The sequence below is a fragment of the Petromyzon marinus genome, unplaced genomic scaffold (genome assembly GCF_048934315.1).
Source record: "Petromyzon marinus isolate PM22_M1 ecotype Great Lakes invasive population unplaced genomic scaffold, UKy_Petmar_22M1.pri1.0 PM_Scaffold_2, whole genome shotgun sequence".
NCBI classification, from domain to species: domain Eukaryota; kingdom Metazoa; phylum Chordata; class Hyperoartia; order Petromyzontiformes; family Petromyzontidae; genus Petromyzon; species Petromyzon marinus.
Window position 1 is genome coordinate 958871 of NW_027423168.1, and position 72089 is coordinate 1030959.

Genomic DNA, 72089 nt, shown 5'->3' on the forward strand with positions numbered 1-72089 from the left:
TAGCTTGCAAGAACTAAGAGACACAGTGTGGCCATGTGGCCTTAATGAGAGAGACTGACTCCAGCTTAGCTTGCAAGAACTAAGAGACACAGTGTGACCATGTGACCTTAATGAGAGAGACTGACTCCAGCTTAGCTTGCAAGAACTAAGAGACACTGTGTGGCCATGTGGCCTTAATGAGAGAGACTGACTCAAGCTTAGCTTGAAAGAACTAAGAGACACAGTGTGGCCATGTGGCCTTAATGAGAGAGACTCACTCCAGCTTAGCTTGCAAGAACTAAGAAACACTGTGTGGCCATGTGGCCTTAATGAGAAAGACTCACTCCAGCTTAGCTTGCAAGAACTAAGAGACTCAGTGTGGCCATGTGGCCTTAAAGAGAGAGATTGACTCCAACTTAACTTGCAAGAACTAAGATACACTGTGTGGCCATGTGGCCTTAATGAGAGAGACTCACTCCAGCTTAGCTTGCAAGAACTAAGAGACACAGTGTGGCCATGTGGCCTTAATGAGAGACTCACTCCAGCTTAGCTTGCAAGAACTAAGAGACAGTGTGGCCATGTGGCAATAATGAGAGAGACTGACTCCAGCTTAGCTTGCAAGAGCTAAGAGACACTGTGTGGCCATGTGACCTTAATGAGAGAGACTGACTCAAGCTTAGCTTGAAAGAACTAAGAGAAACAGTGTGGCCATGTGGCCTTAATGAGACTCACTCCAGCTTAGCTTGCAAGAACTAAGAGACACAGTGTGGCCATGTGGCCTTAATGAGAGACTCACTCCAGCTTAGCTTGCAAGAACTAAGAGACACTGTGTGGCCATGTGGCCTTAATGAGAAAGACTCACTCAAGCTTAGCTTGCAAGAACTAAGAGACACTGTGTGGCCATGTGGCCTTAATGAGAGAGACTGACTCAAGCTTAGCTTGCAAGAACTAAGAGACACAGTGTGGCCATGTGGCCTTAATGAGAGAGACTCACTCCAGCTTAGCTTGCAAGAACTAAGAGACACAGTGTGGCCATGTGGCAATAATGAGAGAGACTGACTCCAGCTTAGCTTGCAAGAACTAAGAGACACAGTGTGGCCATGTGGCCTTAATGAGAGAGACTGATTCCAGCTTAGCTTGCAAGAACTAAGATACACAGTGTGGCCATGTGGCCTTAATGAGAGAGACTCACTTCAGCTTAGCTTGCAAGAACTAAGAGACACTGTGTGGCCATGTGGCCTTAATGAGAAAAACTCACTCCAGCTTAGCTTGCAAGAACTAAGAGATTCAGTATGGCCATGTGGCCTTAATGAGAGAGACTGACTCCAACTTAACTTGCAAGAACTAAGATACACTGTGTGGCCATGTGGCCTTAATGAGAGAGACTGACTCCAGCTTAGCTTGCAAGAACTAAGAGACACAGTGTGGCCATGTGGCCTTAATGAGAGAGACTCACTCCAGCTTAGCTTGCAAGAACTAAGAGACACTGTGTGGCCATGTGGCCTTAATGAGAGAGACTCACTCCAGCTTAGCTTGCAAGAACTAAGAGACACAGTGTGGCCATGTGGCCTTAATGAGAGACTCACTCCAGCTTAGCTTGCAAGAACTAAGAGACAGAGTGGCCATGTGGCAATAATGAGAGAGACTGACACCAGCTTAGCTTGCAAGAGCTAAGAGACACTGTGTGGCCATGTGGCCTTATTGAGAGAGACTGACTCAAGCTTAGCTTGAAAGAACTAAGAGAAACAGTGTGGCCATGTGGCCTTAATGAGACTCACTCCAGCTTAGCTTGCAAGAACTAAGAGACACAGTGTGGCCATGTGGCCTTAATGAGAGACTCACTCCAGCTTAGCTTGCAAGAACTAAGAGACACTGTGTGGCCATGTGGCCTTAATGAGAAAGACTCACTCAAGCTTAGCTTGCAAGAACTAAGAGACACTGTGTGGCCATGTGGCCTTAATGAGAGAGACTGACTCAAGCTTAGCTTGCAAGAACTAAGAGACACAGTGTGGCCATGTGGCCTTAATGAGAGACTCACTCCAGCTTAGCTTGCAAGAACTAAGAGACACAGTGTGGCCATGTGGCCTTAATGAGAGACTCACTCCAGCTTAGCTTGCAAGAACTAAGAGACACTGTGTGGCCATGTGGCGTTAATGAGAAAGACTCACTCCAGCTTAGCTTGCAAGAACTAAGAGACTCAGTGTGGCCATGTGGCCTTAATGAGAGAGACTGACTCCAACTTAACTTGCAAGAACTAAGAGACACTGTGTGGCCATGTGGCCTTAATGAGAGAGACTCACTCCAGCTTAGCTTGCAAGAACTAAGAGACACAGTGTGGCCATGTGGCCTTAATGAGAGACTCACTCCAGCTTAGCTTGCAAGAACTAAGAGACACAGTGTGGCCCTGTGGCCTTAATGAGAGAGACTCACTCCAGCTTAGCTTGCAAGAACTAAGAGACACTGTGTGGCCATGTGGCCTTAATGAGAGAGACTCACTCCAGCTTAGCTTGCAAGAACTAAGAGACACAGTGTGGCCATGTGGCCTTAATGAGAGACTCACTCCAGCTTAGCTTGCAAGAACTAAGAGACAGTGTGGCCATGTGGCCTTAATGAGAGAGACTGACTCCAGCTTAGCTTGCAAGAACTAAGAGACACAGTGTGGCCATGTGGCCTTAATGAGAGAGACTGACTCCAGCTTAGCTTGCAAGAACTAAGAGACACAGTGTGGCCATGTGGCCTTAATGAGAGAGACTGATTCCAGCTTAGCTTGCAAGAACTAAGAGACACAGTGTGGCCATGTGGCCTTAATGAGAGAGACTGACTCCAGCTTAGCTTGCAAGAACTAAGAGACACAGTGTGACCATGTGACCTTAATGAGAGAGACTGACTCCAGCTTAGCTTGCAAGAACTAAGAGACACTGTGTGGCCATGTGGCCTTAATGAGAGAGACTGACTCAAGCTTAGCTTGAAAGAACTAAGAGACACAGTGTGGCCATGTGGCCTTAATGAGAGAGACTGACTCAAGCTTAGCTTGCAAGAACTAAGAGACACAGTGTGGCCATGTGGCCTTAATGAGAGACTCACTCCAGCTTAGCTTGCAAGAACTAAGAGACACAGTGTGGCCATGTGGCCTTAATGAGAGACTCACTCCAGCTTAGCTTGCAAGAACTAAGAGACACTGTGTGGCCATGTGGCGTTAATGAGAAAGACTCACTCCAGCTTAGCTTGCAAGAACTAAGAGACTCAGTGTGGTCATGTGGCCTTAATGAGAGAGACTGACTCCAACTTAACTTGCAAGAACTAAGAGACACTGTGTGGCCATGTGGCCTTAATGAGAGAGACTCACTCCAGCTTAGCTTGCAAGAACTAAGAGACACAGTGTGGCCATGTGGCCTTAATGAGAGACTCACTCCAGCTTAGCTTGCAAGAACTAAGAGACACAGTGTGGCCCTGTGGCCTTAATGAGAGAGACTCACTCCAGCTTAGCTTGCAAGAACTAAGAGACACTGTGTGGCCATGTGGCCTTAATGAGAGAGACTCACTCCAGCTTAGCTTGCAAGAACTAAGAGACACAGTGTGGCCATGTGGCCTTAATGAGAGACTCACTCCAGCTTAGCTTGCAAGAACTAAGAGACAGTGTGGCCATGTGGCCTTAATGAGAGAGACTGACTCCAGCTTAGCTTGCAAGAACTAAGAGACACAGTGTGGCCATGTGGCCTTAATGAGAGAGACTGACTCCAGCTTAGCTTGCAAGAACTAAGAGACACAGTGTGGCCATGTGGCCTTAATGAGAGAGACTGATTCCAGCTTAGCTTGCAAGAACTAAGAGACACAGTGTGGCCATGTGGCCTTAATGAGAGAGACTGACTCCAGCTTAGCTTGCAAGAACTAAGAGACACAGTGTGACCATGTGACCTTAATGAGAGAGACTGACTCCAGCTTAGCTTGCAAGAACTAAGAGACACTGTGTGGCCATGTGGCCTTAATGAGAGAGACTGACTCAAGCTTAGCTTGAAAGAACTAAGAGACACAGTGTGGCCATGTGGCCTTAATGAGAGAGACTGACTCAAGCTTAGCTTGCAAGAACTAAGAGACACAGTGTGGCCATGTGGCCTTAATGAGAGACTCACTCCAGCTTAGCTTGCAAGAACTAAGAGACACAGTGTGGCCATGTGGCCTTAATGAGAGACTCACTCCAGCTTAGCTTGCAAGAACTAAGAGACACTGTGTGGCCATGTGGCGTTAATGAGAAAGACTCACTCCAGCTTAGCTTGCAAGAACTAAGAGACTCAGTGTGGCCATGTGGCCTTAATGAGAGAGACTGACTCCAACTTAACTTGCAAGAACTAAGAGACACTGTGTGGCCATGTGGCCTTAATGAGAGAGACTCACTCCAGCTTAGCTTGCAAGAACTAAGAGACACAGTGTGGCCATGTGGCCTTAATGAGAGACTCACTCCAGCTTAGCTTGCAAGAACTAAGAGACACAGTGTGGCCCTGTGGCCTTAATGAGAGAGACTCACTCCAGCTTAGCTTGCAAGAACTAAGAGACACTGTGTGGCCATGTGGCCTTAATGAGAGAGACTCACTCCAGCTTAGCTTGCAAGAACTAAGAGACACAGTGTGGCCATGTGGCCTTAATGAGAGACTCACTCCAGCTTAGCTTGCAAGAACTAAGAGACAGTGTGGCCATGTGGCCTTAATGAGAGAGACTGACTCCAGCTTAGCTTGCAAGAACTAAGAGACACAGTGTGGCCATGTGGCCTTAATGAGAGAGACTGACTCCAGCTTAGCTTGCAAGAACTAAGAGACACAGTGTGGCCATGTGGCCTTAATGAGAGAGACTGATTCCAGCTTAGCTTGCAAGAACTAAGAGACACAGTGTGGCCATGTGGCCTTAATGAGAGAGACTGACTCAAGCTTAGCTTGCAAGAACTAAGAGACACAGTGTGACAATGTGACCTTAATGAGAGAGACTGACTCAAGCTTAGCTTGCAAGAACTAAGAGACACTGTGTGGCCATGTGGCCTTAATGAGAGAGACTGACTCAAGCTTAGCTTGCAAGAACTAAGAGACACAGTGTGGCCATGTGGCCTTAATGAGAGACTCACTCCAGCTTAGCTTGCAAGAACTAAGAGACACAGTGTGGCCATGTGGCCTTAATGAGAGAGACTCACTCCAGCTTAGCTTGCAAGAACTAAGAGACACTGTGTGGCCATGTGGCCTTAATGAGAGAGACTCACTCCAGCTTAGCTTGCAAGAACTAAGAGACACAGTGTGGCCATGTGGCCTTAATGAGAGAGACTCACTCCAGCTTAGCTTGCAAGAACTAAGAGACACAGTGTGGCCATGTGGCCTTAATGAGAGAGACTCACTCCAGCTTAGCTTGCAAGAACTAAGAGACACTGTGTGGCCATGTGGCCTTAATGAGAAAGACTCACTCCAGCTTAGCTTGCAAGAACTAAGAGATTCAGTATGGCCATGTGGCCTTAATGAGAGAGACTGACTCCAACTTAACTTGCAAGAACTAAGATACACTGTGTGGCCATGTGGCCTTAATGAGAGAGACTGACTCCAGCTTAGCTTGCAAGAACTAAGAGACACAGTGTGGCCATGTGGCCTTAATGAGAGAGATTGACTCCAGCTTAGCTTGCAAGAACTAAGAGACACAGTGTGGCCATGTGGCCTTAATGAGAGAGACTGACTCCAGCTTAGCTTGCAAGAACTAAGAGACACAGTGTGACCATGTGACCTTAATGAGAGAGACTGACTCCAGCTTAGCTTGCAAGAACTAAGAGACACTGTGTGGCCATGTGGCCTTAATGAGAGAGACTGACTCCAGCTTAGCTTGCAAGAACTAAGAGACACAGTGTGACCATGTGACCTTAATGAGAGAGACTGACTCAAGCTTAGCTTGCAAGAACTAAGAGACACTGTGTGGCCATGTGGCCTTAATGAGAGAGACTGACTCAAGCTTAGCTTGCAAGAACTAAGAGACACAGTGTGGCCATGTGGCCTTAATGAGAGACTCACTCCAGCTTAGCTTGCAAGAACTAAGAGACACAGTGTGGCCATGTGGCCTTAATGAGAGAGACTCACTCCAGCTTAGCTTGCAAGAACTAAGAGACACTGTGTGGCCATGTGGCCTTAATGAGAGAGACTCACTCCAGCTTAGCTTGCAAGAACTAAGAGACACAGTGTGGCCATGTGGCCTTAATGAGAGACTCACTCCAGCATAGCTTGCAAGAACTAAGAGACAGTGTGGCCATGTGGCCTTAATGAGAGAGACTGACTCCAGCTTAGCTTGCAAGAACTAAGAGACACAGTGTGGCCATGTGGCCTTAATGAGGGAGACTGACTCCAGCTTAGCTTGCAAGAACTAAGAGACACTGTGTGGCCATGTGGCCTTAATGAGAGAGACTGACTCAAGCTTAGCTTGAAAGAACTAAGAGACACAGTGTGGCCATGTGACCTTAATGAGAGAGACTGATTCCAGCTTAGCTTGCAAGAACTAAGAGACAGTGTGGCCATGTGGCCTTAATGAGAGAGACTGACTCCAGCTTAGCTTGCAAGAACTAATAGACACAGTGTGACCATGTGACCTTAATGAGAGAGACTGACTCCAGCTTAGCTTGCAAGAACTAAGATACACTGTGTGGCCATGTGGCCTTAATGAGAGAGACTGACTCAAGCTTAGCTTGAAAGAACTAAGAGAAACAGTGTGGCCATGTGGCCTTAATGAGACTCACTCCAGCTTAGCTTGCAAGAACTAAGAGACACAGTGTGGCCATGTGGCCTTAATGAGAGACTCACTCCAGCTTAGCTTGCAAGAACTAAGAGACACTGTGTGGCCATGTGGCGTTAATGAGAAAGACTCACTCCAGCTTAGCTTGCAAGAACTAAGAGACTCAGTGTGGCCATGTGGCCTTAATGAGAGAGACTGACTCCAACTTAACTTGCAAGAACTAAGAGACACTGTGTGGCCATGTGGCCTTAATGAGAGAGACTCACTCCAGCTTAGCTTGCAAGAACTAAGAGACACAGTGTGGCCATGTGGCCTTAATGAGAGACTCACTCCAGCTTAGCTTGCAAGAACTAAGAGACACAGTGTGGCCCTGTGGCCTTAATGAGAGAGACTCACTCCAGCTTAGCTTGCAAGAACAAAGAGACACTGTGTGGCCATGTGGCCTTAATGAGAGAGACTCACTCCAGCTTAGCTTGCAAGAACTAAGAGACACAGTGTGGCCATGTGGCCTTAATGAGAGACTCACTCCAGCTTAGCTTGCAAGAACTAAGAGACAGTGTGGCCATGTGGCCTTAATGAGAGAGACTGACTCCAGCTTAGCTTGCAAGAACTAAGAGACACAGTGTGGCCATGTGGCCTTAATGAGAGAGACTGACTCCAGCTTAGCTTGCAAGAACTAAGAGACACAGTGTGGCCATGTGGCCTTAATGAGAGAGACTGATTCCAGCTTAGCTTGCAAGAACTAAGAGACACAGTGTGGCCATGTGGCCTTAATGAGAGAGACTGACTCCAGCTTAGCTTGCAAGAACTAAGAGACACAGTGTGACCATGTGACCTTAATGAGAGAGACTGACTCCAGCTTAGCTTGCAAGAACTAAGAGACACTGTGTGGCCATGTGGCCTTAATGAGAGAGACTGACTCAAGCTTAGCTTGAAAGAACTAAGAGACACAGTGTGGCCATGTGGCCTTAATGAGAGAGACTCACTCCAGCTTAGCTTGCAAGAACTAAGAAACACTGTGTGGCCATGTGGCCTTAATGAGAAAGACTCACTCCAGCTTAGCTTGCAAGAACTAAGAGACTCAGTGTGGCCATGTGGCCTTAAAGAGAGAGATTGACTCCAACTTAACTTGCAAGAACTAAGATACACTGTGTGGCCATGTGGCCTTAATGAGAGAGACTCACTCCAGCTTAGCTTGCAAGAACTAAGAGACACAGTGTGGCCATGTGGCCTTAATGAGAGACTCACTCCAGCTTAGCTTGCAAGAACTAAGAGACAGTGTGGCCATGTGGCAATAATGAGAGAGACTGACTCCAGCTTAGCTTGCAAGAGCTAAGAGACACTGTGTGGCCATGTGACCTTAATGAGAGAGACTGACTCAAGCTTAGCTTGAAAGAACTAAGAGAAACAGTGTGGCCATGTGGCCTTAATGAGACTCACTCCAGCTTAGCTTGCAAGAACTAAGAGACACAGTGTGGCCATGTGGCCTTAATGAGAGACTCACTCCAGCTTAGCTTGCAAGAACTAAGAGACACTGTGTGGCCATGTGGCCTTAATGAGAAAGACTCACTCAAGCTTAGCTTGCAAGAACTAAGAGACACTGTGTGGCCATGTGGCCTTAATGAGAGAGACTGACTCAAGCTTAGCTTGCAAGAACTAAGAGACACAGTGTGGCCATGTGGCCTTAATGAGAGAGACTCACTCCAGCTTAGCTTGCAAGAACTAAGAGACACAGTGTGGCCATGTGGCAATAATGAGAGAGACTGACTCCAGCTTAGCTTGCAAGAACTAAGAGACACAGTGTGGCCATGTGGCCTTAATGAGAGAGACTGATTCCAGCTTAGCTTGCAAGAACTAAGATACACAGTGTGGCCATGTGGCCTTAATGAGAGAGACTCACTTCAGCTTAGCTTGCAAGAACTAAGAGACACTGTGTGGCCATGTGGCCTTAATGAGAAAAACTCACTCCAGCTTAGCTTGCAAGAACTAAGAGATTCAGTATGGCCATGTGGCCTTAATGAGAGAGACTGACTCCAACTTAACTTGCAAGAACTAAGATACACTGTGTGGCCATGTGGCCTTAATGAGAGAGACTGACTCCAGCTTAGCTTGCAAGAACTAAGAGACACAGTGTGGCCATGTGGCCTTAATGAGAGAGACTCACTCCAGCTTAGCTTGCAAGAACTAAGAGACACTGTGTGGCCATGTGGCCTTAATGAGAGAGACTCACTCCAGCTTAGCTTGCAAGAACTAAGAGACACAGTGTGGCCATGTGGCCTTAATGAGAGACTCACTCCAGCTTAGCTTGCAAGAACTAAGAGACAGAGTGGCCATGTGGCAATAATGAGAGAGACTGACACCAGCTTAGCTTGCAAGAGCTAAGAGACACTGTGTGGCCATGTGGCCTTATTGAGAGAGACTGACTCAAGCTTAGCTTGAAAGAACTAAGAGAAACAGTGTGGCCATGTGGCCTTAATGAGACTCACTCCAGCTTAGCTTGCAAGAACTAAGAGACACAGTGTGGCCATGTGGCCTTAATGAGAGACTCACTCCAGCTTAGCTTGCAAGAACTAAGAGACACTGTGTGGCCATGTGGCCTTAATGAGAAAGACTCACTCAAGCTTAGCTTGCAAGAACTAAGAGACACTGTGTGGCCATGTGGCCTTAATGAGAGAGACTGACTCAAGCTTAGCTTGCAAGAACTAAGAGACACAGTGTGGCCATGTGGCCTTAATGAGAGACTCACTCCAGCTTAGCTTGCAAGAACTAAGAGACACAGTGTGGCCATGTGGCCTTAATGAGAGACTCACTCCAGCTTAGCTTGCAAGAACTAAGAGACACTGTGTGGCCATGTGGCGTTAATGAGAAAGACTCACTCCAGCTTAGCTTGCAAGAACTAAGAGACTCAGTGTGGCCATGTGGCCTTAATGAGAGAGACTGACTCCAACTTAACTTGCAAGAACTAAGAGATACTGTGTGGCCATGTGGCCTTAATGAGAGAGACTCACTCCAGCTTAGCTTGCAAGAACTAAGAGACACAGTGTGGCCATGTGGCCTTAATGAGAGACTCACTCCAGCTTAGCTTGCAAGAACTAAGAGACACAGTGTGGCCCTGTGGCCTTAATGAGAGAGACTCACTCCAGCTTAGCTTGCAAGAACTAAGAGACACTGTGTGGCCATGTGGCCTTAATGAGAGAGACTCACTCCAGCTTAGCTTGCAAGAACTAAGAGACACAGTGTGGCCATGTGGCCTTAATGAGAGACTCACTCCAGCTTAGCTTGCAAGAACTAAGAGACAGTGTGGCCATGTGGCCTTAATGAGAGAGACTGACTCCAGCTTAGCTTGCAAGAACTAAGAGACACAGTGTGGCCATGTGGCCTTAATGAGAGAGACTGACTCCAGCTTAGCTTGCAAGAACTAAGAGACACAGTGTGGCCATGTGGCCTTAATGAGAGAGACTGATTCCAGCTTAGCTTGCAAGAACTAAGAGACACAGTGTGGCCATGTGGCCTTAATGAGAGAGACTGACTCCAGCTTAGCTTGCAAGAACTAAGAGACACAGTGTGACCATGTGACCTTAATGAGAGAGACTGACTCCAGCTTAGCTTGCAAGAACTAAGAGACACTGTGTGGCCATGTGGCCTTAATGAGAGAGACTGACTCAAGCTTAGCTTGAAAGAACTAAGAGACACAGTGTGGCCATGTGGCCTTAATGAGAGAGACTGACTCAAGCTTAGCTTGCAAGAACTAAGAGACACAGTGTGGCCATGTGGCCTTAATGAGAGACTCACTCCAGCTTAGCTTGCAAGAACTAAGAGACACAGTGTGGCCATGTGGCCTTAATGAGAGACTCACTCCAGCTTAGCTTGCAAGAACTAAGAGACACTGTGTGGCCATGTGGCGTTAATGAGAAAGACTCACTCCAGCTTAGCTTGCAAGAACTAAGAGACTCAGTGTGGCCATGTGGCCTTAATGAGAGAGACTGACTCCAACTTAACTTGCAAGAACTAAGAGACACTGTGTGGCCATGTGGCCTTAATGAGAGAGACTCACTCCAGCTTAGCTTGCAAGAACTAAGAGACACAGTGTGGCCATGTGGCCTTAATGAGAGACTCACTCCAGCTTAGCTTGCAAGAACTAAGAGACACAGTGTGGCCCTGTGGCCTTAATGAGAGAGACTCACTCCAGCTTAGCTTGCAAGAACTAAGAGACACTGTGTGGCCATGTGGCCTTAATGAGAGAGACTCACTCCAGCTTAGCTTGCAAGAACTAAGAGACACAGTGTGGCCATGTGGCCTTAATGAGAGACTCACTCCAGCTTAGCTTGCAAGAACTAAGAGACAGTGTGGCCATGTGGCCTTAATGAGAGAGACTGACTCCAGCTTAGCTTGCAAGAACTAAGAGACACAGTGTGGCCATGTGGCCTTAATGAGAGAGACTGACTCCAGCTTAGCTTGCAAGAACTAAGAGACACAGTGTGGCCATGTGGCCTTAATGAGAGAGACTGATTCCAGCTTAGCTTGCAAGAACTAAGAGACACAGTGTGGCCATGTGGCCTTAATGAGAGAGACTGACTCCAGCTTAGCTTGCAAGAACTAAGAGACACAGTGTGACCATGTGACCTTAATGAGAGAGACTGACTCCAGCTTAGCTTGCAAGAACTAAGAGACACTGTGTGGCCATGTGGCCTTAATGAGAGAGACTGACTCAAGCTTAGCTTGAAAGAACTAAGAGACACAGTGTGGCCATGTGGCCTTAATGAGAGAGACTCACACCAGCTTAGCTTGCAAGAACTAAGAGACACTGTGTGGCCATGTGGCCTTAATGAGAAAGACTCACTCCAGCTTAGCTTGCAAGAACTAAGAGACTCAGTGTGGCCATGTGGCCTTAAAGAGAGAGATTGACTCCAACTTAACTTGCAAGAACTAAGATACACTGTGTGGCCATGTGGCCTTAATGAGAGAGACTCACTCCAGCTTAGCTTGCAAGAACTAAGAGACACAGTGTGGCCATGTGGCCTTAATGAGAGACTCACTCCAGCTTAGCTTGCAAGAACTAAGAGACAGTGTGGCCATGTGGCAATAATGAGAGAGACTGACTCCAGCTTAGCTTGCAAGAGCTAAGAGACACTGTGTGGCCATGTGACCTTAATGAGAGAGACTGACTCAAGCTTAGCTTGAAAGAACTAAGAGAAACAGTGTGGCCATGTGGCCTTAATGAGACTCACTCCAGCTTAGCTTGCAAGAACTAAGAGACACAGTGTGGCCATGTGGCCTTAATGAGAGACTCACTCCAGCTTAGCTTGCAAGAACTAAGAGACACTGTGTGGCCATGTGGCCTTAATGAGAAAGATTCACTCAAGCTTAGCTTGCAAGAACTAAGAGACACTGTGTGGCCATGTGGCCTTAATGAGAGAGACTGACTCAAGCTTAGCTTGCAAGAACTAAGAGACACAGTGTGGCCATGTGGCCTTGATGAGAGACTCACTCCAGCTTAGCTTGCAAGAACTAAGAGACACAGTGTGGCCATGTGGCCTTAATGAGAGAGACTCACTCCAGCTTAGCTTGCAAGAACTAAGAGACACTGTGTGGCCATGTGGCCTTAATGAGAGAGACTCACTCCAGCTTAGCTTGCAAGAACTAAGAGACACAGTGTGGCCATGTGGCCTTAATGAGAGACTCACTCCAGCTTAGCTTGCAAGAACTAAGAGACAGAGTGGCCATGTGGCAATAATGAGAGAGACTGACACCAGCTTAGCTTGCAAGAGCTAAGAGACACTGTGTGGCCATGTGGCCTTAATGAGAGAGACTGACTCAAGCTTAGCTTCAACGAACTAAGAGAAACAGTGTGGCCATGTGGACTTAATGAGACTCACTCCAGCTTAGCTTGCAAGAACTAAGAGACACAGTGTGGCCATGTGGCCTTAATGAGAAACTCACTCCAGCTTAGCTTGCAAGAACTAAGAGACACTGTGTGGCCATGTGGCCTTAATGAGAAAGACTCACTCAAGCTTAGCTTGCAAGAACTAAGAGACACTGTGTGGCCATGTGGCCTTAATGAGAGAGACTGACTCAAGCTTAGCTTGCAAGAACTAAGAGACACAGTGTGGCCATGTGGCCTTAATGAGAGACTCACTCCAGCTTAGCTTGCAAGAACTAAGAGACACAGTGTGGCCATGTGGCCTTAATGAGAGAGACTCACTCCAGCTTAGCTTGCAAGAACTAAGAGACACTGTGTGGCCATGTGGCCTTAATGAGAGAGACTCACTCCAGCTTAGCTTGCAAGAACTAAGAGACACAGTGTGGCCATGTGGCCTTAATGAGAGACTCACTCCAGCGTAGCTTGCAAGAACTAAGAGACAGTGTGGCCATGTGGCCTTAATGAGAGAGACTGACTCCAGCTTAGCTTGCAAGAACTAAGAGACACAGTGTGGCCATGTGGCCTTAATGAGGGAGACTGACTCCAGCTTAGCTTGCAAGAACTAAGATACACTGTGTGGCCATGTGGCCTTAATGAGAGAGACTGACTCAAGCTTAGCTTGAAAGAACTAAGAGAAACAGTGTGGCCATGTGGCCTTAATGAGACTCACTCCAGCTTAGCTTTCAAGAACTAAGAGACACAGTGTGGCCATGTGGCCTTAATGAGAGACTCACTCCAGCTTAGCTTGCAAGAACTAAGAGACACTGTGTGGCCATGTGGCGTTAATGAGAAATACTCACTCCAGCTTAGCTTGCAAGAACTAAGAGACTCAGTGTGGCCATGTGGCCTTAATGAGAGAGACTGACTCCAACTTAACTTGCAAGAACTAAGAGACACTGTGTGGCCATGTGGCCTTAATGAGAGAGACTCACTCCAGCTTAGCTTGCAAGAACTAAGAGACACAGTGTGGCCACGTGGCCTTAATGAGAGACTCACTCCAGCTTAGCTTGCAAGAACTAAGAGACACAGTGTGGCCCTGTGGCCTTAATGAGAGAGACTCACTCCAGCTTAGCTTGCAAGAACTAAGAGACACTGTGTGGCCATGTGGCCTTAATGAGAGAGACTCACTCCAGCTTAGCTTGCAAGAACTAAGAGACACAGTGTGGCCATGTGGCCTTAATGAGAGACTCACTCCAGCTTAGCTTGCAAGAACTAAGAGACAGTGTGGCCATGTGGCCTTAATGAGAGAGACTGACTCCAGCTTAGCTTGCAAGAACTAAGAGACACAGTGTGGCCATGTGGCCTTAATGAGAGAGACTGACTCCAGCTTAGCTTGCAAGAACTAAGAGACACAGTGTGGCCATGTGGCCTTAATGAGAGAGACTGATTCCAGCTTAGCTTGCAAGAACTAAGAGACACAGTGTGGCCATGTGGCCTTAATGAGAGAGACTGACTCCAGCTTAGCTTGCAAGAACTAAGAGACCCAGTGTGACCATGTGACCTTAATGAGAGAGACTGACTCCAGCTTAGCTTGCAAGAACTAAGAGACACTGTGTGGCCATGTGGCCTTAATGAGAGAGACTGACTCAAGCTTAGCTTGAAAGAACTAAGAGACACAGTGTGGCCATGTGGCCTTAATGAGAGAGACTCACTCCAGCTTAGCTTGCAAAAACTAAGAGACACTGTGTGGCCATGTGGCCTTAATGAGAAAGACTCACTCCAGCTTAGCTTGCAAGAACTAAGAGACTCAGTGTGGCCATGTGGCCTTAAAGAGAGAGATTGACTCCAACTTAACTTGCAAGAACTAAGATACACTGTGTGGCCATGTGGCCTTAATGAGAGAGACTCACTCCAGCTTAGCTTGCAAGAACTAAGAGACACAGTGTGGCCATGTGGCCTTAATGAGAGACTCACTCCAGCTTAGCTTGCAAGAACTAAGAGACAGTGTGGCCATGTGGCAATAATGAGAGAGACTGACTCCAGCTTAGCTTGCAAGAGCTAAGAGACACTGTGTGGCCATGTGGCCTTAATGAGAGACTCACTCCAGCTTAGCTTGCAAGAACTAAGAGACACTGTGTGGCCATGTGGCCTTAATGAGAAAGACTCACTCCAGCTTAGCTTGCAAGAACTAAGAGACTCAGTGTGGCCATGTGGCCTTAATGAGAGAGACTGACTCCAACTTAACTTGCAAGAACTAAGAGACACTGTGTGGCCATGTGGCCTTAATGAGAGAGACTCACTCCAGCTTAGCTTGCAAGAACTAAGAGACACAGTGTGGCCATGTGGCCTTAATGAGAGACTCACTCCAGCTTAGCTTGCAAGAACTAAGAGACACAGTGTGGCCATGTGGCCTTAATGAGAGAGACTCACTCCAGCTTAGCTTGCAAGAACTAAGAGACACTGTGTGGCCATGTGGCCTTAATGAGAGAGACTCACTCCAGCTTAGCTTGCAAGAACTAAGAGACACAGTGTGGCCATGTGGCCTTAATGAGAGACTCACTCCAGCTTAGCTTGCAAGAACTAAGAGACAGTGTGGCCATGTGGCCTTAATGAGAGAGACTGACTCCAGCTTAGCTTGCAAGAACTAAGAGACACAGTGTGGCCATGTGGCCTTAATGAGAGAGACTGACTCCAGCTTAGCTTGCAAGAACTAAGAGACACAGTGTGGCCATGTGGCCTTAATGAGAGAGACTGATTCCAGCTTAGCTTGCAAGAACTAAGAGACACAGTGTGGCCATGTGGCCTTAATGAGAGAGACTGACTCCAGCTTAGCTTGCAAGAACTAAGAGACACAGTGTGACCATGTGACCTTAATGAGAGAGACTGACTCCAGCTTAGCTTGCAAGAACTAAGAGACACTGTGTGGCCATGTGGCCTTAATGAGAGAGACTGACTCAAGCTTAGCTTGAAAGAACTAAGAGACACAGTGTGGCCATGTGGCCTTAATGAGAGAGACTCACTCCAGCTTAGCTTGCAAGAACTAAGAGACACCGTGTGGCCATGTGGCCTTAATGAGAAAGACTCACTCCAGCTTAGCTTGCAAGAACTAAGAGACTCAGTGTGGCCATGTGGCCTTAAAGAGAGAGACTGACTCCAACTTAACTTGCAAGAACTAAGATACACTGTGTGGCCATGTGGCCTTAATGAGAGAGACTCACTCCAGCTTAGCTTGCAAGAACTATGAGACACAGTGTGGCCATTTGGCCTTAATGAGAGACTCACTCCAGCTTAGCTTGCAAGAACTAAGAGACAGTGTGGCCATGTGGCAATAATGAGAGAGACTGACACCAGCTTAGCTTGCAAGAACTAAGAGACACAGTGTGGCCATGTGGCCTTAATGAGAGAGACTGACTCCAGCTTAGCTTGCAAGAACTAAGAGACACAGTGTGGCCATGTGGCGGTAATGAGAGAGACTGATTCCAGCTTAGCTTGCAAGAACTAAGAGACACAGTGTGGCCATGTGGCCTTAATGAGAGAGACTCACTCCAGCTTAGCTTGCAAGAACTAAGAGACACTGTGTGGCCATGTGGCCTTAATGAGAAAGACTCACTCCAGCTTAGCTTGCAAGAACTAAGAGATTCAGTATGGCCATGTGGCCTTAATGAGAGAGACTGACTCCAACTTAACTTGCAAGAACTAAGATACACTGTGTGGCCATGTGGCCTTAATGAGAGAGACTGACTCCAGCTTAGCTTGCAAGAACTAAGAGACACAGTGTGGCCATGTGGCCTTAATGAGAGAGATTGACTCCAGCTTAGCTTGCAAGAACTAAGAGACACAGTGTGGCCATGTGGCCTTAATGAGAGAGACTGATTCCAGCATAGCTTGCAAGAACTAAGAGACACAGTGTGGCCATGTGGCCTTAATGAGAGAGACTGACTCCAGCTTAGCTTGCAAGAACTAAGAGACACAGTATGACCATGTGACCTTAATGAGAGAGACTGACTCCAGCTTAGCTTGCAAGAACTAAGAGACACTGTGTGACCATGTGGCCTTAATGAGAGAGACTGACTCCAGCTTAGCTTGCAAGAACTAAGAGACACAGTGTGACCATGTGACCTTAATGAGAGAGACTGACTCAAGCTTAGCTTGCAAGAACTAAGAGACACTGTGTGGCCATGTGGCCTTAATGAGAGAGACTGACTCAAGCTTAGCTTGCAAGAACTAAGAGACACAGTGTGGCCATGTGGCCTTAATGAGAGACTCACTCCAGCTTAGCTTGCAAGAACTAAGAAACACAGTGTGGCCATGTGGCCTTAATGAGAGAGACTCACTCCAGCTTAGCTTGCAAGAACTAAGAGACACTGTGTGGTCATGTGGCCTTAATGAGAGAGACTCACTCCAGCTTAGCTTGCAAGAACTAAGAGACACAGTGTGGCCATGTGGCCTTAATGAGAGACTCACTCCAGCGTAGCTTGCAAGAACTAAGAGACAGTGTGGCCCTGTGGCCTTAATGAGAGAGACTGACTCCAGCTTAGCTTGCAAGAACTAAGAGACACAGTGTGGCCATGTGGCCTTAATGAGAGAGACTGACTCCAGCTTAGCTTGCAAGAACTAAGAGACACTGTGTGGCCATGTGGCCTTAATGAGAGAGACTGACTCAAGCTTAGCTTGAAAGAACTAAGAGACACAGTGTGGCCATGTGACCTTAATGAGAGAGACTGATTCCAGCTTAGCTTGCAAGAACTAAGAGACACAGTGTGGCCATGTGGCCTTAATGAGAAAGACTCACTCCAGCTTAGCTTGCAAGAACTAAGAGACACAGTGTGGCCATGTGGCCTTAATGAGAAAGACTCACTCCAGCTTAGCTTGCAAGAACTAAGAGACACAGTGTGGCCATGTGGCCTTAATGAGAGACTCACTCCAGCGTAGCTTGCACGAACTAAGAGACAGTGTGGCCATGTGGCAATAATGAGAGAGACTGACTCCAGCTTAGCTTGCAAGAACTAAGAGACACAGTGTGGCCATGTGGCCTTAATGAGAGAGACTGATTCCAGCTTAGCTTGCAAGAACTAAGAGACACAGTGTGGCCATGTGGCCTTAATGAGAGAGACTCACTCCAGCTTAGCTTGCAAGAACTAAGAGACACTGTGTAGCCATGTGGCCTTAATGAGAAAGACTCACTCCAGCTTAGCTTGCAAGAACTAAGAGATTCAGTATGGCCATGTGGCCTTAATGAGAGAGACTGACTCCAACTTAACTTGCAAGAACTAAGATACACTGTGTGGCCATGTGGCCTTAATGAGAGAGACTGACTCCAGCTTAGCTTGCAAGAACTAAGAGACACAGTGTGGCCATTTGGCCTTAATGAGAGAGATTGACTCCAGCTTAGCTTGCAAGAACTAAGAGACACAGTGTGGCCATGTGGCCTTAATGAGAGAGACTGATTCCAGCATAGCTTGCAAGAACTAAGAGACACAGTGTGGCCATGTGGCCTTAATGAGAGAGACTGACTCCAGCTTAGCTTGCAAGAACTAAGAGACACAGTGGGACCATGTGACCTTAATGAGAGAGACTGACTCCAGCTTAGCTTGCAAGAACTAAGAGACACTGTGTGGCCATGTGGCCTTAATGAGAGAGACTGACTCCAGCTTAGCTTGCAAGAACTAAGAGACACAGTGTGACCATGTGACCTTAATGAGAGAGACTGACTCAAGCTTAGCTTGCAAGAACTAAGAGACACTGTGTGGCCATGTGGCCTTAATGAGAGAGACTGACTCAAGCTTAGCTTGCAAGAACTAAGAGACACAGTGTGGCCATGTGGCCTTAATGAGAGACTCACTCCAGCTTAGCTTGCAAGAACTAAGAGACACAGTGTGGCCATGTGGCCTTAATGAGAGAGACTCACTCCAGCTTAGCTTGCAAGAACTAAGAGACACTCTGTGGCCATGTGGCCTTAATGAGAGAGACTGACTCCAGCTTAGCTTGCAAGAACTAAGAGACACAGTATGACCATGTGACCTTAATGAGAGAGACTGACTCCAGCTTAGCTTGCAAGAACTAAGAGACACTGTGTGACCATGTGGCCTTAATGAGAGAGACTGACTCCAGCTTAGCTTGCAAGAACTAAGAGACACAGTGTGACCATGTGACCTTAATGAGAGAGACTGACTCAAGCTTAGCTTGCAAGAACTAAGAGACACTGTGTGGCCATGTGGCCTTAATGAGAGAGACTGACTCAAGCTTAGCTTGCAAGAACTAAGAGACACAGTGTGGCCATGTGGCCTTAATGAGAGACTCACTCCAGCTTAGCTTGCAAGAACTAAGAAACACAGTGTGGCCATGTGGCCTTAATGAGAGAGACTCACTCCAGCTTAGCTTGCAAGAACTAAGAGACACTGTGTGGCCATGTGGCCTTAATGAGAGAGACTCACTCCAGCTTAGCTTGCAAGAACTAAGAGACACAGTGTGGCCATGTGGCCTTAATGAGAGACTCACTCCAGCGTAGCTTGCAAGAACTAAGAGACAGTGTGGCCCTGTGGCCTTAATGAGAGAGACTGACTCCAGCTTAGCTTGCAAGAACTAAGAGACACAGTGTGGCCATGTGGCCTTAATGAGAGAGACTGACTCCAGCTTAGCTTGCAAGAACTAAGAGACACTGTGTGGCCATGTGGCCTTAATGAGAGAGACTGACTCAAGCTTAGCTTGAAAGAACTAAGAGACACAGTGTGGCCATGTGACCTTAATGAGAGAGACTGATTCCAGCTTAGCTTGCAAGAACTAAGAGACACAGTGTGGCCATGTGGCCTTAATGAGAAAGACTCACTCCAGCTTAGCTTGCAAGAACTAAGAGACACAGTGTGGCCATGTGGCCTTAATGAGAAAGACTCACTCCAGCTTAACTTGCAAGAACTAAGAGACACAGTGTGGCCATGTGGCCTTAATGAGAGACTCACTCCAGCGTAGCTTGCACGAACTAAGAGACAGTGTGGCCATGTGGCAATAATGAGAGAGACTGACTCCAGCTTAGCTTGCAAGAACTAAGAGACACAGTGTGGCCATGTGGCCTTAATGAGAGAGACTGATTCCAGCTTAGCTTGCAAGAACTAAGAGACACAGTGTGGCCATGTGGCCTTAATGAGAGAGACTCACTCCAGCTTAGCTTGCAAGAACTAAGAGACACTGTGTAGCCATGTGGCCTTAATGAGAAAGACTCACTCCAGCTTAGCTTGCAAGAACTAAGAGATTCAGTATGGCCATGTGGCCTTAATGAGAGAGACTGACTCCAACTTAACTTGCAAGAACTAAGATACACTGTGTGGCCATGTGGCCTTAATGAGAGAGACTGACTCCAGCTTAGCTTGCAAGAACTAAGAGACACAGTGTGGCCATTTGGCCTTAATGAGAGAGATTGACTCCAGCTTAGCTTGCAAGAACTAAGAGACACAGTGTGGCCATGTGGCCTTAATGAGAGAGACTGATTCCAGCATAGCTTGCAAGAACTAAGAGACACAGTGTGGCCATGTGGCCTTAATGAGAGAGACTGACTCCAGCTTAGCTTGCAAGAACTAAGAGACACAGTGGGACCATGTGACCTTAATGAGAGAGACTGACTCCAGCTTAGCTTGCAAGAACTAAGAGACACTGTGTGGCCATGTGGCCTTAATGAGAGAGACTGACTCCAGCTTAGCTTGCAAGAACTAAGAGACACAGTGTGACCATGTGACCTTAATGAGAGACTCACTCCAGCTTAGCTTGCAAGAACTAAGAGACTCAGTGTGGCCATGTGGCCTTAATGAGAGAGACTGACTCCAACTTAACTTGCAAGAACTAAGAGACACTGTGTGGCCATGTGGCCTTAATGAGAGAGACTCACTCCAGCTTAGCTTGCAAGAACTAAGAGACACAGTGTGGCCATGTGGCCTTAATGAGAGACTCACTCCAGCTTAGCTTGCAAGAACTAAGAGACACAGTGTGGCCCTGTGGCCTTAATGAGAGAGACTCACTCCAGCTTAGCTTGCAAGAACTAAGAGACACTGTGTGGCCATGTGGCCTTAATGAGAGAGACTCACTCCAGCTTAGCTTGCAAGAACTAAGAGACACAGTGTGGCCATGTGGCCTTAATGAGAGACTCACTCCAGCTTAGCTTGCAAGAACTAAGAGACAGTGTGGCCATGTGGCCTTAATGAGAGAGACTGACTCCAGCTTAGCTTGCAAGAACTAAGAGACACAGTGTGGCCATGTGGCCTTAATGAGAGAGACTGACTCCAGCTTAGCTTGCAAGAACTAAGAGACACAGTGTGGCCATGTGGCCTTAATGAGAGAGACTGATTCCAGCTTAGCTTGCAAGAACTAAGAGACACAGTGTGGCCATGTGGCCTTAATGAGAGAGACTGACTCCAGCTTAGCTTGCAAGAACTAAGAGACACAGTGTGACCATGTGACCTTAATGAGAGAGACTGACTCCAGCTTAGCTTGCAAGAACTAAGAGACACTGTGTGGCCATGTGGCCTTAATGAGAGAGACTGACTCAAGCTTAGCTTGAAAGAACTAAGAGACACAGTGTGGCCATGTGGCCTTAATGAGAGAGACTCACACCAGCTTAGCTTGCAAGAACTAAGAGACACTGTGTGGCCATGTGGCCTTAATGAGAAAGACTCACTCCAGCTTAGCTTGCAAGAACTAAGAGACTCAGTGTGGCCATGTGGCCTTAAAGAGAGAGATTGACTCCAACTTAACTTGCAAGAACTAAGATACACTGTGTGGCCATGTGGCCTTAATGAGAGAGACTCACTCCAGCTTAGCTTGCAAGAACTAAGAGACACAGTGTGGCCATGTGGCCTTAATGAGAGACTCACTCCAGCTTAGCTTGCAAGAACTAAGAGACAGTGTGGCCATGTGGCAATAATGAGAGAGACTGACTCCAGCTTAGCTTGCAAGAGCTAAGAGACACTGTGTGGCCATGTGACCTTAATGAGAGAGACTGACTCAAGCTTAGCTTGAAAGAACTAAGAGAAACAGTGTGGCCATGTGGCCTTAATGAGACTCACTCCAGCTTAGCTTGCAAGAACTAAGAGACACAGTGTGGCCATGTGGCCTTAATGAGAGACTCACTCCAGCTTAGCTTGCAAGAACTAAGAGACACTGTGTGGCCATGTGGCCTTAATGAGAAAGATTTACTCAAGCTTAGCTTGCAAGAACTAAGAGACACTGTGTGGCCATGTGGCCTTAATGAGAGAGACTGACTCAAGCTTAGCTTGCAAGAACTAAGAGACACAGTGTGGCCATGTGGCCTTGATGAGAGACTCACTCCAGCTTAGCTTGCAAGAACTAAGAGACACAGTGTGGCCATGTGGCCTTAATGAGAGAGACTCACTCCAGCTTAGCTTGCAAGAACTAAGAGACACTGTGTGGCCATGTGGCCTTAATGAGAGAGACTCACTCCAGCTTAGCTTGCAAGAACTAAGAGACACAGTGTGGCCATGTGGCCTTAATGAGAGACTCACTCCAGCTTAGCTTGCAAGAACTAAGAGACAGAGTGGCCATGTGGCAATAATGAGAGAGACTGACACCAGCTTAGCTTGCAAGAGCTAAGAGACACTGTGTGGCCATGTGGCCTTAATGAGAGAGACTGACTCAAGCTTAGCTTCAACGAACTAAGAGAAACAGTGTGGCCATGTGGACTTAATGAGACTCACTCCAGCTTAGCTTGCAAGAACTAAGAGACACAGTGTGGCCATGTGGCCTTAATGAGAAACTCACTCCAGCTTAGCTTGCAAGAACTAAGAGACACTGTGTGGCCATGTGGCCTTAATGAGAAAGACTCACTCAAGCTTAGCTTGCAAGAACTAAGAGACACTGTGTGGCCATGTGGCCTTAATGAGAGAGACTGACTCAAGCTTAGCTTGCAAGAACTAAGAGACACAGTGTGGCCATGTGGCCTTAATGAGAGACTCACTCCAGCTTAGCTTGCAAGAACTAAGAGACACAGTGTGGCCATGTGGCCTTAATGAGAGAGACTCACTCCAGCTTAGCTTGCAAGAACTAAGAGACACTGTGTGGCCATGTGGCCTTAATGAGAGAGACTCACTCCAGCTTAGCTTGCAAGAACTAAGAGACACAGTGTGGCCATGTGGCCTTAATGAGAGACTCACTCCAGCGTAGCTTGCAAGAACTAAGAGACAGTGTGGCCATGTGGCCTTAATGAGAGAGACTGACTCCAGCTTAGCTTGCAAGAACTAAGAGACACAGTGTGGCCATGTGGCCTTAATGAGGGAGACTGACTCCAGCTTAGCTTGCAAGAACTAAGATACACTGTGTGGCCATGTGGCCTTAATGAGAGAGACTGACTCAAGCTTAGCTTGAAAGAACTAAGAGAAACAGTGTGGCCATGTGGCCTTAATGAGACTCACTCCAGCTTAGCTTTCAAGAACTAAGAGACACAGTGTGGCCATGTGGCCTTAATGAGAGACTCACTCCAGCTTAGCTTGCAAGAACTAAGAGACACTGTGTGGCCATGTGGCGTTAATGAGAAATACTCACTCCAGCTTAGCTTGCAAGAACTAAGAGACTCAGTGTGGCCATGTGGCCTTAATGAGAGAGACTGACTCCAACTTAACTTGCAAGAACTAAGAGACACTGTGTGGCCATGTGGCCTTAATGAGAGAGACTCACTCCAGCTTAGCTTGCAAGAACTAAGAGACACAGTGTGGCCACGTGGCCTTAATGAGAGACTCACTCCAGCTTAGCTTGCAAGAACTAAGAGACACAGTGTGGCCCTGTGGCCTTAATGAGAGAGACTCACTCCAGCTTAGCTTGCAAGAACTAAGAGACACTGTGTGGCCATGTGGCCTTAATGAGAGAGACTCACTCCAGCTTAGCTTGCAAGAACTAAGAGACACAGTGTGGCCATGTGGCCTTAATGAGAGACTCACTCCAGCTTAGCTTGCAAGAACTAAGAGACAGTGTGGCCATGTGGCCTTAATGAGAGAGACTGACTCCAGCTTAGCTTGCAAGAACTAAGAGACACAGTGTGGCCATGTGGCCTTAATGAGAGAGACTGACTCCAGCTTAGCTTGCAAGAACTAAGAGACACAGTGTGGCCATGTGGCCTTAATGAGAGAGACTGATTCCAGCTTAGCTTGCAAGAACTAAGAGACACAGTGTGGCCATGTGGCCTTAATGAGAGAGACTGACTCCAGCTTAGCTTGCAAGAACTAAGAGACCCAGTGTGACCATGTGACCTTAATGAGAGAGACTGACTCCAGCTTAGCTTGCAAGAACTAAGAGACACTGTGTGGCCATGTGGCCTTAATGAGAGAGACTGACTCAAGCTTAGCTTGAAAGAACTAAGAGACACAGTGTGGCCATGTGGCCTTAATGAGAGAGACTCACTCCAGCTTAGCTTGCAAAAACTAAGAGACACTGTGTGGCCATGTGGCCTTAATGAGAAAGACTCACTCCAGCTTAGCTTGCAAGAACTAAGAGACTCAGTGTGGCCATGTGGCCTTAAAGAGAGAGATTGACTCCAACTTAACTTGCAAGAACTAAGATACACTGTGTGGCCATGTGGCCTTAATGAGAGAGACTCACTCCAGCTTAGCTTGCAAGAACTAAGAGACACAGTGTGGCCATGTGGCCTTAATGAGAGACTCACTCCAGCTTAGCTTGCAAGAACTAAGAGACAGTGTGGCCATGTGGCAATAATGAGAGAGACTGACTCCAGCTTAGCTTGCAAGAGCTAAGAGACACTGTGTGGCCATGTGGCCTTAATGAGAGACTCACTCCAGCTTAGCTTGCAAGAACTAAGAGACACTGTGTGGCCATGTGGCCTTAATGAGAAAGACTCACTCCAGCTTAGCTTGCAAGAACTAAGAGACTCAGTGTGGCCATGTGGCCTTAATGAGAGAGACTGACTCCAACTTAACTTGCAAGAACTAAGAGACACTGTGTGGCCATGTGGCCTTAATGAGAGAGACTCACTCCAGCTTAGCTTGCAAGAACTAAGAGACACAGTGTGGCCATGTGGCCTTAATGAGAGACTCACTCCAGCTTAGCTTGCAAGAACTAAGAGACACAGTGTGGCCATGTGGCCTTAATGAGAGAGACTCACTCCAGCTTAGCTTGCAAGAACTAAGAGACACTGTGTGGCCATGTGGCCTTAATGAGAGAGACTCACTCCAGCTTAGCTTGCAAGAACTAAGAGACACAGTGTGGCCATGTGGCCTTAATGAGAGACTCACTCCAGCTTAGCTTGCAAGAACTAAGAGACAGTGTGGCCATGTGGCCTTAATGAGAGAGACTGACTCCAGCTTAGCTTGCAAGAACTAAGAGACACAGTGTGGCCATGTGGCCTTAATGAGAGAGACTGACTCCAGCTTAGCTTGCAAGAACTAAGAGACACAGTGTGGCCATGTGGCCTTAATGAGAGAGACTGATTCCAGCTTAGCTTGCAAGAACTAAGAGACACAGTGTGGCCATGTGGCCTTAATGAGAGAGACTGACTCCAGCTTAGCTTGCAAGAACTAAGAGACACAGTGTGACCATGTGACCTTAATGAGAGAGACTGACTCCAGCTTAGCTTGCAAGAACTAAGAGACACTGTGTGGCCATGTGGCCTTAATGAGAGAGACTGACTCAAGCTTAGCTTGAAAGAACTAAGAGACACAGTGTGGCCATGTGGCCTTAATGAGAGAGACTCACTCCAGCTTAGCTTGCAAGAACTAAGAGACACCGTGTGGCCATGTGGCCTTAATGAGAAAGACTCACTCCAGCTTAGCTTGCAAGAACTAAGAGACTCAGTGTGGCCATGTGGCCTTAAAGAGAGAGACTGACTCCAACTTAACTTGCAAGAACTAAGATACACTGTGTGGCCATGTGGCCTTAATGAGAGAGACTCACTCCAGCTTAGCTTGCAAGAACTATGAGACACAGTGTGGCCATTTGGCCTTAATGAGAGACTCACTCCAGCTTAGCTTGCAAGAACTAAGAGACAGTGTGGCCATGTGGCAATAATGAGAGAGACTGACACCAGCTTAGCTTGCAAGAACTAAGAGACACAGTGTGGCCATGTGGCCTTAATGAGAGAGACTGACTCCAGCTTAGCTTGCAAGAACTAAGAGACACAGTGTGGCCATGTGGCGGTAATGAGAGAGACTGATTCCAGCTTAGCTTGCAAGAACTAAGAGACACAGTGTGGCCATGTGGCCTTAATGAGAGAGACTCACTCCAGCTTAGCTTGCAAGAACTAAGAGACACTGTGTGGCCATGTGGCCTTAATGAGAAAGACTCACTCCAGCTTAGCTTGCAAGAACTAAGAGATTCAGTATGGCCATGTGGCCTTAATGAGAGAGACTGACTCCAACTTAACTTGCAAGAACTAAGATACACTGTGTGGCCATGTGGCCTTAATGAGAGAGACTGACTCCAGCTTAGCTTGCAAGAACTAAGAGACACAGTGTGGCCATGTGGCCTTAATGAGAGAGATTGACTCCAGCTTAGCTTGCAAGAACTAAGAGACACAGTGTGGCCATGTGGCCTTAATGAGAGAGACTGATTCCAGCATAGCTTGCAAGAACTAAGAGACACAGTGTGGCCATGTGGCCTTAATGAGAGAGACTGACTCCAGCTTAGCTTGCAAGAACTAAGAGACACAGTATGACCATGTGACCTTAATGAGAGAGACTGACTCCAGCTTAGCTTGCAAGAACTAAGAGACACTGTGTGACCATGTGGCCTTAATGAGAGAGACTGACTCCAGCTTAGCTTGCAAGAACTAAGAGACACAGTGTGACCATGTGACCTTAATGAGAGAGACTGACTCAAGCTTAGCTTGCAAGAACTAAGAGACACTGTGTGGCCATGTGGCCTTAATGAGAGAGACTGACTCAAGCTTAGCTTGCAAGAACTAAGAGACACAGTGTGGCCATGTGGCCTTAATGAGAGACTCACTCCAGCTTAGCTTGCAAGAACTAAGAAACACAGTGTGGCCATGTGGCCTTAATGAGAGAGACTCACTCCAGCTTAGCTTGCAAGAACTAAGAGACACTGTGTGGTCATGTGGCCTTAATGAGAGAGACTCACTCCAGCTTAGCTTGCAAGAACTAAGAGACACAGTGTGGCCATGTGGCCTTAATGAGAGACTCACTCCAGCGTAGCTTGCAAGAACTAAGAGACAGTGTGGCCCTGTGGCCTTAATGAGAGAGACTGACTCCAGCTTAGCTTGCAAGAACTAAGAGACACAGTGTGGCCATGTGGCCTTAATGAGAGAGACTGACTCCAGCTTAGCTTGCAAGAACTAAGAGACACTGTGTGGCCATGTGGCCTTAATGAGAGAGACTGACTCAAGCTTAGCTTGAAAGAACTAAGAGACACAGTGTGGCCATGTGACCTTAATGAGAGAGACTGATTCCAGCTTAGCTTGCAAGAACTAAGAGACACAGTGTGGCCATGTGGCCTTAATGAGAAAGACTCACTCCAGCTTAGCTTGCAAGAACTAAGAGACACAGTGTGGCCATGTGGCCTTAATGAGAAAGACTCACTCCAGCTTAGCTTGCAAGAACTAAGAGACACAGTGTGGCCATGTGGCCTTAATGAGAGACTCACTCCAGCGTAGCTTGCACGAACTAAGAGACAGTGTGGCCATGTGGCAATAATGAGAGAGACTGACTCCAGCTTAGCTTGCAAGAACTAAGAGACACAGTGTGGCCATGTGGCCTTAATGAGAGAGACTGATTCCAGCTTAGCTTGCAAGAACTAAGAGACACAGTGTGGCCATGTGGCCTTAATGAGAGAGACTCACTCCAGCTTAGCTTGCAAGAACTAAGAGACACTGTGTAGCCATGTGGCCTTAATGAGAAAGACTCACTCCAGCTTAGCTTGCAAGAACTAAGAGATTCAGTATGGCCATGTGGCCTTAATGAGAGAGACTGACTCCAACTTAACTTGCAAGAACTAAGATACACTGTGTGGCCATGTGGCCTTAATGAGAGAGACTGACTCCAGCTTAGCTTGCAAGAACTAAGAGACACAGTGTGGCCATTTGGCCTTAATGAGAGAGATTGACTCCAGCTTAGCTTGCAAGAACTAAGAGACACAGTGTGGCCATGTGGCCTTAATGAGAGAGACTGATTCCAGCATAGCTTGCAAGAACTAAGAGACACAGTGTGGCCATGTGGCCTTAATGAGAGAGACTGACTCCAGCTTAGCTTGCAAGAACTAAGAGACACAGTGGGACCATGTGACCTTAATGAGAGAGACTGACTCCAGCTTAGCTTGCAAGAACTAAGAGACACTGTGTGGCCATGTGGCCTTAATGAGAGAGACTGACTCCAGCTTAGCTTGCAAGAACTAAGAGACACAGTGTGACCATGTGACCTTAATGAGAGAGACTGACTCAAGCTTAGCTTGCAAGAACTAAGAGACACTGTGTGGCCATGTGGCCTTAATGAGAGAGACTGACTCAAGCTTAGCTTGCAAGAACTAAGAGACACAGTGTGGCCATGTGGCCTTAATGAGAGACTCACTCCAGCTTAGCTTGCAAGAACTAAGAGACACAGTGTGGCCATGTGGCCTTAATGAGAGAGACTCACTCCAGCTTAGCTTGCAAGAACTAAGAGACACTCTGTGGCCATGTGGCCTTAATGAGAGAGACTGACTCCAGCTTAGCTTGCAAGAACTAAGAGACACAGTATGACCATGTGACCTTAATGAGAGAGACTGACTCCAGCTTAGCTTGCAAGAACTAAGAGACACTGTGTGACCATGTGGCCTTAATGAGAGAGACTGACTCCAGCTTAGCTTGCAAGAACTAAGAGACACAGTGTGACCATGTGACCTTAATGAGAGAGACTGACTCAAGCTTAGCTTGCAAGAACTAAGAGACACTGTGTGGCCATGTGGCCTTAATGAGAGAGACTGACTCAAGCTTAGCTTGCAAGAACTAAGAGACACAGTGTGGCCATGTGGCCTTAATGAGAGACTCACTCCAGCTTAGCTTGCAAGAACTAAGAAACACAGTGTGGCCATGTGGCCTTAATGAGAGAGACTCACTCCAGCTTAGCTTGCAAGAACTAAGAGACACTGTGTGGCCATGTGGCCTTAATGAGAGAGACTCACTCCAGCTTAGCTTGCAAGAACTAAGAGACACAGTGTGGCCATGTGGCCTTAATGAGAGACTCACTCCAGCGTAGCTTGCAAGAACTAAGAGACAGTGTGGCCCTGTGGCCTTAATGAGAGAGACTGACTCCAGCTTAGCTTGCAAGAACTAAGAGACACAGTGTGGCCATGTGGCCTTAATGAGAGAGACTGACTCCAGCTTAGCTTGCAAGAACTAAGAGACACTGTGTGGCCATGTGGCCTTAATGAGAGAGACTGACTCAAGCTTAGCTTGAAAGAACTAAGAGACACAGTGTGGCCATGTGACCTTAATGAGAGAGACTGATTCCAGCTTAGCTTGCAAGAACTAAGAGACACAGTGTGGCCATGTGGCCTTAATGAGAAAGACTCACTCCAGCTTAGCTTGCAAGAACTAAGAGACACAGTGTGGCCATGTGGCCTTAATGAGAAAGACTCACTCCAGCTTAACTTGCAAGAACTAAGAGACACAGTGTGGCCATGTGGCCTTAATGAGAGACTCACTCCAGCGTAGCTTGCACGAACTAAGAGACAGTGTGGCCATGTGGCAATAATGAGAGAGACTGACTCCAGCTTAGCTTGCAAGAACTAAGAGACACAGTGTGGCCATGTGGCCTTAATGAGAGAGACTGATTCCAGCTTAGCTTGCAAGAACTAAGAGACACAGTGTGGCCATGTGGCCTTAATGAGAGAGACTCACTCCAGCTTAGCTTGCAAGAACTAAGAGACACTGTGTAGCCATGTGGCCTTAATGAGAAAGACTCACTCCAGCTTAGCTTGCAAGAACTAAGAGATTCAGTATGGCCATGTGGCCTTAATGAGAGAGACTGACTCCAACTTAACTTGCAAGAACTAAGATACACTGTGTGGCCATGTGGCCTTAATGAGAGAGACTGACTCCAGCTTAGCTTGCAAGAACTAAGAGACACAGTGTGGCCATTTGGCCTTAATGAGAGAGATTGACTCCAGCTTAGCTTGCAAGAACTAAGAGACACAGTGTGGCCATGTGGCCTTAATGAGAGAGACTGATTCCAGCATAGCTTGCAAGAACTAAGAGACACAGTGTGGCCATGTGGCCTTAATGAGAGAGACTGACTCCAGCTTAGCTTGCAAGAACTAAGAGACACAGTGGGACCATGTGACCTTAATGAGAGAGACTGACTCCAGCTTAGCTTGCAAGAACTAAGAGACACTGTGTGGCCATGTGGCCTTAATGAGAGAGACTGACTCCAGCTTAGCTTGCAAGAACTAAGAGACACAGTGTGACCATGTGACCTTAATGAGAGAGACTGACTCAAGCTTAGCTTGCAAGAACTAAGAGACACTGTGTGGCCATGTGGCCTTAATGAGAGAGACTGACTCAAGCTTAGCTTGCAAGAACTAAGAGACACAGTGTGGCCATGTGGCCTTAATGAGAGACTCACTCCAGCTTAGCTTGCAAGAACTAAGAGACACAGTGTGGCCATGTGGCCTTAATGAGAGAGACTCACTCCAGCTTAGCTTGCAAGAACTAAGAGACACTCTGTGGCCATGTGGCCTTAATGAGAGAGACTCACTCCAGCTTAGCTTGCAAGAACTAAGAGACAAAGTGTGGCCATGTGGCCTTAATGAGAGACTCACTCCAGCGTAGCTTGCAAGAACTAAGAGACAGTGTGGCCATGTGGCCTTAATGAGAGAGACTGACTCCAGCTTAGCTTGCAAGAACTAAGAGACACAGTGTGGCCATGTGGCCTTAATGAGAGAGACTGACTCCAGCTTAGCTTGCAAGAACTAAGAGACACTGTGTGGCCATGTGGCCTTAATGAGAGAGACTGACTCAAGCTTAGCTTGAAAGAACTAAGAGACACAGTGTGGCCATGTGACCTTATGAGAGAGACTGATTCCAGCTTAGCTTGCAAGAACTAAGAGACACAGTGTGGCCATGTGGCCTTAATGAGAGAGACTGACTCCAGCTTAGCTTGCAAGAACTAAGAGACACAGTGTGACCATGTGACCTTAATGAGAGAGACTGACTCCAGCTTAGCTTGCAAGAACTAAGATACACTGTGTGGCCATGTGGCCTTAATGAGAGAGACTGACTCAAGCTTAGCTTGAAAGAACTAAGAGACACAGTGTGGCCATGTGGCCTTAATGAGACTCACTCCAGCTTAGCTTGCAAGAACTAAGAGACACAGTGTGGCCATGTGGCCTTAATGAGAGACTCACTCCAGCTTAGCTTGCAAGAACTAAGAGACACTGTGTGGCCATGTGGCCTTAATGAGAAAGACTCACTCCAGCTTAGCTTGCAAGAACTAAGAGACTCAGTGTGGCCATGTGGCCTTAATGAGAGAGACTGACTCCAACTTAACTTGCAAGAACTAAGAGACACTGTGTGGCCATGTGGCCTTAATGAGAGAGACTCACTCCAGCTTAGCTTGCAAGAACTAAGAGACACAGTGTGGCCATGTGGCCTTAATGAGAGACTCACTCCAGCTTAGCTTGCAAGAACTAAGAGACACAGTGTGGCCATGTGGCCTTAATGAGAGAGACTCACTCCAGCTTAGCTTGCAAGAACTAAGAGACACTGTGTGGCCATATGGCCTTAATGAGAGAGACTCACTCCAGCTTAGCTTGCAAGAACTAAGAGACACAGTGTGGCCATGTGGCCTTAATGAGAGACTCACTCCAGCTTAGCTTGCAAGAACTAAGAGACAGTGTGGCCATGTGGCCTTAATGAGAGAGACTGACTCCAGCTTAGCTTGCAAGAACTAAGAGACACAGTGTGGCCATGTGGCCTTAATGAGAGAGACTGACTCCAGCTTAGCTTGCAAGAACTAAGAGACACAGTGTGGCCATGTGGCCTTAATGAGAGACTGATTCCAACATAGCTTGCAAGAACTAAGAGACACAGTGTGGCCATGTGGCCTTAATGAGAGAGACTGACTCCAGCTTAGCTTGCAAGAACTAAGAGACACAGTGTGACCATGTGACCTTAATGAGAGAGACTGACTCCAGCTTAGCTTGAAAGAACTAAGAGACACAGTGTGGCCATGTGGCCTTAATGAGACTCACTCCAGCTTAGCTTGCAAGAACTAAGAGACACAGTGTGGCCATGTGGCCTTAATGAGAGACTCACTCCAGCTTAGCTTGCAAGAACTAAGAGACACTGTGTGGCCATGTGGCCTTAATGAGAAAGACTCACTCCAGCTTAGCTTGCAAGAACTAAGAGACTCAGTGTGGCCATGTGGCCTTAATGAGAGAGACTGACTCCAACTTAACTTGCAAGAACTAAGAGACACTGTGTGGCCATGTGGCCTTAATGAGAGAGACTCACTCCAGCTTAGCTTGCAAGAACTAAGAGACACAGTGTGGCCATGTGGCCTTAATGAGAGACTCACTCCAGCTTAGCTTGCAAGAACTAAGAGACACAGTGTGGCCATGTGGCCTTAATGAGAGAGACTCACTCCAGCTTAGCTTGCAAGAACTAAGAGACACTGTGTGGCCATATGGCCTTAATGAGAGAGACTCACTCCAGCTTAGCTTGCAAGAACTAAGAGACACAGTGTGGCCATGTGGCCTTAATGAGAGACTCACTCCAGCTTAGCTTGCAAGAACTAAGAGACAGTGTGGCCATGTGGCCTTAATGAGAGAGACTGACTCCAGCTTAGCTTGCAAGAACTAAGAGACACAGTGTGGCCATGTGGCCTTAATGAGAGAGACTGACTCCAGCTTAGCTTGCAAGAACTAAGAGACACAGTGTGGCCATGTGGCCTTAATGAGAGACTCACTCCAGCTTAGCTTGCAAGAACTAAGAGACACTGTGTGGCCATGTGGCCTTAATGAGAAAGACTCACTCAAGCTTAGCTTGCAAGAACTAAGAGACACTGTGTGGCCATGTGGCCTTAATGAGAGAGACTGACTCAAGCTTAGCTTGCAAGAACTAAGAGACACAGTGTGGCCATGTGGCCTTAATGAGAGAGACTCACTCCAGCTTAGCTTGCAAGAACTAAGAGACACAGTGTGGCCATGTGGCAATAATGAGAGAGACTGACTCCAGCTTAGCTTGCAAGAACTAAGAGACACAGTGTGGCCATGTGGCCTTAATGAGAGAGACTGATTCCAGCTTAGCTTGCAAGAACTAAGATACACAGTGTGGCCATGTGGCCTTAATGAGAGAGACTCACTTCAGCTTAGCTTGCAAGAACTAAGAGACACTGTGTGGCCATGTGGCCTTAATGAGAAAAACTCACTCCAGCTTAGCTTGCAAGAACTAAGAGATTCAGTATGGCCATGTGGCCTTAATGAGAGAGACTGACTCCAACTTAACTTGCAAGAACTAAGATACACTGTGTGGCCATGTGGCCTTAATGAGAGAGACTCACTCCAGCTTAGCTTGCAAGAACTAAAAGACACAGTGTGGCCATGTGGCCTTAATGAGAGACTCACTCCAGCTTAGCTAGCAAGAACTAAGAGACACAGTGTGACCATGTGGCCTTAATGAGAGAGACTCACTCCAGCTTAGCTTGCAAGAACTAAGAGACACTGTGTGGCCATATGGCCTTAATGAGAGAGACTCACTCCAGCTTAGCTTGCAAGAACTAAGAGACACAGTGTGGCCATGTGGCCTTAATGAGAGACTCACTCCAGCTTAGCTTGCAAGAACTAAGAGACAGTGTGGCCATGTGGCCTTAATGAGAGAGACTGACTCCAGCTTAGCTTGCAAGAACTAAGAGACACAGTGTGGCCATGTGGCCTTAATGAGAGAGACTGACTCCAGCTTAGCTTGCAAGAACTAAGAGACACAGTGTGGCCATGTGGCCTTAATGAGAGACTCACTCCAGCTTAGCTTGCAAGAACTAAGAGACACTGTGTGGCCATGTGGCCTTAATGAGAAAGACTCACTCAAGCTTAGCTTGCAAGAACTAAGAGACACTGTGTGGCCATGTGGCCTTAATGAGAGAGACTGACTCAAGCTTAGCTTGCAAGAACTAAGAGACACAGTGTGGCCATGTGGCCTTAATGAGAGAGACTCACTCCAGCTTAGCTTGCAAGAACTAAGAGACACAGTGTGGCCATGTGGCAATAATGAGAGAGACTTACTCCAGCTTAGCTTGCAAGAACTAAGAGACACAGTGTGGCCATGTGGCCTTAATGAGAGAGACTGATTCCAGCTTAGCTTGCAAGAACTAAGATACACAGTGTGGCCATGTGGCCTTAATGAGAGAGACTCACTTCAGCTTAGCTTGCAAGAACTAAGAGACACTGTGTGGCCATGTGGCCTAAATGAGAAAAACTCACTCCAGCTTAGCTTGCAAGAACTAAGAGATTCAGTATGGCCATGTGGCCTTAATGAGAGAGACTGACTCCAACTTAACTTGCAAGAACTAAGATACACTGTGTGGCCATGTGGCCTTAATGAGAGAGACTGACTCCAGCTTAGCTTGCAAGAACTAAGAGACACAGTGTGGCCATGTGGCCTTAATGAGAGAGACTCACTCCAGCTTAGCTTGCAAGAACTAAGAGACACTGTGTGGCCATGTGGCCTTAATGAGAGAGACTCACTCCAGCTTAGCTTGCAAGAACTAAGAGACACAGTGTGGCCATGTGGCCTTAATGAGAGAATCACTCCAGCTTAGCTTGCAAGAACTAAGAGACAGAGTGGCCATGTGGCAATAATGAGAGAGACTGACACCAGCTTAGCTTGCAAGAGCTAAGAGACACTGTGTGGCCATGTGGCCTTATTGAGAGAGACTGACTCAAGCTTAGCTTGAAAGAACTAAGAGAAACAGTGTGGCCATGTGGCCTTAATGAGACTCACTCCAGCTTAGCTTGCAAGAACTAAGAGACACAGTGTGGCCATGTGGCCTTAATGAGAGACTCACTCCAGCTTAGCTTGCAAGAACTAAGAGACACTGTGTGGCCATGTGGCCTTAATGAGAAAGACTCACTCAAGCTTAGCTTGCAAGAACTAAGAGACACTGTGTGGCCATGTGGCCTTAATGAGAGAGACTGACTCAAGCTTAGCTTGCAAGAACTAAGAGACACAGTGTGGCCATGTGGCCTTAATGAGAGACTCACTCCAGCTTAGCTTGCAAGAACTAAGAGACACAGTGTGGCCATGTGGCCTTAATGAGAGACTCACTCCAGCTTAGCTTGCAAGAACTAAGAGACACTGTGTGGCCATGTGGCGTTAATGAGAAAGACTCACTCCAGCTTAGCTTGCAAGAACTAAGAGACTCAGTGTGGCCATGTGGCCTTAATGAGAGAGACTGACTCCAACTTAACTTGCAAGAACTAAGAGACACTGTGTGGCCATGTGGCCTTAATGAGAGAGACTCACTCCAGCTTAGCTTGCAAGAACTAAGAGACACAGTGTGGCCATGTGGCCATAATGAGAGACTCACTCCAGCTTAGCTTGCAAGAACTAAGAGACACAGTGTGGCCCTGTGGCCTTAATGAGAGAGACTCACTCCAGCTTAGCTTGCAAGAACTAAGAGACACTGTGTGGCCATGTGGCCTTAATGAGAGAGACTCACTCCAGCTTAGCTTGCAAGAACTAAGAGACACAGTGTGGCCATGTGGCCTTAATGAGAGACTCACTCCAGCTTAGCTTGCAAGAACTAAGAGACAGTGTGGCCATGTGGCCTTAATGAGAGAGACTGACTCCAGCTTAGCTTGCAAGAACTAAGAGACACAGTGTGGCCATGTGGCCTTAATGAGAGAGACTGACTCCAGCTTAGCTTGCAAGAACTAAGAGACACAGTGTGGCCATGTGGCCTTAATGAGAGAGACTGATTCCAGCTTAGCTTGCAAGAACTAAGAGACACAGTGTGGCCATGTGGCCTTAATGAGAGAGACTGACTCCAGCTTAGCTTGCAAGAACTAAGAGACACAGTGTGACCATGTGACCTTAATGAGAGAGACTGACTCCAGCTTAGCTTGCAAGAACTAAGAGACACTGTGTGGCCATGTGGCCTTAATGAGAGAGACTGACTCAAGCTTAGCTTGAAAGAACTAAGAGACACAGTGTGGCCATGTGGCCTTAATGAGAGAGACTGACTCAAGCTTAGCTTGCAAGAACTAAGAGACACAGTGTGGCCATGTGGCCTTAATGAGAGACTCACTCCAGCTTAGCTTGCAAGAACTAAGAGACACAGTGTGGCCATGTGGCCTTAATGAGAGACTCACTCCAGCTTAGCTTGCAAGAACTAAGAGACACTGTGTGGCCATGTGGCGTTAATGAGAAAGACTCACTCCAGCTTAGCTTGCAAGAACTAAGAGACTCAGTGTGGCCATGTGGCCTTAATGAGAGAGACTGACTCCAACTTAACTTGCAAGAACTAAGAGACACTGTGTGGCCATGTGGCCTTAATGAGAGAGACTCACTCCAGCTTAGCTTGCAAGAACTAAGAGACACAGTGTGGCCATGTGGCCTTAATGAGAGACTCACTCCAGCTTAGCTTGCAAGAACTAAGAGACACAGTGTGGCCCTGTGGCCTTAATGAGAGAGACTCACTCCAGCTTAGCTTGCAAGAACTAAGAGACACTGTGTGGCCATGTGGCCTTAATGAGAGAGACTCACTCCAGCTTAGCTTGCAAGAACTAAGAGACACAGTGTGGCCATGTGGCCTTAATGAGAGACTCACTCCAGCTTAGCTTGCAAGAACTAAGAGACAGTGTGGCCATGTGGCCTTAATGAGAGAGACTGACTCCAGCTTAGCTTGCAAGAACTAAGAGACACAGTGTGGCCATGTGGCCTTAATGAGAGAGACTGACTCCAGCTTAGCTTGCAAGAACTAAGAGACACAGTGTGGCCATGTGGCCTTAATGAGAGAGACTGATTCCAGCTTAGCTTGCAAGAACTAAGAGACACAGTGTGGCCATGTGGCCTTAATGAGAGAGACTGACTCCAGCTTAGCTTGCAAGAACTAAGAGACACAGTGTGACCATGTGACCTTAATGAGAGAGACTGACTCCAGCTTAGCTTGCAAGAACTAAGAGACACTGTGTGGCCATGTGGCCTTAATGAGAGAGACTGACTCAAGCTTAGCTTGAAAGAACTAAGAGACACAGTGTGGCCATGTGGCCTTAATGAGAGAGACTCACACCAGCTTAGCTTGCAAGAACTAAGAGACACTGTGTGGCCATGTGGCCTTAATGAGAAAGACTCACTCCAGCTTAGCTTGCAAGAACTAAGAGACTCAGTGTGGCCATGTGGCCTTAAAGAGAGAGATTGACTCCAACTTAACTTGCAAGAACTAAGATACACTGTGTGGCCATGTGGCCTTAATGAGAGAGACTCACTCCAGCTTAGCTTGCAAGAACTAAGAGACACAGTGTGGCCATGTGGCCTTAATGAGAGACTCACTCCAGCTTAGCTTGCAAGAACTAAGAGACAGTGTGGCCATGTGGCAATAATGAGAGAGACTGACTCCAGCTTAGCTTGCAAGAGCTAAGAGACACTGTGTGGCCATGTGACCTTAATGAGAGAGACTGACTCAAGCTTAGCTTGAAAGAACTAAGAGAAACAGTGTGGCCATGTGGCCTTAATGAGACTCACTCCAGCTTAGCTTGCAAGAACTAAGAGACACAGTGTGGCCATGTGGCCTTAATGAGAGACTCACTCCAGCTTAGCTTGCAAGAACTAAGAGACACTGTGTGGCCATGTGGCCTTAATGAGAAAGACTCACTCAAGCTTAGCTTGCAAGAACTAAGAGACACTGTGTGGCCATGTGGCCTTAATGAGAGAGACTGACTCAAGCTTAGCTTGCAAGAACTAAGAGACACAGTGTGGCCATGTGGCCTTAATGAGAGAGACTCACTCCAGCTTAGCTTGCAAGAACTAAGAGACACAGTGTGGCCATGTGGCCTTAATGAGAGACTCACTCCAGCTTAGCTTGCAAGAACTAAGAGACAGAGTGGCCATGTGGCAATAATGAGAGAGACTGACACCAGCTTAGCTTGCAAGAGCTAAGAGACACTGTGTGGCCATGTGGCCTTAATGAGAGAGACTGACTCAAGCTTAGCTTGAACGAACTAAGAGAAACAGTGTGGCCATGTGGCCTTAATGAGACTCACTCCAGCTTAGCTTGCAAGAACTAAGAGACACAGTGTGGCCATGTGGCCTTAATGAGAAACTCACTCCAGCTTAGCTTGCAAGAACTAAGAGACACTGTGTGGCCATGTGGCCTTAATGAGAAAGACTCACTCAAGCTTAGCTTGCAAGAACTAAGAGACACTGTGTGGCCATGTGGCCTTAATGAGAGAGACTGACTCAAGCTTAGCTTGCAAGAACTAAGAGACACAGTGTGGCCATGTGGCCTTAATGAGAGACTCACTCCAGCTTAGCTTGCAAGAACTAAGAGACACAGTGTGGCCATGTGGCCTTAATGAGAGAGACTCACTCCAGCTTAGCTTGCAAGAACTAAGAGACACTGTGTGGCCATGTGGCCTTAATGAGAGAGACTCACTCCAGCTTAGCTTGCAAGAACTAAGAGACACAGTGTGGCCATGTGGCCTTAATGAGAGACTCACTCCAGCGTAGCTTGCAAGAACTAAGAGACAGTGTGGCCATGTGGCCTTAATGAGAGAGACTGACTCCAGCTTAGCTTGCAAGAACTAAGAGACACAGTGTGGCCATGTGGCCTTAATGAGGGAGACTGACTCCAGCTTAGCTTGCAAGAACTAAGATACACTGTGTGGCCATGTGGCCTTAATGAGAGAGACTGACTCAAGCTTAGCTTGAAAGAACTAAGAGAAACAGTGTGGCCATGTGGCCTTAATGAGACTCACTCCAGCTTAGCTTGCAAGAACTAAGAGACACAGTGTGGCCATGTGGCCTTAATGAGAGACTCACTCCAGCTTAGCTTGCAAGAACTAAGAGACACTGTGTGGCCATGTGGCGTTAATGAGAAAGACTCACTCCAGCTTAGCTTGCAAGAACTAAGAGACTCAGTGTGGCCATGTGGCCTTAATGAGAGAGACTGACTCCAACTTAACTTGCAAGAACTAAGAGACACTGTGTGGCCATGTGGCCTTAATGAGAGAGACTCACTCCAGCTTAGCTTGCAAGAACTAAGAGACACAGTGTGGCCATGTGGCCTTAATGAGAGACTCACTCCAGCTTAGCTTGCAAGAACTAAGAGACACTGTGTGGCCATGTGGCCTTAATGAGAGAGACTGACTCAAGCTTAGCTTGAAAGAACTAAGAGACACAGTGTGGCCATGTGGCCTTAATGAGAGAGACTCACACCAGCTTAGCTTGCAAGAACTAAGAGACACTGTGTGGCCATGTGGCCTTAATGAGAAAGACTCACTCCAGCTTAGCTTGCAAGAACTAAGAGACTCAGTGTGGCCATGTGGCCTTAAAGAGAGAGATTGACTCCAACTTAACTTGCAAGAACTAAGATACACTGTGTGGCCATGTGGCCTTAATGAGAGAGACTCACTCCAGCTTAGCTTGCAAGAACTAAGAGACAAAGTGTGGCCATGTGGCCTTAATGAGAGACTCACTCCAGCGTAGCTTGCAAGAACTAAGAGACAGTGTGGCCATGTGGCCTTAATGAGAGAGACTGACTCCAGCTTAGCTTGCAAGAACTAAGAGACACAGTGTGGCCATGTGGCCTTAATGAGAGAGACTGACTCCAGCTTAGCTTGCAAGAACTAAGAGACACTGTGTGGCCATGTGGCCTTAATGAGAGAGACTGACTCAAGCTTAGCTTGAAAGAACTAAGAGACACAGTGTGGCCATGTGACCTTATGAGAGAGACTGATTCCAGCTTAGCTTGCAAGAACTAAGAGACACAGTGTGGCCATGTGGCCTTAATGAGAGAGACTGACTCCAGCTTAGCTTGCAAGAACTAAGAGACACAGTGTGACCATGTGACCTTAATGAGAGAGACTGACTCCAGCTTAGCTTGCAAGAACTAAGATACACTGTGTGGCCATGTGGCCTTAATGAGAGAGACTGACTCAAGCTTAGCTTGAAAGAACTAAGAGACACAGTGTGGCCATGTGGCCTTAATGAGACTCACTCCAGCTTAGCTTGCAAGAACTAAGAGACACAGTGTGGCCATGTGGCCTTAATGAGAGACTCACTCCAGCTTAGCTTGCAAGAACTAAGAGACACTGTGTGGCCATGTGGCCTTAATGAGAAAGACTCACTCCAGCTTAGCTTGCAAGAACTAAGAGACTCAGTGTGGCCATGTGGCCTTAATGAGAGAGACTGACTCCAACTTAACTTGCAAGAACTAAGAGACACTGTGTGGCCATGTGGCCTTAATGAGAGAGACTCACTCCAGCTTAGCTTGCAAGAACTAAGAGACACAGTGTGGCCATGTGGCCTTAATGAGAGACTCACTCCAGCTTAGCTTGCAAGAACTAAGAGACACAGTGTGGCCATGTGGCCTTAATGAGAGAGACTCACTCCAGCTTAGCTTGCAAGAACTAAGAGACACTGTGTGGCCATATGGCCTTAATGAGAGAGACTCACTCCAGCTTAGCTTGCAAGAACTAAGAGACACAGTGTGGCCATGTGGCCTTAATGAGAGACTCACTCCAGCTTAGCTTGCAAGAACTAAGAGACAGTGTGGCCATGTGGCCTTAATGAGAGAGACTGACTCCAGCTTAGCTTGCAAGAACTAAGAGACTCAGTGTGGCCATGTGGCCTTAAAGAGAGAGATTGACTCCAACTTAACTTGCAAGAACTAAGATACACTGTGTGGCCATGTGGCCTTAATGAGAGAGACTCACTCCAGCTTAGCTTGCAAGAACTAAGAGACAAAGTGTGGCCATGTGGCCTTAATGAGAGACTCACTCCAGCGTAGCTTGCAAGAACTAAGAGACAGTGTGGCCATGTGGCCTTAATGAGAGAGACTGACTCCAGCTTAGCTTGCAAGAACTAAGAGACACAGTGTGGCCATGTGGCCTTAATGAGAGAGACTGACTCCAGCTTAGCTTGCAAGAACTAAGAGACACTGTGTGGCCATGTGGCCTTAATGAGAGAGACTGACTCAAGCTTAGCTTGAAAGAACTAAGAGACACAGTGTGGCCATGTGACCTTATGAGAGAGACTGATTCCAGCTTAGCTTGCAAGAACTAAGAGACACAGTGTGGCCATGTGGCCTTAATGAGAGAGACTGACTCCAGCTTAGCTTGCAAGAACTAAGAGACACAGTGTGACCATGTGACCTTAATGAGAGAGACTGACTCCAGCTTAGCTTGCAAGAACTAAGATACACTGTGTGGCCATGTGGCCTTAATGAGAGAGACTGACTCAAGCTTAGCTTGAAAGAACTAAGAGACACAGTGTGGCCATGTGGCCTTAATGAGACTCACTCCAGCTTAGCTTGCAAGAACTAAGAGACACAGTGTGGCCATGTGGCCTTAATGAGAGACTCACTCCAGCTTAGCTTGCAAGAACTAAGAGACACTGTGTGGCCATGTGGCCTTAATGAGAAAGACTCACTCCAGCTTAGCTTGCAAGAACTAAGAGACTCAGTGTGGCCATGTGGCCTTAATGAGAGAGACTGACTCCAACTTAACTTGCAAGAACTAAGAGACACTGTGTGGCCATGTGGCCTTAATGAGAGAGACTCACTCCAGCTTAGCTTGCAAGAACTAAGAGACACAGTGTGGCCATGTGGCCTTAATGAGAGACTCACTCCAGCTTAGCTTGCAAGAACTAAGAGACACAGTGTGGCCATGTGGCCTTAATGAGAGAGACTCACTCCAGCTTAGCTTGCAAGAACTAAGAGACACTGTGTGGCCATATGGCCTTAATGAGAGAGACTCACTCCAGCTTAGCTTGCAAGAACTAAGAGACACAGTGTGGCCATGTGGCCTTAATGAGAGACTCACTCCAGCTTAGCTTGCAAGAACTAAGAGACAGTGTGGCCATGTGGCCTTAATGAGAGAGACTGACTCCAGCTTAGCTTGCAAGAACTAAGAGACACAGTGTGGCCATGTGGCCTTAATGAGAGAGACTGACTCCAGCTTAGCTTGCAAGAACTAAGAGACACAGTGTGGCCATGTGGCCTTAATGAGAGACTGATTCCAGCTTAGCTTGCAAGAACTAAGAGACACAGTGTGGCCATGTGGCCTTAATGAGAGAGACTGACTCCAGCTTAGCTTGCAAGAACTAAGAGACACAGTGTGACCATGTGACCTTAATGAGAGAGACTGACTCCAGCTTAGCTTGAAAGAACTAAGAGACACAGTGTGGCCATGTGGCCTTAATGAGACTCACTCCAGCTTAGCTTGCAAGAACTAAGAGACACAGTGTGGCCATGTGGCCTTAATGAGAGACTCACTCCAGCTTAGCTTGCAAGAACTAAGAGACACTGTGTGGCCATGTGGCCTTAATGAGAAAGACTCACTCCAGCTTAGCTTGCAAGAACTAAGAGACTCAGTGTGGCCATGTGGCCTTAATGAGAGAGACTGACTCCAACTTAACTTGCAAGAACTAAGAGACACTGTGTGGCCATGTGGCCTTAATGAGAGAGACTCACTCCAGCTTAGCTTGCAAGAACTAAGAGACACAGTGTGGCCATGTGGCCTTAATGAGAGACTCACTCCAGCTTAGCTTGCAAGAACTAAGAGACACAGTGTGGCCATGTGGCCTTAATGAGAGAGACTCACTCCAGCTTAGCTTGCAAGAACTAAGAGACACTGTGTGGCCATATGGCCTTAATGAGAGAGACTCACTCCAGCTTAGCTTGCAAGAACTAAGAGACACAGTGTGGCCATGTGGCCTTAATGAGAGACTCACTCCAGCTTAGCTTGCAAGAACTAAGAGACAGTGTGGCCATGTGGCCTTAATGAGAGAGACTGACTCCAGCTTAGCTTGCAAGAACTAAGAGACACAGTGTGGCCATGTGGCCTTAATGAGAGAGACTGACTCCAGCTTAGCTTGCAAGAACTAAGAGACACAGTGTGGCCATGTGGCCTTAATGAGAGACTCACTCCAGCTTAGCTTGCAAGAACTAAGAGACACTGTGTGGCCATGTGGCCTTAATGAGAAAGACTCACTCAAGCTTAGCTTGCAAGAACTAAGAGACACTGTGTGGCCATGTGGCCTTAATGAGAGAGACTGACTCAAGCTTAGCTTGCAAGAACTAAGAGACACAGTGTGGCCATGTGGCCTTAATGAGAGAGACTCACTCCAGCTTAGCTTGCAAGAACTAAGAGACACAGTGTGGCCATGTGGCAATAATGAGAGAGACTGACTCCAGCTTAGCTTGCAAGAACTAAGAGACACAGTGTGGCCATGTGGCCTTAATGAGAGAGACTGATTCCAGCTTAGCTTGCAAGAACTAAGATACACAGTGTGGCCATGTGGCCTTAATGAGAGAGACTCACTTCAGCTTAGCTTGCAAGAACTAAGAGACACTGTGTGGCCATGTGGCCTTAATGAGAAAAACTCACTCCAGCTTAGCTTGCAAGAACTAAGAGATTCAGTATGGCCATGTGGCCTTAATGAGAGAGACTGACTCCAACTTAACTTGCAAGAACTAAGATACACTGTGTGGCCATGTGGCCTTAATGAGAGAGACTCACTCCAGCTTAGCTTGCAAGAACTAAAAGACACAGTGTGGCCATGTGGCCTTAATGAGAGACTCACTCCAGCTTAGCTAGCAAGAACTAAGAGACACAGTGTGGCCATGTGGCCTTAATGAGAGAGACTCACTCCAGCTTAGCTTGCAAGAACTAAGAGACACTGTGTGGCCATATGGCCTTAATGAGAGAGACTCACTCCAGCTTAGCTTGCAAGAACTAAGAGACACAGTGTGGCCATGTGGCCTTAATGAGAGACTCACTCCAGCTTAGCTTGCAAGAACTAAGAGACAGTGTGGCCATGTGGCCTTAATGAGAGAGACTGACTCCAGCTTAGCTTGCAAGAACTAAGAGACACAGTGTGGCCATGTGGCCTTAATGAGAGAGACTGACTCCAGCTTAGCTTGCAAGAACTAAGAGACACAGTGTGGCCATGTGGCCTTAATGAGAGACTCACTCCAGCTTAGCTTGCAAGAACTAAGAGACACTGTGTGGCCATGTGGCCTTAATGAGAAAGACTCACTCAAGCTTAGCTTGCAAGAACTAAGAGACACTGTGTGGCCATGTGGCCTTAATGAGAGAGACTGACTCAAGCTTAGCTTGCAAGAACTAAGAGACACAGTGTGGCCATGTGGCCTTAATGAGAGAGACTCACTCCAGCTTAGCTTGCAAGAACTAAGAGACACAGTGTGGCCATGTGGCAATAATGAGAGAGACTTACTCCAGCTTAGCTTGCAAGAACTAAGAGACACAGTGTGGCCATGTGGCCTTAATGAGAGAGACTGATTCCAGCTTAGCTTGCAAGAACTAAGATACACAGTGTGGCCATGTGGCCTTAATGAGAGAGACTCACTTCAGCTTAGCTTGCAAGAACTAAGAGACACTGTGTGGCCATGTGGCCTAAATGAGAAAAACTCACTCCAGCTTAGCTTGCAAGAACTAAGAGATTCAGTATGGCCATGTGGCCTTAATGAGAGAGACTGACTCCAACTTAACTTGCAAGAACTAAGATACACTGTGTGGCCATGTGGCCTTAATGAGAGAGACTGACTCCAGCTTAGCTTGCAAGAACTAAGAGACACAGTGTGGCCATGTGGCCTTAATGAGAGAGACTCACTCCAGCTTAGCTTGCAAGAACTAAGAGACACTGTGTGGCCATGTGGCCTTAATGAGAGAGACTCACTCCAGCTTAGCTTGCAAGAACTAAGAGACACAGTGTGACCATGTGGCCTTAATGAGAGAATCACTCCAGCTTAGCTTGCAAGAACTAAGAGACAGAGTGGCCATGTGGCAATAATGAGAGAGACTGACACCAGCTTAGCTTGCAAGAGCTAAGAGACACTGTGTGGCCATGTGGCCTTATTGAGAGAGATTGACTCAAGCTTAGCTTGAAAGAACTAAGAGAAACAGTGTGGCCATGTGGCCTTAATGAGACTCACTCCAGCTTAGCTTGCAAGAACTAAGAGACACAGTGTGGCCATGTGGCCTTAATGAGAGACTCACTCCAGCTTAGCTTGCAAGAACTAAGAGACACTGTGTGGCCATGTGGCCTTAATGAGAAAGACTCACTCAAGCTTAGCTTGCAAGAACTAAGAGACACTGTGTGGCCATGTGGCCTTAATGAGAGAGACTGACTCAAGCTTAGCTTGCAAGAACTAAGAGACACAGTGTGGCCATGTGGCCTTAATGAGAGACTCACTCCAGCTTAGCTTGCAAGAACTAAGAGACACAGTGTGGCCATGTGGCCTTAATGAGAGACTCACTCCAGCTTAGCTTGCAAGAACTAAGAGACACTGTGTGGCCATGTGGCGTTAATGAGAAAGACTCACTCCAGCTTAGCTTGCAAGAACTAAGAGACTCAGTGTGGCCATGTGGCCTTAATGAGAGAGACTGACTCCAACTTAACTTGCAAGAACTAAGAGACACTGTGTGGCCATGTGGCCTTAATGAGAGAGACTCACTCCAGCTTAGCTTGCAAGAACTAAGAGACACAGTGTGGCCATGTGGCCATAATGAGAGACTCACTCCAGCTTAGCTTGCAAGAACTAAGAGACACAGTGTGGCCCTGTGGCCTTAATGAGAGAGACTCACTCCAGCTTAGCTTGCAAGAACTAAGAGACACTGTGTGGCCATGTGGCCTTAATGAGAGAGACTCACTCCAGCTTAGCTTGCAAGAACTAAGAGACACAGTGTGGCCATGTGGCCTTAATGAGAGACTCACTCCAGCTTAGCTTGCAAGAACTAAGAGACAGTGTGGCCATGTGGCCTTAATGAGAGAGACTGACTCCAGCTTAGCTTGCAAGAACTAAGAGACACAGTGTGGCCATGTGGCCTTAATGAGAGAGACTGACTCCAGCTTAGCTTGCAAGAACTAAGAGACACAGTGTGGCCATGTGGCCTTAATGAGAGAGACTGATTCCAGCTTAGCTTGCAAGAACTAAGAGACACAGTGTGGCCATGTGGCCTTAATGAGAGAGACTGACTCCAGCTTAGCTTGCAAGAACTAAGAGACACAGTGTGACCATGTGACCTTAATGAGAGAGACTGACTCCAGCTTAGCTTGCAAGAACTAAGAGACACTGTGTGGCCATGTGGCCTTAATGAGAGAGACTGACTCAAGCTTAGCTTGAAAGAACTAAGAGACACAGTGTGGCCATGTGGCCTTAATGAGAGAGACTGACTCAAGCTTAGCTTGCAAGAACTAAGAGACACAGTGTGGCCATGTGGCCTTAATGAGAGACTCACTCCAGCTTAGCTTGCAAGAACTAAGAGACACAGTGTGGCCATGTGGCCTTAATGAGAGACTCACTCCAGCTTAGCTTGCAAGAACTAAGAGACACTGTGTGGCCATGTGGCGTTAATGAGAAAGACTCACTCCAGCTTAGCTTGCAAGAACTAAGAGACTCAGTGTGGCCATGTGGCCTTAATGAGAGAGACTGACTCCAACTTAACTTGCAAGAACTAAGAGACACTGTGTGGCCATGTGGCCTTAATGAGAGAGACTCACTCCAGCTTAGCTTGCAAGAACTAAGAGACACAGTGTGGCCATGTGGCCTTAATGAGAGACTCACTCCAGCTTAGCTTGCAAGAACTAAGAGACACAGTGTGGCCCTGTGGCCTTAATGAGAGAGACTCACTCCAGCTTAGCTTGCAAGAACTAAGAGACACTGTGTGGCCATGTGGCCTTAATGAGAGAGACTCACTCCAGCTTAGCTTGCAAGAACTAAGAGACACAGTGTGGCCATGTGGCCTTAATGAGAGACTCACTCCAGCTTAGCTTGCAAGAACTAAGAGACAGTGTGGCCATGTGGCCTTAATGAGAGAGACTGACTCCAGCTTAGCTTGCAAGAACTAAGAGACACAGTGTGGCCATGTGGCCTTAATGAGAGAGACTGACTCCAGCTTAGCTTGCAAGAACTAAGAGACACAGTGTGGCCATGTGGCCTTAATGAGAGAGACTGATTCCAGCTTAGCTTGCAAGAACTAAGAGACACAGTGTGGCCATGTGGCCTTAATGAGAGAGACTGACTCCAGCTTAGCTTGCAAGAACTAAGAGACACAGTGTGACCATGTGACCTTAATGAGAGAGACTGACTCCAGCTTAGCTTGCAAGAACTAAGAGACACTGTGTGGCCATGTGGCCTTAATGAGAGAGACTGACTCAAGCTTAGCTTGAAAGAACTAAGAGACACAGTGTGGCCATGTGGCCTTAATGAGAGAGACTCACACCAGCTTAGCTTGCAAGAACTAAGAGACACTGTGTGGCCATGTGGCCTTAATGAGAAAGACTCACTCCAGCTTAGCTTGCAAGAACTAAGAGACTCAGTGTGGCCATGTGGCCTTAAAGAGAGAGATTGACTCCAACTTAACTTGCAAGAACTAAGATACACTGTGTGGCCATGTGGCCTTAATGAGAGAGACTCACTCCAGCTTAGCTTGCAAGAACTAAGAGACACAGTGTGGCCATGTGGCCTTAATGAGAGACTCACTCCAGCTTAGCTTGCAAGAACTAAGAGACAGTGTGGCCATGTGGCAATAATGAGAGAGACTGACTCCAGCTTAGCTTGCAAGAGCTAAGAGACACTGTGTGGCCATGTGACCTTAATGAGAGAGACTGACTCAAGCTTAGCTTGAAAGAACTAAGAGAAACAGTGTGGCCATGTGGCCTTAATGAGACTCACTCCAGCTTAGCTTGCAAGAACTAAGAGACACAGTGTGGCCATGTGGCCTTAATGAGAGACTCACTCCAGCTTAGCTTGCAAGAACTAAGAGACACTGTGTGGCCATGTGGCCTTAATGAGAAAGACTCACTCAAGCTTAGCTTGCAAGAACTAAGAGACACTGTGTGGCCATGTGGCCTTAATGAGAGAGACTGACTCAAGCTTAGCTTGCAAGAACTAAGAGACACAGTGTGGCCATGTGGCCTTAATGAGAGACTCACTCCAGCTTAGCTTGCAAGAACTAAGAGACACAGTGTGGCCATGTGGCCTTAATGAGAGAGACTCACTCCAGCTTAGCTTGCAAGAACTAAGAGACACTGTGTGGCCATGTGGCCTTAATGAGAGAGACTCACTCCAGCTTAGCTTGCAAGAACTAAGAGACACAGTGTGGCCATGTGGCCTTAATGAGAGACTCACTCCAGCTTAGCTTGCAAGAACTAAGAGACAGAGTGGCCATGTGGCAATAATGAGAGAGACTGACACCAGCTTAGCTTGCAAGAGCTAAGAGACACTGTGTGGCCATGTGGCCTTAATGAGAGAGACTGACTCAAGCTTAGCTTGAACGAACTAAGAGAAACAGTGTGGCCATGTGGCCTTAATGAGACTCACTCCAGCTTAGCTTGCAAGAACTAAGAGACACAGTGTGGCCATGTGGCCTTAATGAGAAACTCACTCCAGCTTAGCTTGCAAGAACTAAGAGACACTGTGTGGCCATGTGGCCTTAATGAGAAAGACTCACTCAAGCTTAGCTTGCAAGAACTAAGAGACACTGTGTGGCCATGTGGCCTTAATGAGAGAGACTGACTCAAGCTTAGCTTGCAAGAACTAAGAGTCACAGTGTGGCCATGTGGCCTTAATGAGAGACTCACTCCAGCTTAGCTTGCAAGAACTAAGAGACACAGTGTGGCCATGTGGCCTTAATGAGAGAGACTCACTCCAGCTTAGCTTGCAAGAACTAAGAGACACTGTGTGGCCATGTGGCCTTAATGAGAGAGACTCACTCCAGCTTAGCTTGCAAGAACTAAGAGACACAGTGTGGCCATGTGGCCTTAATGAGAGACTCACTCCAGCGTAGCTTGCAAGAACTAAGAGACAGTGTGGCCATGTGGCCTTAATGAGAGAGACTGACTCCAGCTTAGCTTGCAAGAACTAAGAGACACAGTGTGGCCATGTGGCCTTAATGAGGGAGACTGACTCCAGCTTAGCTTGCAAGTACTAAGATACACTGTGTGGCCATGTGGCCTTAATGAGAGAGACTGACTCAAGCTTAGCTTGAAAGAACTAAGAGAAACAGTGTGGCCATGTGGCCTTAATGAGACTCACTCCAGCTTAGCTTGCAAGAACTAAGAGACACAGTGTGGCCATGTGGCCTTAATGAGAGACTCACTCCAGCTTAGCTTGCAAGAACTAAGAGACACTGTGTGGCCATGTGGCGTTAATGAGAAAGACTCACTCCAGCTTAGCTTGCAAGAACTAAGAGACTCAGTGTGGCCATGTGGCCTTAATGAGAGAGACTGACTCCAACTTAACTTGCAAGAACTAAGAGACACTGTGTGGCCATGTGGCCTTAATGAGAGAGACTCACTCCAGCTTAGCTTGCAAGAACTAAGAGACACAGTGTGGCCATGTGGCCTTAATGAGAGACTCACTCCAGCTTAGCTTGCAAGAACTAAGAGACACTGTGTGGCCATGTGGCCTTAATGAGAGAGACTGACTCAAGCTTAGCTTGAAAGAACTAAGAGACACAGTGTGGCCATGTGGCCTTAATGAGAGAGACTCACACCAGCTTAGCTTGCAAGAACTAAGAGACACTGTGTGGCCATGTGGCCTTAATGAGAAAGACTCACTCCAGCTTAGCTTGCAAGAACTAAGAGACTCAGTGTGGCCATGTGGCCTTAAAGAGAGAGATTGACTCCAACTTAACTTGCAAGAACTAAGATACACTGTGTGGCCATGTGGCCTTAATGAGAGAGACTCACTCCAGCTTAGCTTGCAAGAACTAAGAGACACAGTGTGGCCATGTGGCCTTAATGAGAGACTCACTCCAGCTTAGCTTGCAAGAACTAAGAGACAGTGTGGCCATGTGGCAATAATGAGAGAGACTGACTCCAGCTTAGCTTGCAAGAGCTAAGAGACACTGTGTGGCCATGTGACCTTAATGAGAGAGACTGACTCAAGCTTAGCTTGAAAGAACTAAGAGAAACAGTGTGGCCATGTGGCCTTAATGAGACTCACTCCAGCTTAGCTTGCAAGAACTAAGAGACACAGTGTGGCCATGTGGCCTTAATGAGAGACTCACTCCAGCTTAGCTTGCAAGAACTAAGAGACACTGTGTGGCCATGTGGCCTTAATGAGAAAGACTCACTCAAGCTTAGCTTGCAAGAACTAAGAGACACTGTGTGGCCATGTGGCCTTAATGAGAGAGACTGACTCAAGCTTAGCTTGCAAGAACTAAGAGACACAGTGTGGCCATGTGGCCTTAATGAGAGACTCACTCCAGCTTAGCTTGCAAGAACTAAGAGACACAGTGTGGCCATGTGGCCTTAATGAGAGAGACTCACTCCAGCTTAGCTTGCAAGAACTAAGAGACACTGTGTGGCCATGTGGCCTTAATGAGAGAGACTCACTCCAGCTTAGCTTGCAAGAACTAAGAGACACAGTGTGGCCATGTGGCCTTAATGAGAGACTCACTCCAGCTTAGCTTGCAAGAACTAAGAGACAGAGTGGCCATGTGGCAATAATGAGAGAGACTGACACCAGCTTAGCTTGCAAGAACTAAGAGACACTGTGTGGCCATGTGGCCTTAATGAGAAAGACTCACTCCAGCTTAGCTTGCAAGAACTAAGAGACTCAGTGTGGCCATGTGGCCTTAAAGAGAGAGATTGACTCCAACTTAACTTGCAAGAACTAAGATACACTGTGTGGCCATGTGGCCTTAATGAGAGAGACTCACTCCAGCTTAGCTTGCAAGAACTAAGAGACACAGTGTGGCCATGTGGCCTTAATGAGAGACTCACTCCAGCTTAGCTTGCAAGAACTAAGAGACAGTGTGGCCATGTGGCAATAATGAGAGAGACTGACTCCAGCTTAGCTTGCAAGAGCTAAGAGACACTGTGTGGCCATGTGACCTTAATGAGAGAGACTGACTCAAGCTTAGCTTGAAAGAACTAAGAGAAACAGTGTGGCCATGTGGCCTTAATGAGACTCACTCCAGCTTAGCTTGCAAGAACTAAGAGACACAGTGTGGCCATGTGGCCTTAATGAGAGACTCACTCCAGCTTAGCTTGCAAGAACTAAGAGACACTGTGTGGCCATGTGGCCTTAATGAGAAAGACTCACTCAAGCTTAGCTTGCAAGAACTAAGAGACACTGTGTGGCCATGTGGCCTTAATGAGAGAGACTGACTCAAGCTTAGCTTGCAAGAACTAAGAGACACAGTGTGGCCATGTGGCCTTAATGAGAGACTCACTCCAGCTTAGCTTGCAAGAACTAAGAGACACTGTGTGGCCATGTGGCCTTAATGAGAGAGACTCACTCCAGCTTAGCTTGCAAGAACTAAGAGACACAGTGTGGCCATGTGGCCTTAATGAGAGACTCACTCCAGCTTAGCTTGCAAGAACTAAGAGACAGAGTGGCCATGTGGCAATAATGAGAGAGACTGACACCAGCTTAGCTTGCAAGAGCTAAGAGACACTGTGTGGCCATGTGGCCTTAATGAGAGAGACTGACTCAAGCTTAGCTTGAACGAACTAAGAGAAACAGTGTGGCCATGTGGCCTTAATGAGACTCACTCCAGCTTAGCTTGCAAGAACTAAGAGACACAGTGTGGCCATGTGGCCTTCATGAGAAACTCACTCCAGCTTAGCTTGCAAGAACTAAGAGACACTGTGTGGCCATGTGGCCTTAATGAGAAAGACTCACTCAAGCTTAGCTTGCAAGAACTAAGAGACACTGTGTGGCCATGTGGCCTTAATGAGAGAGACTGACTCAAGCTTAGCTTGCAAGAACTAAGAGACACAGTGTGGCCATGTGGCCTTAATGAGAGACTCACTCCAGCTTAGCTTGCAAGAACTAAGAGACACAGTGTGGCCATGTGGCCTTAATGAGAGAGACTCACTCCAGCTTAGCTTGCAAGAACTAAGAGACACTGTGTGGCCATGTGGCCTTAATGAGAGACTCACTCCAGCTTAGCTTGCAAGAACTAAGAGACACAGTGTGGCCATGTGGCCTTAATGAGAGACTCACTCCAGCGTAGCTTGCAAGAACTAAGAGACAGTGTGGCCATGTGGCCTTAATGAGAGAGACTGACTCCAGCTTAGCTTGCAAGAACTAAGAGACACAGTGTGGCCATGTGGCCTTAATGAGGGAGACTGACTCCAGCTTAGCTTGCAAGAACTAAGATACACTGTGTGGCCATGTGGCCTTAATGAGAGAGACTGACTCAAGCTTAGCTTGAAAGAACTAAGAGAAACAGTGTGGCCATGTGGCCTTAATGAGACTCACTCCAGCTTAGCTTGCAAGAACTAAGAGACACAGTGTGGCCATGTGGCCTTAATGAGAGACTCACTCCAGCTTAGCTTGCAAGAACTAAGAGACACTGTGTGGCCATGTGGCGTTAATGAGAAAGACTCACTCCAGCTTAGCTTGCAAGAACTAAGAGACTCAGTGTGGCCATGTGGCCTTAATGAGAGAGACTGACTCCAACTTAACTTGCAAGAACTAAGAGACACTGTGTGGCCATGTGGCCTTAATGAGAGAGACTCACTCCAGCTTAGCTTGCAAGAACTAAGAGACACAGTGTGGCCATTTGGCCTTAATGAGAGACTCACTCCAGCTTAGCTTGCAAGAACTAAGAGACACAGTGTGGCCCTGTGGCCTTAATGAGAGAGACTCACTCCAGCTTAGCTTGCAAGAACTAAGAGACACTGTGTGGCCATGTGGCCTTAATGAGAGAGACTCACTCCAGCTTAGCTTGCAAGAACTAAGAGACACAGTGTGGCCATGTGGCCTTAATGAGAGACTCACTCCAGCTTAGCTTGCAAGAACTAAGAGACAGTGTGGCCATGTGGCCTTAATGAGAGAGACTGACTCCAGCTTAGCTTGCAAGAACTAAGAGACACAGTGTGGCCATGTGGCCTTAATGAGAGAGACTGACTCCAGCTTAGCTTGCAAGAACTAAGAGACACAGTGTGGCCATGTGGCCTTAATGAGAGAGACTGATTCCAGCTTAGCTTGCAAGAACTAAGAGACACAGTGTGGCCATGTGGCCTTAATGAGAGAGACTGACTCCAGCTTAGCTTGCAAGAACTAAGAGACACAGTGTGACCATGTGACCTTAATGAGAGAGACTGACTCCAGCTTAGCTTGCAAGAACTAAGAGACACTGTGTGGCCATGTGGCCTTAATGAGAGAGACTGACTCAAGCTTAGCTTGAAAGAACTAAGAGACACAGTGTGGCCATGTGGCCTTAATGAGAGAGACTCACTCCAGCTTAGCTTGCAAAAACTAAGAGACACTGTGTGGCCATGTGGCCTTAATGAGAAAGACTCACTCCAGCTTAGCTTGCAAGAACTAAGAGACTCAGTGTGGCCATGTGGCCTTAAAGAGAGAGATTGACTCCAACTTAACTTGCAAGAACTAAGATACACTGTGTGGCCATGTGGCCTTAATGAGAGAGACTCACTCCAGCTTAGCTTGCAAGAACTAAGAGACACAGTGTGGCCATGTGGCCTTAATGAGAGACTCACTCCAGCTTAGCTTGCAAGAACTAAGAGACAGTGTGGCCATGTGGCAATAATGAGAGAGACTGACTCCAGCTTAGCTTGCAAGAGCTAAGAGACACTGTGTGGCCATGTGGCCTTAATGAGAGACTCACTCCAGCTTAGCTTGCAAGAACTAAGAGACACTGTGTGGCCATGTGGCCTTAATGAGAAAGACTCACTCCAGCTTAGCTTGCAAGAACTAAGAGACTCAGTGTGGCCATGTGGCCTTAATGAGAGAGACTGACTCCAACTTAACTTGCAAGAACTAAGAGACACTGTGTGGCCATGTGGCCTTAATGAGAGAGACTCACTCCAGCTTAGCTTGCAAGAACTAAGAGACACAGTGTGGCCATGTGGCCTTAATGAGAGACTCACTCCAGCTTAGCTTGCAAGAACTAAGAGACACAGTGTGGCCATGTGGCCTTAATGAGAGAGACTCACTCCAGCTTAGCTTGCAAGAACTAAGAGACACTGTTTGGCCATGTGGCCTTAATGAGAGAGACTCACTCCAGCTTAGCTTGCAAGAACTAAGAGACACAGTGTGGCCATGTGGCCTTAATGAGAGACTCACTCCAGCTTAGCTTGCAAGAACTAAGAGACAGTGTGGCCATGTGGCCTTAATGAGAGAGACTGACTCCAGCTTAGCTTGCAAGAACTAAGAGACACAGTGTGGCCATGTGGCCTTAATGAGAGAGACTGACTCCAGCTTAGCTTGCAAGAACTAAGAGACACAGTGTGGCCATGTGGCCTTAATGAGAGAGACTGATTCCAGCTTAGCTTGCAAGAACTAAGAGACACAGTGTGGCCATGTGGCCTTAATGAGAGAGACTGACTCCAGCTTAGCTTGCAAGAACTAAGAGACACAGTGTGACCATGTGACCTTAATGAGAGAGACTGACTCCAGCTTAGCTTGCAAGAACTAAGAGACACTGTGTGGCCATGTGGCCTTAATGAGAGAGACTGACTCAAGCTTAGCTTGAAAGAACTAAGAGACACAGTGTGGCCATGTGGCCTTAATGAGAGAGACTCACTCCAGCTTAGCTTGCAAGAACTAAGAGACACCGTGTGGCCATGTGGCCTTAATGAGAAAGACTCACTCCAGCTTAGCTTGCAAGAACTAAGAGACACAGTGTGGCCATGTGGCCTTAATGAGAGACTCACTCCAGCTTAGCTTGCAAGAACTAAGAGACAGAGTGGCCATGTGGCAATAATGAGAGAGACTGACACCAGCTTAGCTTGCAAGAGCTAAGAGACACTGTGTGGCCATGTGGCCTTAATGAGAGAGACTGACTCAAGCTTAGCTTGAACGAACTAAGAGAAACAGTGTGGCCATGTGGCCTTAATGAGACTCACTCCAGCTTAGCTTGCAAGAACTAAGAGACACAGTGTGGCCATGTGGCCTTAATGAGAAACTCACTCCAGCTTAGCTTGCAAGAACTAAGAGACACTGTGTGGCCATGTGGCCTTAATGAGAAAGACTCACTCAAGCTTAGCTTGCAAGAACTAAGAGACACTGTGTTGCCATGTGGCCTTAATGAGAGAGACTGACTCAAGCTTAGCTTGCAAGAACTAAGAGACACAGTGTGGCCATGTGGCCTTAATGAGAGACTCACTCCAGCTTAGCTTGCAAGAACTAAGAGACACAGTGTGGCCATGTGGCCTTAATGAGAGAGACTCACTCCAGCTTAGCTTGCAAGAACTAAGAGACACTGTGTGGCCATGTGGCCTTAATGAGAGAGACTCACTCCAGCTTAGCTTGCAAGAACTAAGAGACACAGTGTGGCCATGTGGCCTTAATGAGAGACTCACTCCAGCGTAGCTTGCAAGAACTAAGAGACAGTGTGGCCATGTGGCCTTAATGAGAGAGACTGACTCCAGCTTAGCTTGCAAGAACTAAGAGACACAGTGTGGCCATGTGGCCTTAATGAGGGAGACTGACTCCAGCTTAGCTTGCAAGAACTAAGATACACTGTGTGGCCATGTGGCCTTAATGAGAGAGACTGACTCAAGCTTAGCTTGAAAGAACTAAGAGAAACAGTGTGGCCATGTGGCCTTAATGAGACTCACTCCAGCTTAGCTTGCAAGAACTAAGAGACACAGTGTGGCCATGTGGCCTTAATGAGAGACTCACTCCAGCTTAGCTTGCAAGAACTAAGAGACACTGTGTGGCCATGTGGCGTTAATGAGAAAGACTCACTCCAGCTTAGCTTGCAAGAACTAAGAGACTCAGTGTGGCCATGTGGCCTTAATGAGAGAGACTGACTCCAACTTAACTTGCAAGAACTAAGAGACACTGTGTGGCCATGTGGCCTTAATGAGAGAGACTCACTCCAGCTTAGCTTGCAAGAACTAAGAGACACAGTGTGGCCATGTGGCCTTAATGAGAGACTCACTCCAGCTTAGCTTGCAAGAACTAAGAGACACAGTGTGGCCCTGTGGCCTTAATGAGAGAGACTCACTCCAGCTTAGCTTGCAAGAACTAAGAGACACTGTGTGGCCATGTGGCCTTAATGAGAGAGACTCACTCCAGCTTAGCTTGCAAGAACTAAGAGACACAGTGTGGCCATGTGGCCTTAATGAGAGACTCACTCCAGCTTAGCTTGCAAGAACTAAGAGACAGTGTGGCCATGTGGCCTTAATGAGAGAGACTGACTCCAGCTTAGCTTGCAAGAACTAAGAGACACAGTGTGGCCATGTGGCCTTAATGAGAGAGACTGACTCCAGCTTAGCTTGCAAGAACTAAGAGACACAGTGTGGCCATGTGGCCTTAATGAGAGAGACTGATTCCAGCTTAGCTTGCAAGAACTAAGAGACACAGTGTGGCCATGTGGCCTTAATGAGAGAGACTGACTCCAGCTTAGCTTGCAAGAACTAAGAGACACAGTGTGACCATGTGACCTTAATGAGAGAGACTGACTCCAGCTTAGCTTGCAAGAACTAAGAGACACTGTGTGGCCATGTGGCCTTAATGAGAGAGACTGACTCAAGCTTAGCTTGAAAGAACTAAGAGACACAGTGTGGCCATGTGGCCTTAATGAGAGAGACTCACTCCAGCTTAGCTTGCAAAAACTAAGAGACACTGTGTGGCCATGTGGCCTTAATGAGAAAGACTCACTCCAGCTTAGCTTGCAAGAACTAAGAGACTCAGTGTGGCCATGTGGCCTTAAAGAGAGAGATTGACTCCAACTTAACTTGCAAGAACTAAGATACACTGTGTGGTCATGTGGCCTTAATGAGAGAGACTCACTCCAGCTTAGCTTGCAAGAACTAAGAGACACAGTGTGGCCATGTGGCCTTAATGAGAGACTCACTCCAGCTTAGCTTGCAAGAACTAAGAGACAGTGTGGCCATGTGGCAATAATGAGAGAGACTGACTCCAGCTTAGCTTGCAAGAGCTAAGAGACACTGTGTGGCCATGTGGCCTTAATGAGAGAGACTGACTCCAGCTTAGCTTGCAAGAACTAAGAGACACTGTGTGGCCATGTGGCCTTAATGAGAAAGACTCACTCCAGCTTAGCTTGCAAGAACTAAGAGACTCAGTGTGGCCATGTGGCCTTAATGAGAGAGACTGACTCCAACTTAACTTGCAAGAACTAAGAGACACTGTGTGGCCATGTGGCCTTAATGAGAGAGACTCACTCCAACTTAGCTTGCAAGAACTAAGAGACACAGTGTGGCCATGTGGCCTTAATGAGAGACTCACTCCAGCTTAGCTTGCAAGAACTAAGAGACACAGTGTGGCCATGTGGCCTTAATGAGAGAGACTCACTCCAGCTTAGCTTGCAAGAACTAAGAGACACTGTGTGGCCATGTGGCCTTAATGAGAGAGACTCACTCCAGCTTAGCTTGCAAGAACTAAGAGACACAGTGTGGCCATGTGGCCTTAATGAGAGACTCACTCCAGCTTAGCTTGCAAGAACTAAGAGACAGTGTGGCCATGTGGCCTTAATGAGAGAGACTGACTCCAGCTTAGCTTGCAAGAACTAAGAGACACAGTGTGGCCATGTGGCCTTAATGAGAGAGACTGACTCCAGCTTAGCTTGCAAGAACTAAGAGACACAGTGTGGCCATGTGGCCTTAATGAGAGAGACTGATTCCAGCTTAGCTTGCAAGAACTAAGAGACACAGTGTGGCCATGTGGCCTTAATGAGAGAGACTGACTCCAGCTTAGCTTGCAAGAACTAAGAGACACAGTGTGACCATGTGACCTTAATGAGAGAGACTGACTCCAGCTTAGCTTGCAAGAACTAAGAGACACTGTGTGGCCATGTGGCCTTAATGAGAGAGACTGACTCAAGCTTAGCTTGAAAGAACTAAGAGACACAGTGTGGCCATGTGGCCTTAATGAGAGAGACTCACTCCAGCTTAGCTTGCAAGAACTAAGAGACACCGTGTGGCCATGTGGCCTTAATGAGAAAGACTCACTCCAGCTTAGCTTGCAAGAACTAAGAGACTCAGTGTGGCCATGTGGCCTTAAAGAGAGAGACTGACTCCAACTTAACTTGCAAGAACTAAGATACACTGTGTGGCCATGTGGCCTTAATGAGAGAGACTCACTCCAGCTTAGCTTGCAAGAACTATGAGACACAGTGTGGCCATTTGGCCTTAATGAGAGACTCACTCCAGCTTAGCTTGCAAGAACTAAGAGACAGTGTGGCCATGTGGCAATAATGAGAGAGACTGACTCCAGCTTAGCTTGCAAGAACTAAGAGACACAGTGTGGCCATGTGGCCTTAATGAGAGAGACTGACTCCAGCTTAGCTTGCAAGAACTAAGAGACACAGTGTGGCCATGTGGCGGTAATGAGAGAGAGAGACTGATTCCAGCTTAGCTTGCAAGAACTAAGAGACACAGTGTGGCCATGTGGCCTTAATGAGAGAGACTCACTCCAGCTTAGCTTGCAAGAACTAAGAGACACTGTGTGGCCATGTGGCCTTAATGAGAAAGACTCACTCCAGCTTAGCTTGCAAGAACTAAGAGATTCAGTATGGCCATGTGGCCTTAATGAGAGAGACTGACTCCAACTTAACTTGCAAGAACTAAGATACACTGTGTGGCCATGTGGCCTTAATGAGAGAGACTGACTCCAGCTTAGCTTGCAAGAACTAAGAGACACAGTGTGGCCATGTGGCCTTAATGAGAGAGATTGACTCCAGCTTAGCTTGCAAGAACTAAGAGACACAGTGTGGCCATGTGGCCTTAATGAGAGAGACTGATTCCAGCATAGCTTGCAAGAACTAAGAGACACAGTGTGGCCATGTGGCCTTAATGGGAGAGACTGACTCCAGCTTAGCTTGCAAGAACTAAGAGACACAGTATGACCATGTGACCTTAATGAGAGAGACTGACTCCAGCTTAGCTTGCAAGAACTAAGAGACACTGTGTGGCCATGTGGCCTTAATGAGAGAGACTGACTCCAGCTTAGCTTGCAAGAACTAAGAGACACAGTGTGACCATGTGACCTTAATGAGAGAGACTGACTCAAGCTTAGCTTGCAAGAACTAAGAGACACTGTGTGGCCATGTGGCCTTAATGAGAGAGACTGACTCAAGCTTAGCTTGCAAGAACTAAGAGACACAGTGTGGCCATGTGGCCTTAATGAGAGCCTCACTCCAGCTTAGCTTGCAAGAACTAAGAAACACAGTGTGGCCATGTGGCCTTAATGAGAGAGACTCACTCCAGCTTAGCTTGCAAGAACTAAGAGACACTGTGTGGCCATGTGGCCTTAATGAGAGAGACTCACTCCAGCTTAGCTTGCAAGAACTAAGAGACACAGTGTGGCCATGTGGCCTTAATGAGAGACTCACTCCAGCGTAGCTTGCAAGAACTAAGAGACAGTGTGGCCATGTGGCCTTAATGAGAGAGACTGACTCCAGCTTAGCTTGCAAGAACTAAGAGACACAGTGTGGCCATGTGGCCTTAATGAGAGAGACTGACTCCAGCTTAGCTTGCAAGAACTAAGAGACACTGTGTGGCCATGTGGCCTTAATGAGAGAGACTGACTCAAGCTTAGCTTGAAAGAACTAAGAGACACAGTGTGGCCATGTGACCTTAATGAGAGAGACTGATTCCAGCTTAGCTTGCAAGAACTAAGAGACACAGTGTGGCCATGTGGCCTTAATGAGAAAGACTCACTCCAGCTTAGCTTGCAAGAACTAAGAGACACAGTGTGGCCATGTGGCCTTAATGAGAGACTCACTCCAGCGTAGCTTGCACGAACTAAGAGACAGTGTGGCCATGTGGCAATAATGAGAGAGACTGACTCCAGCTTAGCTTGCAAGAACTAAGATACACAGTGTGGCCATGTGGCCTTAATGAGAGAGACTGACTCCAGCTTAGCTTGCAAGAACTAAGAGACACAGTGTGGCCATGTGGCCTTAATGAGAGAGACTGATTCCAGCTTAGCTTGCAAGAACTAAGAGACACAGTGTGGCCATGTGGCCTTAATGAGAGAGACTCACTCCAGCTTAGCTTGCAAGAACTAAGAGACACTGTGTAGCCATGTGGCCTTAATGAGAAAGACTCACTCCAGCTTAGCTTGCAAGAACTAAGAGATTCAGTATGGCCATGTGGCCTTAATGAGAGAGACTGACTCCAACTTAACTTGCAAGAACTAAGATACACTGTGTGGCCATGTGGCCTTAATGAGAGAGACTGACTCCAGCTTAGCTTGCAAGAACTAAGAGACACAGTGTGGCCATTTGGCCTTAATGAGAGAGATTGACTCCAGCTTAGCTTGCAAGAACTAAGAGACACAGTGTGGCCATGTGGCCTTAATGAGAGAGACTGATTCCAGCATAGCTTGCAAGAACTAAGAGACACAGTGTGGCCATGTGGCCTTAATGAGAGAGACTGACTCCAGCTTAGCTTGCAAGAACTAAGAGACACAGTGGGACCATGTGACCTTAATGAGAGAGACTGACTCCAGCTTAGCTTGCAAGAACTAAGAGACACTGTGTGGCCATGTGGCCTTAATGAGAGAGACTGACTCCAGCTTAGCTTGCAAGAACTAAGAGACACAGTGTGACCATGTGACCTTAATGAGAGAGACTGACTCAAGCTTAGCTTGCAAGAACTAAGAGACACTGTGTGGCCATGTGGCCTTAATGAGAGAGACTGACTCAAGCTTAGCTTGCAAGAACTAAGAGACACAGTGTGGCCATGTGGCCTTAATGAGAGACTCACTCCAGCTTAGCTTGCAAGAACTAAGAGACACAGTGTGGCCATGTGGCCTTAATGAGAGAGACTCACTCCAGCTTAGCTTGCAAGAACTAAGAGACACTGTGTGGCCATGTGGCCTTAATGAGAAAGACTCACTCAAGCTTAGCTTGCAAGAACTAAGAGACACTGTGTGGCCATGTGGCCTTAATGAGAGAGACTGACTCAAGCTTAGCTTGCAAGAACTAAGAGACACAGTGTGGCCATGTGGCCTTAATGAGAGACTCACTCCAGCTTAGCTTGCAAGAACTAAGAGACACAGTGTGGCCATGTGGCCTTAATGAGAGAGACTCACTCCAGCTTAGCTTGCAAGAACTAAGAGACACTGTGTGGCCATGTGGCCTTAATGAGAGAGACTCACTCCAGCTTAGCTTGCAAGAACTAAGAGACACAGTGTGGCCATGTGGCCTTAATGAGAGACTCACTCCAGCGTAGCTTGCAAGAACTAAGAGACAGTGTGGCCATGTGGCCTTAATGAGAGAGACTGACTCCAGCTTAGCTTGCAAGAACTAAGAGACACAGTGTGGCCATGTGGCCTTAATGAGGGAGACTGACTCCAGCTTAGCTTGCAAGAACTAAGATACACTGTGTGGCCATGTGGCCTTAATGAGAGAGACTGACTCAAGCTTAGCTTGAAAGAACTAAGAGAAACAGTGTGGCCATGTGGCCTTAATGAGACTCACTCCAGCTTAGCTTGCAAGAACTAAGAGACACAGTGTGGCCATGTGGCCTTAATGAGAGACTCACTCCAGCTTAGCTTGCAAGAACTAAGAGACACTGTGTGGCCATGTGGCGTTAATGAGAAAGACTCACTCCAGCTTAGCTTGCAAGAACTAAGAGACTCAGTGTGGCCATGTGGCCTTAATGAGAGAGACTGACTCCAACTTAACTTGCAAGAACTAAGAGACACTGTGTGGCCATGTGGCCTTAATGAGAGAGACTCACTCCAGCTTAGCTTGCAAGAACTAAGAGACACAGTGTGGCCATGTGGCCTTAATGAGAGACTCACTCCAGCTTAGCTTGCAAGAACTAAGAGACACAGTGTGGCCCTGTGGCCTTAATGAGAGAGACTCACTCCAGCTTAGCTTGCAAGAACTAAGAGACACTGTGTGGCCATGTGGCCTTAATGAGAGAGACTCACTCCAGCTTAGCTTGCAAGAACTAAGAGACACAGTGTGGCCATGTGGCCTTAATGAGAGACTCACTCCAGCTTAGCTTGCAAGAACTGAGAGACAGTGTGGCCATGTGGCCTTAATGAGAGAGACTGACTCCAGCTTAGCTTGCAAGAACTAAGAGACACAGTGTGGCCATGTGGCCTTAATGAGAGAGACTGACTCCAGCTTAGCTTGCAAGAACTAAGAGACACAGTGTGGCCATGTGGCCTTAATGAGAGAGACTGATTCCAGCTTAGCTTGCAAGAACTAAGAGACACAGTGTGGCCATGTGGCCTTAATGAGAGAGACTGACTCCAGCTTAGCTTGCAAGAACTAAGAGACACAGTGTGACCATGTGACCTTAATGAGAGAGACTGACTCCAGCTTAGCTTGCAAGAACTAAGAGACACTGTGTGGCCATGTGGCCTTAATGAGAGAGACTGACTCAAGCTTAGCTTGAAAGAACTAAGAGACACAGTGTGGCCATGTGGCCTTAATGAGAGAGACTCACTCCAGCTTAGCTTGCAAAAACTAAGAGACACTGTGTGGCCATGTGGCCTTAATGAGAAAGACTCACTCCAGCTTAGCTTGCAAGAACTAAGAGACTCAGTGTGGCCATGTGGCCTTAAAGAGAGAGATTGACTCCAACTTAACTTGCAAGAACTAAGATACACTGTGTGGCCATGTGGCCTTAATGAGAGAGACTCACTCCAGCTTAGCTTGCAAGAACTAAGAGACACAGTGTGGCCATGTGGCCTTAATGAGAGACTCACTCCAGCTTAGCTTGCAAGAACTAAGAGACAGTGTGGCCATGTGGCAATAATGAGAGAGACTGACTCCAGCTTAGCTTGCAAGAGCTAAGAGACACTGTGTGGCCATGTGGCCTTAATGAGAGAGACTGACTCCAGCTTAGCTTGCAAGAACTAAGAGACACTGTGTGGCCATGTGGCCTTAATGAGAAAGACTCACTCCAGCTTAGCTTGCAAGAACTAAGAGACTCAGTGTGGCCATGTGGCCTTAATGAGAGAGACTGACTCCAACTTAACTTGCAAGAACTAAGCGACACTGTGTGGCCATGTGGCCTTAATGAGAGAGACTCACTCCAGCTTAGCTTGCAAGAACTAAGAGACACAGTGTGGCCATGTGGCCTTAATGAGAGACTCACTCCAGCTTAGCTTGCAAGAACTAAGAGACACAGTGTGGCCATGTGGCCTTAATGAGAGAGACTCACTCCAGCTTAGCTTGCAAGAACTAAGAGACACTGTGTGGCCGTGTGGCCTTAATGAGAGAGACTCACTCCAGCTTAGCTTGCAAGAACTAAGAGACACAGTGTGGCCATGTGGCCTTAATGAGAGACTCACTCCAGCTTAGCTTGCAAGAACTAAGAGACAGTGTGGCCATGTGGCCTTAATGAGAGAGACTGACTCCAGCTTAGCTTGCAAGAACTAAGAGACACAGTGTGGCCATGTGGCCTTAATGAGAGAGACTGACTCCAGCTTAGCTTGCAAGAACTAAGAGACACAGTGTGGCCATGTGGCCTTAATGAGAGAGACTGATTCCAGCTTAGCTTGCAAGAACTAAGAGACACAGTGTGGCCATGTGGCCTTAATGAGAGAGACTGACTCCAGCTTAGCTTGCAAGAACTAAGAGACACAGTGTGACCATGTGACCTTAATGAGAGAGACTGACTCCAGCTTAGCTTGCAAGAACTAAGAGACACTGTGTGGCCATGTGGCCTTAATGAGAGAGACTGACTCAAGCTTAGCTTGAAAGAACTAAGAGACACAGTGTGGCCATGTGGCCTTAATGAGAGAGACTCACTCCAGCTTAGCTTGCAAGAACTAAGAGACACCGTGTGGCCATGTGGCCTTAATGAGAAAGACTCACTCCAGCTTAGCTTGCAAGAACTAAGAGACTCAGTGTGGCCATGTGGCCTTAAAGAGAGAGACTGACTCCAACTTAACTTGCAAGAACTAAGATACACTGTGTGGCCATGTGGCCTTAATGAGAGAGACTCACTCCAGCTTAGCTTGCAAGAACTATGAGACACAGTGTGGCCATTTGGCCTTAATGAGAGACTCACTCCAGCTTAGCTTGCAAGAACTAAGAGACAGTGTGGCCATGTGGCAATAATGAGAGAGACTGACTCCAGCTTAGCTTGCAAGAACTAAGAGACACAGTGTGGCCATGTGGCCTTAATGAGAGAGACTGACTCCAGCTTAGCTTGCAAGAACTAAGAGACACAGTGTGGCCATGTGGCGGTAATGAGAGAGACTGATTCCAGCTTAGCTTGCAAGAACTAAGAGACACAGTGTGGCCATGTGGCCTTAATGAGAGAGACTCACTCCAGCTTAGCTTGCAAGAACTAAGAGACACTGTGTGGCCATGTGGCCTTAATGAGAAAGACTCACTCCAGCTTAGCTTGCAAGAACTAAGAGATTCAGTATGGCCATGTGGCCTTAATGAGAGAGACTGACTCCAACTTAACTTGCAAGAACTAAGATACACTGTGTGGCCATGTGGCCTTAATGAGAGAGACTGACTCCAGCTTAGCTTGCAAGAACTAAGAGACACAGTGTGGCCATGTGGCCTTAATGAGAGAGATTGACTCCAGCTTAGCTTGCAAGAACTAAGAGACACAGTGTGGCCATGTGGCCTTAATGAGAGAGACTGATTCCAGCATAGCTTGCAAGAACTAAGAGACACAGTGTGGCCATGTGGCCTTAATGAGAGAGACTGACTCCAGCTTAGCTTGCAAGAACTAAGAGACACAGTATGACCATGTGACCTTAATGAGAGAGACTGACTCCAGCTTAGCTTGCAAGAACTAAGAGACACTGTGTGGCCATGTGGCCTTAATGAGAGAGACTGACTCCAGCTTAGCTTGCAAGAACTAAGAGACACAGTGTGACCATGTGACCTTAATGAGAGAGACTGACTCAAGCTTAGCTTGCAAGAACTAAGAGACACTGTGTGGCCATGTGGCCTTAATGAGAGAGACTGACTCAAGCTTAGCTTGCAAGAACTAAGAGACACAGTGTGGCCATGTGGCCTTAATGAGAGCCTCACTCCAGCTTAGCTTGCAAGAACTAAGAAACACAGTGTGGCCATGTGGCCTTAATGAGAGAGACTCACTCCAGCTTAGCTTGCAAGAACTAAGAGACACTGTGTGGCCATGTGGCCTTAATGAGAGAGACTCACTCCAGCTTAGCTTGCAAGAACTAAGAGACACAGTGTGGCCATGTGGCCTTAATGAGAGACTCACTCCAGCGTAGCTTGCAAGAACTAAGAGACAGTGTGGCCATGTGGCCTTAATGAGAGAGACTGACTCCAGCTTAGCTTGCAAGAACTAAGAGACACAGTGTGGCCATGTGGCCTTAATGAGAGAGACTGACTCCAGCTTAGCTTGCAAGAACTAAGAGACACTGTGTGGCCATGTGGCCTTAATGAGAGAGACTGACTCAAGCTTAGCTTGAAAGAACTAAGAGACACAGTGTGGCCATGTGACCTTAATGAGAGAGACTGATTCCAGCTTAGCTTGCAAGAACTAAGAGACACAGTGTGGCCATGTGGCCTTAATGAGAAAGACTCACTCCAGCTTAGCTTGCAAGAACTAAGAGACACAGTGTGGCCATGTGGCCTTAATGAGAGACTCACTCCAGCGTAGCTTGCACGAACTAAGAGACAGTGTGGCCATGTGGCAATAATGAGAGAGACTGACTCCAGCTTAGCTTGCAAGAACTAAGATACACAGTGTGGCCATGTGGCCTTAATGAGAGAGACTGACTCCAGCTTAGCTTGCAAGAACTAAGAGACACAGTGTGGCCATGTGGCCTTAATGAGAGAGACTGATTCCAGCTTAGCTTGCAAGAACTAAGAGACACAGTGTGGCCATGTGGCCTTAATGAGAGAGACTCACTCCAGCTTAGCTTGCAAGAACTAAGAGACACTGTGTAGCCATGTGGCCTTAATGAGAAAGACTCACTCCAGCTTAGCTTGCAAGAACTAAGAGATTCAGTATGGCCATGTGGCCTTAATGAGAGAGACTGACTCCAACTTAACTTGCAAGAACTAAGATACACTGTGTGGCCATGTGGCCTTAATGAGAGAGACTGACTCCAGCTTAGCTTGCAAGAACTAAGAGACACAGTGTGGCCATTTGGCCTTAATGAGAGAGATTGACTCCAGCTTAGCTTGCAAGAACTAAGAGACACAGTGTGGCCATGTGGCCTTAATGAGAGAGACTGATTCCAGCATAGCTTGCAAGAACTAAGAGACACAGTGTGGCCATGTGGCCTTAATGAGAGAGACTGACTCCAGCTTAGCTTGCAAGAACTAAGAGACACAGTGGGACCATGTGACCTTAATGAGAGAGACTGACTCCAGCTTAGCTTGCAAGAACTAAGAGACACTGTGTGGCCATGTGGCCTTAATGAGAGAGACTGACTCCAGCTTAGCTTGCAAGAACTAAGAGACACAGTGTGACCATGTGACCTTAATGAGAGAGACTGACTCAAGCTTAGCTTGCAAGAACTAAGAGACACTGTGTGGCCATGTGGCCTTAATGAGAGAGACTGACTCAAGCTTAGCTTGCAAGAACTAAGAGACACAGTGTGGCCATGTGGCCTTAATGAGAGACTCACTCCAGTTTAGCTTGCAAGAACTAAGAGACACAGTGTGGCCATGTGGCCTTAATGAGAGAGACTCACTCCAGCTTAGCTTGCAAGAACTAAGAGACACTCTGTGGCCATGTGGCCTTAATGAGAGAGACTCACTCCAGCTTAGCTTGCAAGAACTAAGAGACACAGTGTGGCCATGTGGCCTTAATGAGAGACTCACTCCAGCGTAGCTTGCAAGAACTAAGAGACAGTGTGGCCATGTGGCCTTAATGAGAGAGACTGACTCCAGCTTAGCTTGCAAGAACTAAGAGACACAGTGTGGCCATGTGGCCTTAATGAGAGAGACTGACTCCAGCTTAGCTTGCAAGAACTAAGAGACACTGTGTGGCCATGTGGCCTTAATGAGAGAGACTGACTCAAGCTTAGCTTGAAAGAACTAAGAGACACAGTGTGGCCATGTGACCTTATGAGAGAGACTGATTCCAGCTTAGCTTGCAAGAACTAAGAGACACAGTGTGGCCATGTGGCCTTAATGAGAGAGACTGAATCCAGCTTAGCTTGCAAGAACTAAGAGACACAGTGTGACCATGTGACCTTAATGAGAGAGACTGACTCCAGCTTAGCTTGCAAGAACTAAGATACACTGTGTGGCCATGTGGCCTTAATGAGAGAGACTGACTCAAGCTTAGCTTGAAAGAACTAAGAGACACAGTGTGGCCATGTGGCCTTAATGAGACTCACTCCAGCTTAGCTTGCAAGAACTAAGAGACACAGTGTGGCCATGTGGCCTTAATGAGAGACTCACTCCAGCTTAGCTTGCAAGAACTAAGAGACACTGTGTGGCCATGTGGCCTTAATGAGAAAGACTCACTCCAGCTTAGCTTGCAAGAACTAAGAGACTCAGTGTGGCCATGTGGCCTTAATGAGAGAGACTGACTCCAACTTAACTTGCAAGAACTAAGAGACACTGTGTGGCCATGTGGCCTTAATGAGAGAGACTCACTCCAGCTTAGCTTGCAAGAACTAAGAGACACAGTGTGGCCATGTGGCCTTAATGAGAGACTCACTCCAGCTTAGCTTGCAAGAACTAAGAGACACAGTGTGGCCATGTGGCCTTAATGAGAGAGACTCACTCCAGCTTAGCTTGCAAGAACTAAGAGACACTGTGTGGCCATATGGCCTTAATGAGAGAGACTCACTCCAGCTTAGCTTGCAAGAACTAAGAGACACAGTGTGGCCATGTGGCCTTAATGAGAGACTCACTCCAGCTTAGCTTGCAAGAACTAAGAGACAGTGTGGCCATGTGGCCTTAATGAGAGAGACTGACTCCAGCTTAGCTTGCAAGAACTAAGAGACACAGTGTGGCCATGTGGCCTTAATGAGAGAGACTGACTCCAGCTTAGCTTGCAAGAACTAAGAGACACAGTGTGGCCATGTGGCCTTAATGAGAGACTGATTCCAGCTTAGCTTGCAAGAACTAAGAGACACAGTGTAGCCATGTGGCCTTAATGAGAGAGACTGACTCCAGCTTAGCTTGCAAGAACTAAGAGACACAGTGTGACCATGTGACCTTAATGAGAGAGACTGACTCCAGCTTAGCTTGAAAGAACTAAGAGACACAGTGTGGCCATGTGGCCTTAATGAGACTCACTCCAGCTTAGCTTGCAAGAACTAAGAGACACAGTGTGGCCATGTGGCCTTAATGAGAGACTCACTCCAGCTTAGCTTGCAAGAACTAAGAGACACTGTGTGGCCATGTGGCCTTAATGAGAAAGACTCACTCCAGCTTAGCTTGCAAGAACTAAGAGACTCAGTGTGGCCATGTGGCCTTAATGAGAGAGACTGACTCCAACTTAACTTGCAAGAACTAAGAGACACTGTGTGGCCATGTGGCCTTAATGAGAGAGACTCACTCCAGCTTAGCTTGCAAGAACTAAGAGACACAGTGTGGCCATGTGGCCTTAATGAGAGACTCACTCCAGCTTAGCTTGCAAGAACTAAGAGACACAGTGTGGCCATGTGGCCTTAATGAGAGAGACTCACTCCAGCTTAGCTTGCAAGAACTAAGAGACACTGTGTGGCCATATGGCCTTAATGAGAGAGACTCACTCCAGCTTAGCTTGCAAGAACTAAGAGACACAGTGTGGCCATGTGGCCTTAATGAGAGACTCACTCCAGCTTAGCTTGCAAGAACTAAGAGACAGTGTGGCCATGTGGCCTTAATGAGAGAGACTGACTCCAGCTTAGCTTGCAAGAACTAAGAGACACAGTGTGGCCATGTGGCCTTAATGAGAGAGACTGACTCCAGCTTAGCTTGCAAGAACTAAGAGACACAGTGTGGCCATGTGGCCTTAATGAGAGACTGATTCCAGCTTAGCTTGCAAGAACTAAGAGACACAGTGTGGCCATGTGGCCTTAATGAGAGAGACTGACTCCAGCTTAGCTTGCAAGAACTAAGAGACACAGTGTGACCATGTGACCTTAATGAGAGAGACTGACTCCAGCTTAGCTTGCAAGAACTAAGAGACACTGTGTGGCCATGTGGCCTTAATGAGATAGACTGACTCAAGCTTAGCTTGAAAGAACTAAGAGACAGTGTGGCCATGTGGCCTTAATGAGAGAGACTCACTCCAGCTTAGCTTGCAAGAACTAAGAGACACTGTGTGGCCATGTGGCCTTAATGAGACTCACTCCAGCTTAGCTTGCAAGAACTAAGAGACTCAGTGTGGCCATGTGGCCTTAATGAGAGAGACTGACTCCAACTTAACTTGCAAGAACTAAGATACACTGTGTGGCCATGTGGCCTTAATGAGAGAGACTCACTCCAGCTTAGCTTGCAAGAACTAAGAGACACAGTGTGGCCATGTGGCCTTAATGAGAGACTCACTCCAGCTTAGCTTGCAAGAACTAAGAGACAGTGTGGCCATGTGGCCTTAATGAGAGAGACTGACTCCAGCTTAGCTTGCAAGAACTAAGAGACACAGTGTGGCCATGTGGCCTTAATGAGAGAGACTGACTCCAGCTTAGCTTGCAAGAACTAAGAGACACAGTGTGGCCATGTGGCCTTAATGAGAGAGACTGATTCCAGCTTAGCTTGCAAGAACTAAGAGACACAGTGTGGCCATGTGGCCTTAATGAGAGAGACTCACTCCAGCTTAGCTTGCAAGAACTAAGAGACACTGTGTGGCCATGTGGCCTTAATGAGAAAGACTCACTCCAGCTTAGCTTGCAAGAACTAAGAGATTCAGTATGGCCATGTGGCCTTAATGAGAGAGACTGACTCCAACTTAACTTGCAAGAACTAAGATACACTGTGTGGCCATGTGGCCTTAATGAGAGAGACTGACTCCAGCTTAGCTTGCAAGAACTAAGAGACACAGTGTGGCCATGTGGCCTTAATGAGAGAGATTGACTCCAGCTTAGCTTGCAAGAACTAAGAGACACAGTGTGGCCATGTGGCCTTAATGAGAGAGACTGATTCCAGCATAGCTTGCAAGAACTAAGAGACACAGTATGGCCATGTGGCCTTAATGAGAGAGACTGACTCCAGCTTAGCTTGCAAGAACTAAGAGACACAGTGTGGCCATGTGGCCTTAATGAGAGAGACTCACTCCAGCTTAGCTTGCAAGAACTAAGAGACACTGTGTGGCCATGTGGCCTTAATGAGAGAGACTCACTCCAGCTTAGCTTGCAAGAACTAAGAGACACAGTGTGGCCATGTGGCCTTAATGAGAGACTCACTCCAGCTTAGCTTGCAAGAACTAAGAGACACAGTGTGGCCATGTGGCCTTAATGAGAGAGACTCACTCCAGCTTAGCTTGCAAGAACTAAGAGACACTGTGTGGCCATGTGGCCTTAATGAGAGAGACTCACTCCAGCTTAGCTTGCAAGAACTAAGAGACAGTGTGGCCATGTCGCCTTAATGAGAGAGACTGACTCAAGCTTAGCTTGAAAGAACTAAGAGACAGTGTGGCCATGTGGCCTTAATGAGAGAGACTCACTCCAGCTTAGCTTGCAAGAACTAAGAGACACTGTGTGGCCATGTGGCCTTAATGAGAAAGACTCACTCCAGCTTAGCTTGCAAGAACTAAGAGACTCAGTGTGGCCATGTGGCCTTAATGAGAGAGACTGACTCAAGCTTAGCTTGAAAGAACTAAGAGACAGTGTGGCCATGTGGCCTTAATGAGAGAGACTCACTCCAGCTTAGCTTGCAAGAACTAAGAGACACTGTGTGGCCATGTGGCAATAATGAGAGAGACTGACTCCAGCTTAGCTTGCAAGAACTAAGATACACAGTGTGGCCATGTGGCCTTAATGAGAGACTCACTCCAGCGTAGCTTGCACGAACTAAGAGACAGTGTGGCCATGTGGCAATAATGAGAGAGACTGACTCCAGCTTAGCTTGCAAGAACTAAGATACACAGTGTGGCCATGTGGCCTTAATGAGAGAGACTGACTCCAGCTTAGCTTGCAAGAACTAAGAGACACAGTGTGGCCATGTGGCCTTAATGAGAGAGACTGATTCCAGCTTAGCTTGCAAGAACTAAGAGACACAGTGTGGCCATGTGGCCTTAATGAGAGAGACTCACTCCAGCTTAGCTTGCAAGAACTAAGAGACACTGTGTAGCCATGTGGCCTTAATGAGAAAGACTCACTCCAGCTTAGCTTGCAAGAACTAAGAGATTCAGTATGGCCATGTGGCCTTAATGAGAGAGACTGACTCCAACTTAACTTGCAAGAACTAAGATACACTGTGTGGCCATGTGGCCTTAATGAGAGAGACTGACTCCAGCTTAGCTTGCAAGAACTAAGAGACACAGTGTGGCCATTTGGCCTTAATGAGAGAGATTGACTCCAGCTTAGCTTGCAAGAACTAAGAGACACAGTGTGGCCATGTGGCCTTAATGAGAGAGACTGATTCCAGCATAGCTTGCAAGAACTAAGAGACACAGTGTGGCCATGTGGCCTTAATGAGAGAGACTGACTCCAGCTTAGCTTGCAAGAACTAAGAGACACAGTGGGACCATGTGACCTTAATGAGAGAGACTGACTCCAGCTTAGCTTGCAAGAACTAAGAGACACTGTGTGGCCATGTGGCCTTAATGAGAGAGACTGACTCCAGCTTAGCTTGCAAGAACTAAGAGACACAGTGTGACCATGTGACCTTAATGAGAGAGACTGACTCAAGCTTAGCTTGCAAGAACTAAGAGACACTGTGTGGCCATGTGGCCTTAATGAGAGAGACTGACTCAAGCTTAGCTTGCAAGAACTAAGAGACACAGTGTGGCCATGTGGCCTTAATGAGAGACTAACTCCAGCCAAGCTTGAAAGAACTAAGAGACACAGTGTGGCCATGTGGCCTTAATGAGAGAGACTCACTCCAGCTTAGCTTGCAAGAACTAAGAGACACAGTGTGGCCATGTGGCCTTAATGAGAGACTCACTCCAGCGTAGCTTGCAAGAACTAAGAGACAGTGTGGCCATGTGGCCTTAATGAGAGAGACTGACTCCAGCTTAGCTTGCAAGAACTAAGAGACACAGTGTGGCCATGTGGCCTTAATGAGAGAGACTGACTCCAGCTTAGCTTGCAAGAACTAAGAGACACTGTGTGGCCATGTGGCCTTAATGAGAGAGACTGACTCAAGCTTAGCTTGAAAGAACTAAGAGACACAGTGTGGCCATGTGACCTTATGAGAGAGACTGATTCCAGCTTAGCTTGCAAGAACTAAGAGACACAGTGTGGCCATGTGGCCTTAATGAGAGAGACTGACTCCAGCTTAGCTTGCAAGAACTAAGAGACACAGTGTGACCATGTGACCTTAATGAGAGAGACTGACTCCAGCTTAGCTTGCAAGAACTAAGATACAC